This window comes from Haliotis cracherodii, unplaced genomic scaffold (genome assembly GCF_022045235.1).
Source record: "Haliotis cracherodii isolate W230 unplaced genomic scaffold, xgHalCrac1.p SCAF_1, whole genome shotgun sequence".
Lineage (NCBI taxonomy): Eukaryota > Metazoa > Mollusca > Gastropoda > Lepetellida > Haliotidae > Haliotis > Haliotis cracherodii.
In genome coordinates this window covers 84,840,143-84,901,090 of record NW_027266264.1, presented here as the reverse complement: position 1 = coordinate 84,901,090, position 60,948 = coordinate 84,840,143, and the positions used below count along the sequence as shown (strand labels likewise).

Here is a 60,948-nt window from a genome sequence, read left to right as displayed (position 1 = left end):
TTAAATGTCTTTAGGTCAAGTCTTTCTTCGTGATTCTCAGAACTTATCAATCAACTCTCGTATTATAATTTATAAACATTTTAAACAATGTTTCAGTTTGTTTGTTTGTCCAATGTTATTTGAGACGGCATACGTGTTATTATAAGATGGAGACTGGTCCATTCTCAACACGTCGAGGGTGAGTCACGTTCCAGCTGATCACTCGAGGACTGTGTTTTAACCAATGGCCTTCCGTTCTAGACCGTGGCACGCCTCCTGAGCTGCACCAGTAGTCTATGAATTCTTCTATTGGCATTTAGAAGTTGGAAGTACATGAAGTTTATTGTTTATAGCGACGTCTCGAGGCTATACTTATTGCACCTTTGTCAGTAAGGGTATTGAGTTAATATTTCTTTGGATTTCAAATATTTTGTTTAAGTTTCCTCTTTTTCCAGTGACTGGTGTTGGTATGGAGAAATCTGGTTTGTTACCAGGGAATATCGTGGTCAGGATTGTAGATGAAGATTTCATTTCCTTCCTTGTAGCCACCATGAAAAAAAGAAGTCAAGATCTCTGTTGCCAAATCCGACATGACCTTTGCCCTTTTGGAGCACCTCATCAACAATCCTGAACCCGTGATGATCCGGGTTAGAGTTGATCTTTACCAACACTGCTACACGGGATCAGGTGGTCAGGCCCGCTGACTAGCTGATGCAAGTCATCGATGCTCATGGTGACCATCACTGGATTTTCTGGTCCAGATTCGATTATTTACAGACCGCCGTCATATTGATGGAACATTAATGATTGCGAAACAGAATTCCCATGGAAACAAGCCATTCTTCAACAGAGACACAAGGGGCATCTACCTTCAAGGCGTGTACTCTAGTGTTCAATATTATAACCAACCATTACCCGTACACTAGACTAACACCTCGTCTCTGATTTGAACATATTTTGCAGAGAAAAACAGTTGTTAAATTATAGTTATGAAATAAAACAAAAAGGAGCCCAGAGACTCTCTTCATTTGTAGATTTGTGCAGACCCTGATATTGCAGTAATCTAGACTTGCCAATTATTACAGACTTGAATGGGCTGTATTGGCTGACTTCGTTTCAGGCGTTTCATTGTGGGGATAGTTTAACAGATTTCATTGATTGTCCTTTGGGCCTTAGACAAGGCTGTATTTTGAGTCCGATCTTATTTTCATTTTTCATAAATGAATTATATTACGAAATAGCTGCCAGTGGTAAACATGGTATCCAAATGTTCACAGATTGGATAGAAATATTAATGCTACTTTTCGCAGATGATGTCATTCTAGTGTCAGATACTGTTGTTGGTCTTCAAAGGCAATTAAATATTATAAGTACATACACAAAAGAATGGAAATTATTAGTAAATTTGGAAAAAACTTAAATTGTGATCTTCAGAAAAGGTGGTCCAAAAGCGTCGAAAGAGAGAGGGTCATTCGATGGTCAGTTAGTCAATATAGTAGATCACTACTCATATTTAGGAATCTGGTTCTCACACACAATGAATTGGAAAAAAATGTGCCCTTGACTTGTCCTTGCGTGCAAAGAAAGCTTTAATAAGTGTAATGTCTATTTCTCATAAAGTGGGATCGATGTCACCTAATATCTTCTTTAAGCTTTTTGATACCCGGATACAACCAATTTTATTGTATGGTTCTGAAGTATGGGGATTTCAACGTTATGACTGTTTAGAGAAGGTTCACTTATAAGCATGTAAAATGTTTCTTTGTGTCGGATCTTCTACACCAAATTGCATGGTTTATGGTGAATGTGGTAGATACCCATTATATATTAACTCTCAGATCAGATGTTTAAAATACTGGTTTAAAATTCTTCATATGCATGAACAACGTCTCCCCAAATTAGCTTATAACATGCTTCTACATTTAGATAACATGGGAAAGAATACTTGGACATCGCATATAAGAAATCTTTTATTTTCGCATTGTTTGGGTTTTATATGGCTATGTCAGTCAGTTGGAAATGTAAATACGTTTCTTAATGAATTTCGGAATCGGTCTATAAATATGTTCTACCAAGAATGGCACTCAACTTTAGAGGATAGTTCACAGTTATGAATATTACAAAACTATCAAGACTTTACTTCAACCAGAAATATATTTATCAGTACTCACTACGTAAAACTTAAGAAAACATTTAATTAAATATCGACTTGGTTTGCTAGACCTATTTGTAAATGAAGGAAGAAAACTGTCCATTGAAAAAATGAAAAGAATTTGTCCTTGTGTAATCTAGAGATAGAAAATGAAATTCATTTTGTGTTTGTCTGTCCATTTTACTATGATCTCCTAAAGAAATATATAAAAGATGATTTAATAGCAATGTCACCGATAAACGCCTTTGTAGTTATGCTGACGACAAAGAACGAATCAAATATATCAAATCTTTCTCTTTATATCAAGCATGCTTTAGCCAAAAGAAAGGAATTAATCAAACAACGTGTATATCCCAATGTGTAACATATATGATTGTATCTACATGCGTAACTCTTTCTTGTATATGGGCCGGTGGCCTTTTGTACAATACACTTCTCTGACTTTGACTTTGGCATCTTGATTGTCCTATTGTTGTCGTGGTCAGCTCCTTGTTATCACACCCACATGGTCCCACCAGTCTGCTTTCTGCGGCATCTTGATTGTCCTGTGTGTGTGTGTGTGTGTGTGTGTGTGTGTGTGTGTGTGTGTGTGTGTGTGTGTGTGTGTGTGTGTGTGTGTGTGTGTGTGTGTGTGTATGTATGTATGTATGTATGGATGGATGGATGGATGTGTTTGTGTGTGTATGTATGGATGTGTGTGTGGATGTATGTATGTATGTATGTATGTATGTATGTATGTATGTATGTATGTATGTATGTATGTATGTATGTATGTATGTATGGATGTAAGTATGTATGTATGTATGTATGTGTGTGTGTGTGTGTGTGTGTGTGTGTGTGTGTGTGTGTGTGTGTGTGTGTGTGTGTGTGTGCATGTATGTATGTATGTATGTATGTATGTATGTATGTATGTATGTATAACTCAAGTTAATGCCCCTTCATCAGGTGAATACACTATTGGGTTAAACATATCAGCATACATATATATCCGCATATGTTTACACAAGGTAAGATTAATGTACAAGGATATACTAGTATATATTAACCTATATATATTAACCCAATACGTTTACTGAGTGTATTCACCTGATGAAGGGGCATTGGAAAGGTCATCCTGAAACACCGTCATAAACTACACGGAAGTTGATATCCGGGAAAGTTTCTGCGGAGATTTACCGCTCACGGAGCGTGCCAACAAAAATATGCGATTAATATTCTGGAGGGAAAATCTAAGGAAATATGGTGCGGTCATTGCTTAATTTATGATCAACATGAAGTATCGACCTTCAATATAAGAATAGAATGTATATTACCCTGATCAGTAACATGTCTTAAAGTACAGAATACTATAAGATAGTGTAAAATACTCAAAGACATTTGTGGTCTACTAAATAGAAAAATGCATTTGATCAACTGAAAAATACTTACGTTGTAGCTTTGTTTGATTATAGAATACATTAAAACAGATCTCAAACAAATGTTAAGTGTGGTTGGTCGAAGCTACACGGAGTAAATCCAACTTTAGCACCAAATGTGCAACATATGCTCTCAATAAGGCTTTTCACATACACAAACTTAAAGTCGACAAGAGTAGTGTCCCTTGTATCTGAAACTACACGCGAGCAGCTGCGTATAGTTCAGTGTTCAGTACACTACAAACAAATGAACGAAGGTAGTCCCGTAAGCCCGCCCGTAATGTTCTCTATTGAATTGTAGTATTCACGCAGCATCGTATGCACATGAAGACAAAGCTGTAGTCAATTTACAGGGTATTACATCTCGTCTGCCCATGAACACAAGGCTGTAGTCAATTTAATTACAGGGTATTACATCTCGTCTGCCCATGAACACAAGGCTGTAGTCAATTTAATTACAGGGTATTACATCTCGTCTGCCCATGAAGACAAAGCTGTAGTCAATTTACAGGGTATTACATCTCGTCTGCCCATGAACACAAGGCTGTAGTCAATTTACAGGGTATTACATCTCGTCTGCCCATGAACACAAGGCTGTAGTCAATTTACAGGGCATTACATCTCGTCTGCCCATGAACACAAGGCTGTAGTCAATTTACAGGGTATTACATCTCGTCTGCCCATGAAGACAAAGCTGTAGTCAATTTACAGGGTATTACATCTCGTCTGCCCATGAAGACAAGGCTGTAGTCAATTTACAGGGTATTACATCTCGTCTGCCCATGAAGACAAGGCTGTAGTCAATTTACAGGGTATTACATCTCGTCTGCCCATGAAGACAAAGCTGTAGTCAATTTACAGGGCATTACATCTCGTCTGCCCATGAAGACAAGGCTGTAGTCAATTTACAGGGTATTACATCTCGTCTGCCCATGAAGACAAAGCTGTAGTCAATTTACAAGGTATTACATCTCGTCTGCCCATGAACACAAGGCTGTAGTCAATTTACAGGGTATTACATCTCGTCTGCCCATGAAGATCTAAACATGCAATAGACTATTTTCCAATCCAATCAGTTTGTCACAAATGTTTAATCCTTTAATCCTTTTAATCATTATCCTTACTGTACATCCTGGCGTCATTACCCGTGAGCTTTTTGTGAAGCTTACTGTACATTTGACTTCATCCAGTTACCTGTTTGCTGCTTGTTATCTCTTACTGTTACTAGCTACTTGCTGATGTTAATCTACTGCTTTCAACAACATGCCATGCATTTCTACCTCTCATGACTTGGATGTTGTCACTCCAGCTTGATGACGGTACAAGAATCTACACCGAAACGTCGCTGTACGCTATAAACTAGAAGGTGTTATCCATGAAGCTGTACATTCTTCTTAGTTACATTACAGACAGTTTGGTTGAAGTGAGTCACGTGATGCTGATAAATCTAGAAATATATAATTTCATAACTATATTAGTATGTAGAAACAGTCCAATTTGTCAATCACGGCGGACACATTAAACTCACACATGTCATGTTTGAGCGGTGCAATAACCTTAGATCTTGAATAATGGGCGTCGATGGAAGACGAGCGAAGGAACAGAATATATAGATAGGCGTTATTTGGTTTTGTTCTCAAGTTTAACTCATCGAGTGGTTGTTTTCATGATGAAAATGTCAACATGTTCAGACCATGCCATTGAAAAGGCCGTAACTAAAAAAAACCCCATAACAACAGCTACATCCGCGAGTATCAATGATGAATGAAATTCAGATGTCAGTGTTCTGGAGAAAGTTTGACAGAGACGGAAACTCGACGGAAACTGTCTGACGAAGGCAGTACAGTCTGACATACGGGAATGCTAATAGGTGTTATCTTTAACATACCCTCTGATATAACATGAGAGGAGTTATGTATTAGTAATGAAACTGCAGCGTCAAGTAGATAAAAAGTGAGTGAGTTGGCATGTTGTAACGCCGCTTTTGGCAATATTCCAACAATATCACGGCGGGGGTTACCAGAATGGGCTTTACTCATTGTACCCATGTGGGGACTCGAACCCGGGTGTGTGACGAGCATCCGCGCTTTAACCTCTAGGCTACCCGACCGTCCCTCAAGCAGATAAAAAGAAGAAGAAAATGTAGTCCTCATTTGGAGTGAGTGAGAGTGAATATCATGACGGGGGACAACATGATTGGACATCACACATTGCACCAATTGGAGGGAGTCAAACCCGGAGGGTCTTCGGGTAGACGAGCGAAATCTTTCACAAGGCCACATTTTGCACAGATTATGCGTATGTATTACGACCTTACCTATAGCAGATTCCTAAGCTTTGACGTCACACAATATTGGAAGTGACATCATTGCCCCAAACATTTTATAGACACTTATTTACATGTATCACCTATTTCCTAGACCAAAGATAAACAATAATTTCAAAAGAGCAGTCATCACTACATTCGAATCACGTTTGATTGAAATACGTCACGTGTAATTTGTCAGGAATGGACTGTTTGTGTTCATATAGTTTTCATGTTTTTGTGCGATCGTTTTTCGAAATACACCAGAAAAAAACTCTTTCGAGTTTTAATAATATTTTAGAATATCCAGTCTAATTGTAAAGCCTTAATGAAAACAAAACATTGAAATACACCTTTCTTTTCTGTTTATGTTCTGTTTGGCATATATTGCAGTGAGATGATATATTTACATGAAAGATAATTTGTTTAGTTAAAGGAGTTTCAAAACGATCATATCTAATTCTCTCTATTTTAATTTAACATTGCTAGTCCTCATTCTGCAGCAAATCGAAGTTTTGCAATCTGAAGTGATTGAAGGGTTTAGAAATGACCTCGTACACGAGATTATCCGAACGAATGTTGACGGAAACTGTCGATTCTCGCAACAATTGAAAACGAGGCTACATTCTGGAAACCGAGAAGAAGCCATGGCTGATTTCGACAACGAAGGATATTCTGAGAGAGATCAGGATGTTAAAACTGATCGCCAAAGGTAACATTAAGATTGAACATTACTCTAGATCTATTTGCCCCGACTTTGCTTTGCATAATTCATGTATCTGTACGTAAACAAATTAGATTTGCGTGCACGAAAATTGGGGCACTGGGTCCCCTCGTAAACCGAAAATGGCGACACTGGTTCAACAAAGAATATATCATTTCCTTGTGGCCATGGGTGTAGATAGTTGAAAATAGTATTATTAGCTTGTTTATACATGTTATACATTTATACAAATAGTGTAAAGAAAAATAAACTTCAGCCATCATCATGCTCATCGTTTATATGGACACCACTAAATTCTATGTTAGATTAGGCACCCCAAAGCACGTGTAGACCCACATTTCGGCGTATGTCGATAACACTTAGAGGAGGCAAGTTTGTTTTCCCCATAATATACCCTCGGTGTCACCCAATCAAGCCTTGTTTGTCATAACAGGTGATCAAATTAATCGGCTGGGAAGATTCTGTGACTTAGTTGATAGCCTGTTATTGTCCCCAGTGTGTGGCTTCAGTTGCTATTCTGAAGACCAGGTTAGTAAATTCTGTTCACTCTAGTAAGCACAACTGGTGAGTCCATAGAATAACCCTAAACTTTACTGAAGTGATGCTTAGAGTCATATTGGGGCTAGAAGACTTAAAAGTCTTTGGCACAGGCTGATGTCCTGACGGGGTGGATCATTGTTCCCAATAGTAATTATTAGATTGTCTGGCCAACTTGATTGTTTACAAGCTGCCATCATGTAGGTGGATTATTCCCGAGTGGTTTGTTACACAGTCATGTTGTTGAACTGTACTCATCTGGTATTGCAAACATTTAGAGGGCAGGAATTTTGAAACTTCTGGGTTGTGTTGCGATATAGCCATACTTCTTTAATATACAGTCCTCATATATAGCATACATTCATAGGACTACATCTGAGGGCACATGAATCTGTAGTTTATAGGCAGGGTACACAGCAGTACTGCCAGTAGTACTGATGCATTTCAACTCACTCTGAAAATGTCTAAATTCATCATGTGCCCTATCATAAACCTACATAAAAAGTAACCTCCAGGCTAGCAAAGTGATACCAGGAGCAAAAATAGTAAAGAAAGGTCTAACTAAATGGGTAGCATCATAAATGCAATTGTCATGGATGAAACAATTATTTCAGTTAATGTGCATTTTCCCAGATCTGTCAAAATTTTATTCCATCATACAAGGAAAATATGTGTTGGAAGGAATTACACACAGTGTTCATATTTTATGTGTTCTTTGGGAAATTATACATTTGTAGTTTTTGTAGTTTGTGTCCTAGTTGTCAAAGGTAATCTTTGGTAATAAGCACTTTACCATGTGTTTAATCATAAAACATTATGTTTTAATTATGTTATATAATTATGGTATACATGGTATAAGTAATGATTAATTACTATTAACATCTGCAAGTCTTATGTTCTAAAAAATGTTACTTTTGTTTCCGAATTGGTAACTCATTACAATATTGCTTTCTTTCCAACTCCAGTCTGCGGCGGTCTAGGTCAAGGTCACCAGTCAGACGGTCCCGGTCCCGTTCACCGAGACGTGACCGTGATAGGGACCGTGAAAGGCGTCGTCCTGTTAACCTGATCTCAAAGAGAGTGATCATTAGTAATATCCCATATGAGATGAAATGGCAGGATATCAAGGACTTGTTCAGAAAGGAAGGTCAGTCTCAGGAATTAATTATTCAAATTTTTGACAATAACATTTATATTAACTGATTAAGCAATAAATGTTATCGTTTTGAGAGAGACGAGGTCGTTAATTTAGTTTTTCAATTAATGTTTTATCTTGAAGCTGAGCTTGCTCAGCTAATAATCAAGACAGTGAGCATCTTTTACAAAAATCTACTAGACTTAAATATTTTAGAAGTTAAAACTGAAACGGGTTAAAAGGCAAAATGGTTTTTGAATTATTGTGATCTCTCTGTAACATTTGAATAATTTCATTTCAGTTGGAGAGGTTGCATATGTTGAACTTTTTGAGTTACCGGATGGGAAACCTAAAGGAGTAGGGTAAGTGCTTATGTTACGATCATGCAGTGACGATATCAATATTTATCAGATGTCTATTGGCCTTCCTGAAGAAGCAAGTCACTCTGCTTGATTTGTTGTATTTTGAGACAGCAACATTTATGGCCAATTTATGAACTATTTGAACTTAATGATATATGTGTAACAGCATGTGAAATGAAAATGAAAACCGTGGGGTCCATGTAATATTAAAAGGGGGGTCAAATAATCTGTATTTTATACACAACAATCTAAAATGGAGGTAAATGATAATTCAGTGTGAATGCTATGAGTCCAATTAGATGTAAAAGGATGACCGTGTGAGTCGTTACACAAATTCAGTTGTAGCATGCATATAAATTTCAACTGACATTGGCAACATCCGTTTTTCCAGTGTGGTGGAATTCAAAGACAAGGAAATGGCTAGGAAAGCCATAGAAAGCATGCACAGATATCAGCTGAAGGACAGATTCATGGTTGTCCGTGAGGTTTGTATGCCTTTTCACTATTTTCTTCTTGAATAATCCATACACAACATTGATTTTTTGTTGTAAATTGGATCAGTGTGTATTTCCAGTAATGGCTGACTGTTCATGATTGATACCACCTTGTTTGTAGCTACCTGCTTGAACAAGACAAAACTATCTGCTATGTTTACCTTTTCTGTGTTTCATTATGTTCCAACTTGTAGCCAAATTGAAGCATCGGGAATTGATTCAGAATTATTGGTCTCAACTGTGTTAGAAATTGTTACTTGTCCTATAGTTCTTGCCAAACTGTCCAATTTTAAAGATATCCTAAGGACAAGTAGAAATATACCCTTTTTAAGGTTTTTTTGCTATATGTTATCATAATAAGAGCTAGTGGATAAAAACTGTTAGTTTCTATCGCTGCTTCAAATGCTTCTAGTTAATGAGGACTGCCATGAGATTTTTATTTGCCCACAGCATAATTTTATTTAGTAGTATGGGGGCTAGCGTACTTGTGATAATTTGGAAGAATGTTGATATATAAATGTTTGCTGGACATTGTGATTTTTTGCACCATTGGTTGATTTGAAAGATGTCTTCCATAACTATTTTATTTTCCAGGAACGTGAAAATGACATGCGGATGCAAGGAGGCATGGGCGGGGGTGGAGGCATGGGCGGGGGAGGAGGTATGGGTGGCGGTGGAGGTATGGGAGGAGGCATGGGCGGGGGCATGGGAGGAGGAATGGGTATGGGTGGTGGAGGCGGAGGAGGAGGTATGGGGGGTGGCATGGGTATGGGAGGAGGTATGGGTGGGGGAATGATGGGAAACATGGGGGGTGGAAGTATGATGCCCCATGGACTAGACAACCAGACTCTTCAGCAATTAGGAATCGAGGGACCAGTCACCAACACTGTGTTTGTTGCTAATGTAAGTAGACAAGTGTCAGAAAAATGTAAAAACATATCATCATTGGACAACAAAAACGTATAAATGGCTAAACTAAATAAAGCATTAACTAAAACATCTTAACTTTGGGACATTATGGTACCTTTGTATCAGTTTATTGTAAATTTTATGATATGTTTCATATATTTCTTTTGAAATAGTCCACTAATGGTACATATGGAGTTAAATACCAAACAAGGTGGTTATTTCTGTATTTCTTCCTCAGCTTGACTACAAGGTGACATGGAGGAAGTTAAAGGATGTGTTCAAACTTGCTGGTAATGTGCTGAAGGCTGAAATCAAGACAGACAAAGAAGGCAAGAGCCGTGGCATGGGAACGGTGGAGTTTGAGATGCCTCTCGAAGCTGTACAGGCAATTTGTATCCTTCACATTGGAAATGTTTTTGTCAATATCAAAGGTGACGGTCACTGTTCAGGTTGCTATAAAACATGCTTGTATCGATGTCTGTATCAATGGCAATCAAGGTAACTTGAATTTTTCCATACCCTGACACATGCTGATTTGCTTCTCTCTTCTTATTCCCGAAAGGTAGTGGAAACTTCTTGTGCTGTAAGAGAACAGAAAAACATCTCACCCGAATGCACCCCTCTCTCGTGCAGGCACACTGGAACCACGTGACCCCCCTGTCTGGCTCACACACACCTATTTTCACTCTAGCGAGCTGCTTTGAAATTCTTTTCTGTGCTCATAATCCAAACCATCCAACCAGACAAAGTTATCATCCATAAACTGTCCTCCTCTTGGAAAAAAGACACCTGTGCACAACAGTAAACCTGAACGAAGCATCAGAAGTTATACTTTGATGTCCGACTCAAAAAGTAGTTACTTCTTTGGCCTCTCCATGTCATGCTCCATTATTGAAGCCATGCTGACTGCCTAGAAGAATCCTCAGAATGACTGAGCTGATTGCCTGTAAAAGAATAAAAAAATTGTTTCCGATCACGTCAGTTCAGTTTCAGCTGGACTTCTTCATTCCCAGGGCTTGATGGCCAACTCCCATTGGTCAGTGGAGGTGCTACCCCACTACAGACATCGAAGAACAAACAACAGAGCCTAGAAAATGTCTGACCACATTCACATGGGGTTCCTACAGAACAGACCATGTCAGAACCACACATCAAGGTGTGAGTTTCAAGCTAATTAGTATAAGTCAGGATAAGTGAAATATGAATTTTTAAATCAATGTCATATATGCTAACTCATACGCTGAAGCACCTGTCCAGCCGTCCCAGCTCTCCCTGATGTGATTTAAACTTAAGAATGATGGGAGAAAGATGAGTCGGACAGGTTGGTCACATGGTTCCTGTGCGTCTGCGTGTGAGAGGGGTGCATTTGGGTGAGATGTTTTTCTGTTCTCTGATAACACAGCACAGGGCATTTCCACTACCTTTTGGGATAAGAAGAGGTAAGCAAATGAGAAGTTGTCAGGATAAGTATAAATGACATTTATAATAAATAACTGTAAGATACATGTACTTGTACATCCCTGAGATCTTGTAGCATGTTATACAATTTTATTGAGTCATGTTCACATCCATCTGCTGTCTTTTAAATAGAATGATGGTCTGTGTGAAGCTCCTAGAATACTTTTCTGGAGATGTTTTGAAGTCATTTACATGTACCTGGTCATGGTTATATGATCTTTGGTGATTTTTTTAATTGTCATTTTGTCATGCAGTATATTGAACCCAGAATGGGTACATGATGATGTGTTAAGAGAAAACAAATAACTCCTTGTTAAATGTATTAGACATGACTGATTTTAGAATTATTTGAATGATTTTATGATGATTTTATGATGATTTTTTCCCTTAACTATGTCAGCTATGTTTAATGGTCAAACGTTGTATGAACGCAACATGGTGGTCAGAATGGACAAAGCAAAAGAAGACCAGCCTCCACCCATGCCTAAACTTCCACGTAAGTACATGGTATTAATATTGATCATGAATGTGATTTATTTATTGCATGATGTAAGTATAAATAGCCTTAGGACATTTTGAAGAGGACTTTCATTTTTCACTACAAAAAACATTTAAACTTTTGAGGACAATTAGATATGTATCCCAGTGGTCTAAAATATGGCTTGATCTGGAATGATGACATGAATTAAATGATAGTAAATGGAACAATTTGTTCATTGAGAAACTATTTATGTTGCAGCTGGTTTGAAGTCAATTGGTATGGGTCTTGGTGCCGGTGGAATGCCTTTGCATAATAACCCACAGATGTCCAGTAAGTCTCAGTGATTCTTGAATTTTTTAACATTTCAAATTTTGGTGACTTATGTTCACACAAAATAATGTCTTTGTACCTTTAACTATCTGTGGCTTGCTTTGTCTGGCCCAGCTCACATTCTAGGCAGACTTTTATAAAATCACTCCTTTATTTATATATAAGGGTACAGCATTACATCTGGAACTACTAATCCTGCTGTTGCTACTGTTTTACAGTACTATTTCTTTCTTTAGTGTGGTGGATAGTTTTTTGAGTGCTTCCAACAAAGCTCATTTCACGTTTAAGTGTGATCACTCCCATCTGTTAAATCTTCTATGGTTGTAATGACATCAGCATTGTTGTTTCATCGTCATGCTTGTTGTGTTGCAGACATGGGAGGGATGGGCAACATGGGAGGTGGCATGGGGATGGGAGGTGGTATGGGGATGGGAGGTGGCATGGGAATGGGCAGTGGTATGGGTGGTGGGATGGGTAGTGGTATGACAGGAGGAATGGGTGGTGGGATGGGCACAGGTATGGGGGCTCAGTCTCTGGGGGGTGGCAACATGGGAGGCGGTATGGGTGGAGGAGGAATGGGCAACATGGGGACAAGCATGGGTGGTCTTGGTAACATGGGTTCCATGGGGGGGCTTGACATGAACAGTGGGATGGGAGGTATGAACAGCATGGGGGGCAATATGGGGACAATGTCAGGAGTCGGAGGCAGCATGGGGATGGGAACAGGTATGGGGGGGAACACCATGGGAACAGGATCTATGGGAATGGGGACTGGCATGGGCAACTTTGGCATGGGATCAGGCATGTCGGATAACTTCAGTGGTATGGGCAACAACAAGATGGGATCAGCCAGCGGAATGGGCGACTCGTTCGGCAGCTCAATGGGTATGACTGGATCCATGTCCAACATGAGTGCAATGTCGGGCACCAACATGATGGGCCAGAGCAGCATGGGTGGCAACTGGGGCTCCAACTCAAACTCCAATATGGGAGGCGGCAGTATGGGATCTGGATACAGTGACCGAGGGGACAAGTCCCGCTCAACTAGACCAGATGCCTGCACAATCATTGTTAAGAATGTGAGTATCTGAAAACTGTCTTGACTGTACAGCAGTAGAAACTACCAATTTTGGTCCCCTAGTCCTTATAACTAATGATAACATATAGCAAGACCCTTAAAAATGGCAAATGTTTACTAGTCTTTATGATACCGTAACTTTTGTGCAGTTTGGCAAGGACTACAGGACTAGTGCCAATTTCTGACGCTGCTGTTTCCTTACGTGAAATGGAATTTATATTTCAAAACTATATTCAGGTACTATATGTTTTAAAGATGGGCGAGCCCTGTTTTTCCACACAAGGAACACTATATTGCTGTAGTTTCTTACAAGCCAAGTAAATCGATTACAGTCCCTGTGTTAGACTAAATTGGTAACCTTACTTCTACTCTCTTTTTCAGCTACCATACTCATTTTCATGGCAGGCACTGAGACAAAAGTTCAAGGGTATTGGTAAGATATATTCTGTTGTAATTGTTATAAGCTTGATAGTGATACTAATTGAAATGCTCTTGTTTGTAAGCACTAAAGCTCCTCTGTTGTTGACATTTCTGAAAGACCAAGTTGTTTTATTTGTAGGTGATGTGAAGTATGCCGAGATTGAGAAGGAGAATGGCCGATCCACGGGCGTGGGGCTGGTTCGGTTTGGCAATGCCGATGATGCACAGAGAGCAATCTGTATCCTTTGTAAAGTGTGTGTCTGATCATGCTTATGCTATATTTGGATAATTCACCTTCCATTTAGACCTTAAGTCCTTTCATATTGTGCTACGTTAAGCAGTTTTTTAACATGTAGTTCATCAGGAGACCTCACGATGAGGATGATATGGTTAAAATGTGTGACCTGGGTGCTGTTGTACAAAGCGATCTTAGCCCTTAGGTGACGGTAAACTCATGTCCTCAACATAGATTTATAACAGTCATAGTGTAAGTTTGTTTTGTACAACGGCACCCTTGCTGATTATATGCCATAGAGTCCCCAAGGTGTGGCTAGTTTCTATGGAATTGCCTGTCCCAGACGTAATTGTTACCAATGTGTAAAACAATATTCAAGATTTTGCATACATTGGTGTTGTATCTTGTTTAGTACCGGTAATATGAAACCCTGTATACAGGCATGTGCCCTGGTTATAAGTTGTTTTCAGTTTACCTCTTGTTCATTAGTTTTCCAACCCGTAACTTGTCGTAAGAGGCGACTACGGGATTGGGTGGTCAGGCTTGCTGACTTTGTTGATGCATGTCATCATATCCCCAGTTGCATAGATCAATGCTCATGATTTCAGCCTCATGTCTGGTCCAGCCTCAATTATTTACAGACCGCTGTCATATAGCTTGAATATTGCTGAGTGCGGCATTGAACAATAAACTAACAAACAAATCCAACCCAGAAAGTGTTTTTTGAAAGTAACTGTTGTTAATCCTTGACCCAGTTCTCAGCAAGCATGAACCGTGCTGACTGTGATGGCCGGGAAATCTGTGTGCGTCTCTACCAAGGTTGAATATGTGCACCAGAATCACATGTACGTACCCCCTGGGTCATGTGACATCAACATTGATATAGCAGTTCATCGGCATATCGTGGCAGAATCTTTCTTTTGGGCTCGATTTACCTGTGCAAAGTTGTGTTTCACAAACGTTCTTGAGAGACAATCGTACACTGTTTTTGAAACAACAGATTGCTATCAATTTCTGAGGAGAAATTACGACCTCACTGTATTCATATTGTACTTTCTTTACTCATTCAGTCAATAGTTCTTCAGTCTCATGTCTTGTCTCATTGTTAAAGTTATGTGCTGTGAATGTGATGATCAGGATCAAGGTTTGATACTAATTTCAGTCACTGAATATTTTCATACTTCTAAGATTTTTTATTATGTCATCAGTAGTTTTATCAGTCGTTTTTATGAAACAATGTATTGTCATACGGTATTAATAAATAATTTGAAAGGATGTAAGTTGAATTCAGATTTTATTGTGGAAGTCGCTTCCATTGCATGGCAAGCCATTGGCATGGGGTTTAATCAATATGAATTCATGGTCAGCAGTGTATTGATATTATGAACAGGAAGGGGCTTGGTTGACGAAGAACAATTTTCTTGCAATATAACTATCATTGTTGGTCTCTTATAACTAAATTGATATGAGTCTTGAAAGAGTGTTGTGAGTTTTCTTTATGTAATGCAGGAAGATGGATTTGAAGTTTGTACATTTCCCTGACTTGCTTAGCAATCAAGACACTTTTCGACTCGGAATTTCAAAAGTAATGTCGGTGGTTTGATCAAACATTTGTGTTGACAAATTTATAATCTTGTTACATGCTGTTTGGGTGACAGAACATTGGCTGCTTCTGTTTGGGACTCTCCTGGAGACTCTGGAAGTACTTATTAGTGGAATGTTTCGTCGAGTATGCCATGAATGGTCAGCAAAACATCTAGTCCACACTTTGCCATTACCAAGTCCTGAGAATGTCATCACTGCTGAGAAAGTTGTTCAAACCATGGGGAAGGGATGATTTCATGGTTCAAGTGAACTGTTTTGTACTTTGTTTCAGAGAAATGCTGTTTTTAATGTTACACTGATGTGTTTTGAGTATTGAAGAAGCAGCATTACAGTTAATTCCATGTTGACTCTGTATGGCAGATAAGACAATTGAACTTGTATTAACAGTTTGGATGATAGATTGTATTGTGCAAGTAGATGTACCAATAATGGACACTCAGTAGCTTTATGCTTAGTAGAAAGACTTTCTTCTTTTTTGTGATGTGTGAAGACTTTGTGGAGATAGTGACATAGTGGAGGTCAGTTTTCTTCAAATTCAGAGTTTTCAAGATCAATATTCTTTAATCCGAAAGATTAGAGACTGCTTTAAATTAGGTTGCTTTTTGCCCGATTGTGTTACTCAATGAGAAATGATTAGTGGTACATAGGGTAGTTTTTTTTCAATTTTTAATACTGCCAAGTCACTGTTTCACAGTTGACAAAACAGTCCGAGAATGGTATCAACTGGAGATTATTTTGTCCAGAATAATGTGTCTATATTACTTTCTTTTCATATGACAAGTTACTATGTTGATGTTGAATAAAGCACCAGTCTACAGACGATTAGTTTCCATCTTGGTGGAATTTTCATCTCTCTGAACAATAACCAATTGTGATGCTTTTGGGATAAATGATACCATTTGGATGTTGAAAGTGTTCACCGTGTGTGGATAGTCATATTCCTTGAGGAACAACACTGGGAAGAGGGTTTGGCAAATGTCAATGGTTGATCATTTGCTGCCAGTTAATGTGGATTTGGTCATATGCTGTCAGACAGTTTACATGCTTTTCAACGTAGAGTTGATTGTACAACGTTGGCGGTTGGATGTTACTGTCTTCCTCTGGTGGTGGAGTAAGTATGTCTTGGTGAGGAAACTTGTTCCTTGCTGTGTGTCATGTTTTTTGTCATGTGTGTTATCAGCTTAAACTTAATAGATGCTCTATTGTCTTTCAAATGTTTGACAACGGGCAATATGTTCATGTTACTCGTTTAAAGTTCTAATACACTTGCTTTGATACCATTTCCTTTTCCTCCCAGTTGCAAGGTTTTCAGCAATTTACTGCTATTTTGTCCTCCATGCTAATTTCACTGCTAAATGAGGTAAATGAAATGCTCATGTCGTATAACAATTATGCTGTTTATCATTGTCTGGGACTTTGACATGTGAGAGTAGCAGTATATTAACACCATTATCAGATGTTGTATAGTAACATCTAGAATCTCTTGGCTTGGCCTCCTGCAGTAGATGTTGTGTGTGTCTTTGACTTATTAAAATAGAGGCTGGGTAGACACCTGAGTCAAGGGAGATTACTTGGTAGACAGCTCATTCAAGGGAGATTACTTGGTAGACCGCTCATTCAAGGGAAGGTTTCCCTTGCACCATGTGATTGTGGAATCTTGAGGCCGACATCAACATCGGAGGAGTTGTTTTCCAAGTTACAGGCAAATGTGTTGATTTCATTTCTTCATTGCTTTGTTCATAAATATTTTGGTCACTGCATCAGTTGATATAATGCTTGCACATTTGTAACCTCACCTCTGTTGCATCTGTATTGGAGGTATTCATTGGGTTGTTTTCCACAATTGTTCGCCTTTCCATCTGAAGGACATGATTTCTTGTGCAAGCCAGCTCACAATGCCAAATATTTCTAACTTTGATAATGATAATAAAAAGTTGTCATTTCATCCAGTGCAAATGTAATTTCAAATTAATTAAAAATATGATGATGCTCTTTGTAAAGTAGTTCAGTGTAATCGATTGTGTGATATGTCCTTTTCTGAAAGTTCATATGTAAAGCATGTTTTTCACACTTGCAGGTTTATCAAGAAAGGTGTTCATCCTGGTCATGAGGAGTTCAGCTGAGAATGCAGATACTGTCCAGGTGAGATAAACACTCTTGAAGGTGTTTAACAGCCAAGACACTGCTTGGTCATAGGAAATGAGGATTACAAGCCTATTTCAAATTATCATGGACAGGTCATTGTTCTGCCTTTGCAGTTTATATGAAACTTAATTCAAGCTTGTCACATCTGAAACTGTTTCCTTGGTAACTCTGGTCTCACATTCTTGAGCCACCTGTTTAGTTGGATCAGCTGCATTAGCTCATTTTTGTTACTGAAAAATTATGTTGTTGCATCATTTCTTGATGCACTTTGTGTAGGCAGTAATCACAAAACCATTCCAACAGAATGAACATCTGATCATTGGTAGCTATACATATTTTTGTCACAAGATTTCTTTTAACCTTTAGCCTGCTGAATTGTTTTCAGACTTCTTGGCCCTGCCTGCTGGATTAATTTTAGCATAAGGCGATGTAAAGAGGGTGGGTGATTTCAAACAGCTGGTGCTTCATTATACAAGGGCCAATTGAAGAAATATATTGCACATTTATTCCTGACAGAAAAATACACATTACTATGTAAAAAAATCCTGATGTTTTCAATCATACCAAGGTTAAGACCAAAACGAACACAAAATTTGTAAATTTTCGTAATCTTGCCTGAATTACGATATTGAAGGTGGTTTACGTTTCATGTTAGGAACCTTTCTAAATCGTTAAATTTGTGCTAATTGATTTCAATAATCAGATCACCGATATCTTAATTTTAACTGAGTATAAATTCGATGTTTTTTATTGGTAAGTAACAGCGCGGTGGTAAATTATGAACCATTTCTGTAAATTTATTATCAAAACGTTAAACAGAAAAAAACTAAATTTTCGAGGTCACCATGTCAGTTGCAGAAATACGAACATTCGAGTTAATCTAACATGTCACGTTATCAAATTTGCAGGAAACAATAAATGACTCATGAATATTCACCAATCCTTATTTCAAGTGTTTTGGTTGAATATTTACGATATACGAAAACACAAATACCATGTCATGATGCTAGCAGACGTTCGAACATCAAACATGGCGCGCTTCGCCCGACCTCGTCGTAACTTATTGCTATTTTAATATCAACAAAGTTTACACTGTCTTCATGTTTATAACTTGGCGAAAGTTGACTATCTTCTTAATCGAAGATTGTTTCATTTGTCATTTTCCGTTTAATATGACGAGAGAAAAATGAAAATAAAGATCGTAAATTCTGACAGCAATATTTCAGTTTGCGCAAAGGTCACCGGATGTGATGTCACAGACAGGGGTAGTCTGCTGATAATCTTTCGAAACAAAACAATTACAGTCAATTTTGAAATATTTCGCCTGTATTATAAAGAATAAACACAAATCACTACATACTATCAGTAATCGCCACTAACATGAAATTACAAAGTGATTTTCACGATATAATTGACGTACTTTTTAATCCGTTGGACCTTGCATGCTCCCGTGACCCGGAAACACGCCACATGCAAGTTTCTCGGTATCTTTTATTTGAACTTTTGTTGATACATAAGGCTCACCATTCCATGTTACGTTGAATATAAAGTGATATGATTCATGTATCTGCGATGTACATGTTGATGACTTTGTTTTCACTATAATAATTATGTGTTTGAAGCAATAAGTCCATAGAAATCGTCGATCGGCAACGATCACACCCCACAACAGGTGCGCGATAATAGGCGTGACAAAACGTGTTTCAAAATAGCATTCATGCGATGCCGAATATGGTAGGATATACGCAGGTGGGTGATGTAAATATATATATTAAAAAATACGATATACATATTTTCAGTGTTAGTTTCTAATTAAATGTGGGATATTTAAATATTTTTTCCTTTTATAATTTAATACATTTATCGATTCTAGATCTAGCATGATTTTACAACAATTCATGGATCATCTTAAAATTTATTCCATCAATATAGAGACCGCCATGATTGCGTATTGATGATAGATTTGTTAATGTTTAATTATATACATCTGTTCACAGCTTCTAAAATATTAAGATATATTTAGTATCTATTTTTTCCACAATGATTATGTGTATGGATACTAAATATTGGTCAACAGGTCAATGCATCAGCACAGTGTAACTGATCAGACTTTAATTATTATCTTTAGTTTAAACATATTTTATTCAACAATTGTCATCTTTCACCTGAACATAAATTATGTGAATAAGTAACCATTTGATGTCATTATTTAAGTTTAATATTTCATAAAATAATATAGAAATAGATAAGATCCTTATATGAACCTATACATACACAACTCATGTGTATGAAGTTGTTTGTTTCCAAAAAACTAATTCTTAAATATAATTGTAATATGAATACGATACATTAATTTCTTGTAACAGAACATGATATTTTTGTTTGTTTAATCACAAGAACCAGGGTGGCACTTAGCTGGTGAGTTAGCCATATATTTATAAGAGAATGTTATCTTTTGAAAAAGGAATAGGGCACATATACATACATTGACAATTCTTGCAGTTCTGTTCGGTTGGAGAAATGTACATTGAAATATCCTACCTTATGTATTTTTTCAGGGTTCTCACCAATGAAATAATGTGTAATTAATGTGGCAGGACTTTCCAGGTTTGTTGCAGTATGCTCTCGTGTGCTTGACAGTGACACTCATGCATGTCCCCTGAAGGAACATGAACCATTGTGAAATGTGATCAACAGGTTTTCGTCTTCAGTCAATATAATGTACAAAAATTCTAAATAAATGCAGATCATCACCAGCTTTGGATCTGACATCCTTAATCATTTTGATGGGTTTCTGAATATACAGTCAGTATAGGTCTTTATGTTCTTTGTGTCTCTCAGCCTTCTGGGTGGAATGAAAAGAAATGTCCCTGTATACATGATTACCTTTGTCAGATGTATTTTGTCCTGTCAGCCACACCCCCTGACTTTATTTCACCTTATGTGGTTAATTTTCGCATACATGTACTGCTGCAAACCTGTTTTTCACTTGTATATGCAATCACAGTATCAAACTTAATCAGCTGGTGTGTCACAGGTTCCTCAGTTGGTGTGTATAAAAGTGCCCTTGCCATCATGAAACAAGAAATGCCGAAAACAAAAGCATTTGCAATAACAAAAAACCCACATTTGTCCTTTCTTGAATAATCTTAGGATTAGTGCTTCAAATTTTTTGTGTCATAAATTAATTATTAAATTTCCTAAGGATTTTTCTTTGATGGACCAATATCAAACCATCTGACAAGTTAGACTGAATTATTACTTTAAAAGCCCTCATTTCTGAGGTGTCCATATTTTTTTTCTACTTTTAGGACAAAACATGAGCCGTCTACCTGAGCTTGGTTACGTAAACAAATACTTGTTTAAATGTGATTAGATATGTTTTTTTTATCTCATTGTTCTATGAAATCCATTTGAAATGTGCTTTTTTGTACGTAAAATGTCTTGAGAGCTTGTACCCAAACAGGTATGTGCTTTTGTGCCCAAAATATTTTTGTATTACAGTTTTGTTGTTTCAAACTTACACATTGCTTTTTATATGAAAAAAGTTAATTTATTATCACTTTTCTGTCAAAACGCTAGATCTACAATTACCTTACGGTTTACCAATTTACTGGCCTCTTCTCTAGTGACAAGAATTTATTACTTTCCTATCACAATCAGTCAATTTGAGTTGTGCCAATGTGGACTGACTACACTCAAGGACCACGTACATTTAGGTTAGTCATATTATTGATGAAATGTTTTACCATAATGTTCAGCTCATTGTTTGCAATAAACATGAAAAAATAAATATGATCAAAAGGATTTAGTTTAGTGGGTACAAAATCATCAAGTGCTTTGGGTACAATTTTGTTTTGGGTACAAAATCACATAGGCCCTACATTTATCCAGTCGACGTGAGTACCTACTTCCATCCGTTCTGAAGATTGGGGAGGGGGAGTAAACGTTCTAAAAACAATCCTTTTATTCTAAATTGTCCTTCTTGCAATGACAGACCAATAACAATCTTCTGTTGTTATTATTATGGCATATTAATATGTTAAATCGCTCTCCGCTGTCGTCGTTTTCAGAAAATAATTTTAAAATCATCGAGCGCGGAATCCTTTACGGTTTCGGATTTAGACTTACAAATTTGATGTTACGCATCGGCGGCAATCACGTATAAATATGAAACAAATAGGAGTGAAGACTGCTATCCAGATCAATAAATAGTAAACAAATGTCGAAAAAAGTAAACTATGTATTTTCTTTTGAATTTGAATCTATTTCGGAATTTGTTTTATGATCGCTTACCAACTTTTGCATATTTTGCTTCGATGTGTCATGCGGTACGTGCTTCCGGTTTCAGAAATGATAGGAAAAATTGCAAGTATTTCGATTATTTTCCGTAAACTGCATTATATTGCTATTGCATGATTTACCTAGAATGTATAACAGTTCAGATTTTGCGTATCATCCAATATTTGTCATTATTTGCAGTGTTTGTTGACTTTATTCAACTACACAAATCGCGAGTTAGGCCACGCCCAAACGTATCACCGACGTTTGTCGGCTTGTTGATGTGTCCGAAAGTTTATCAAACGAAATCATTTGAAAACTCTATAAAAATGATATTTTTTTACACAGATTTATACATTCGTGTCAATAATTCTAGAAAATGAAGTTAGATGTAACAAAATTATTATAATAGTCTTACGGGATCATTATGCATGTGGAGTTGTTTGTTTACCGCCGTTGCCATGATCGCACAAGTTTCATCCAATCGATGATGTTACGATTCAGATTGTTTTTGTTTATAATTAATTACTTCGAAAATTGCTAATTTTTAGAAATTAAGGAACTTGAGTGTGTTCCTTTCGTCGGCAAACAATAAATTATGATCGATTGTGAAAAATCATAACATTATAAAGAAAATATCGGACTGCATGCCGATCAGCGTGAAGTGCCAAAAGTCAACAATGGCCGTTTGTGGTAGTTGTGTGCCGCGAAGTTTGGCTGAAACTTTCTAAACTCGCGATATTTTCTTTTTGAGGTAAATACACTACTGAAAGTTTTGATATTGAGCAAGCTGAGCATTTATGCATGCCATACGTAATTTAAATGTAACGCAAAGCCTTCTTGGTAAATAGATATGGCGAGTTTTTTTTGTGGGTGTCCTTATGCTATTCGCCTGTCGAACTGGTTCGACAGTAGCAACACTGGTAGTGACAAACTCTGTCGAACTGGTTCGACAGTAGCATTGAGAGCTTTAAGGGCTTGCTGTATTGTAGTACAATATTTTTTTTGTATTTCCTTTTTAGGGTTGATCCTGACAGAGGTTGAGAAGTGCCTTGGATTAACAGCCAAATCCTGTTGAGGTCCATCAAACAAAGCTGTGATCATTCCTGTTATGTTGATAGTGAGTATTCTGAATTACTGTAGGACTTGGGATATCACCAGCAACTCGTCACACCACCAGGGTGAACACTGGCCTCCTGTCACTGAGGATAAGTGATTTCCTTATAACACCACCTTCATTTTCGACTTTCCTCCCATTGTCTTGTAGAGCTGGAGTACTGACTTTAAAAGGGTCATCCATCTGCCTCACTGACTACTCTCGTTTGGATATTTGCAAGACCGACGAACGCTAAGTAGGCTGACATCTTGTGAATTTAAAGACCTTCTTGATAGCTGCAGTAATGATGAGAGTTGTAGAAAAATGCAGTCCACAATGTCACATTATGGGGTACGATTTTTCACATGAAAATGTTTTTTTCACAAGGATGAAACATTTGTCTCTGTTGCAGAACTACTATCACTTGCCTTGGGAGCAGAAGGCTGCGGGTCCAAGGAAGTGGAGTGTGCTGAACATCAACAGAAAATGGAGGATGGAAATCAGATGTTGATAATTGTAGCATCATCTGTCTCCATTAAACATTGTAAACATCAATCTTGTCTGTGTTGCTTCAGCTGGGATTCAGATCAGTTGTCTCCTCTCCACTGTTTCTATAACTGAATCAATCTGTAATGGGTTTTTTGGGCTACTATTGACTTCTTTTTGATACAGAAATGTTTCCTTAATGTCTGGGTTAGAATGAGTAAAGGGGAGACCCATGGATCAGGCTGTCAAGACTGTTACTAGGTTGTGAAAGTGTTGCTCTCAATATTGATCACTGTGCGTGCGTGCGTGCACGCGTGTGCAGTGTCACACAAAGAAACAAATACTATGTCAGCGGTAAAGCGTTCTTGTCTCATACTGTATTGTAACCTACCTTACTAAGATTCTGGTCCTAGCCAGCAGGGATGTGTGTCAAGATCAGAAACACAAGTGCAGCAACAGTGACAGTCAAATACTTGTCTTGCGCTCTAACTGATGCTTGGGTTTATGTGTATGCTGGTTTGGGCACTATTTGGGACATAAGCTGACAGGGACACCTTTCTGGGATGAATTTTATCCAATCCAGATGGGGATTCAAACCCTTGTCTACGACATTTCATACCAGACTCGAATGTTTACAGACTGCCGGCATATAGCTGGAATATTGCTGAGTGCGGCGTTAAACAACAAACAATCATCAAGCCAACACTTCAACACCAGGCTATCTGCTGCCCCAAACTTGAAACAAACAGATGTCTTCAAAGGCTTAGCAGCAGCGTCATGGAAAATGGCTTAGGTTAACCCCTTCGACTGACAGATCAGTAATCTCTGTTCAGCTTGTTCCCCCACACACTGTCTAATGGCTCACAGTATTGGGTCGGAAAGAATCTAAAAAATTTGATAACTGAACACACCTTGCAACTCAATTCTTTCTAAATAAGCACTATGGAATAATCCATACAGGTATCAATGTGCATGAAGTTCATGAGAGAAGAACAGTTTGGGTTTGTAAGTGACAATGGGACATAACATTATTTGTACTGACTATTTGGTATGCCACGTTATCCCCCACCCAACAAAGTTGGCAGGGGATATAGAAACAAGCGTTTCGATCCGGAGCATAACTCAGAAACCGTTCAATATTTTTTCATGAAACTTTGCAGGTCTGTCAAGTACATGCTGAACTGGGGTCTTTTTCTATTTAGAAATTTTAGAAATTTTTATTTTTTACTATTCCATGGCAATAAGATGGACTTAGGTTCTGTGAGGGTAGGGTTCGTTTCTGGAGCATAACTCATAAACCATTCAATATTGTTTTATGAAACTTTGCAGGTCTGTCAGGTACATGCTGAACTGGTGCCTTTTGCTATTTAGAAATTTAAGAAATTTTTAACGTTTCCATGGCAACAAGATGGACTATGACAAGTTCCACCTCGGTTAAAAAAGGTTAGGGTTTGTTTAGATTTGATAATGTCATGAATTCTGCAACAGGGGCGGGGGATATAGCCACGTTAGTGGCAAACTCTTGTTTTGTCATTATTAATCATTCACACATTCATCAAACTTTTTTCTTGAAAATAGAAGCCCAGAATGAGACCAGCAATCAATGCTATAAGGGAGTGGCGTTCCTTGAGTTGACGGCTAATTCATACACACACATACATTTATACAAAAAACACCTGCCTGATAAGAAAAACTGATAACAGCCAACCCCTCTGTAGCTTGCATCAGGTGACCTTTCACACTTCACTCAACGAGGAAGAATGAAAAGAAGAGCTGATTTGAATGGGAACTGTTTGAAGTTTCTTGATGTGGGTACTTGCCTGGAATTATACTCCAGTGATCACTAAACTGCCTCACAGTGTCATCTTATAGCATGAAAACATATACGCAGCAGAGAGATGACAAAAACACTAACATACACCATATACGAAACCTGATGAATTATTTATTCAAGAATAAATACATTAATACATTATATGGTATATTGTGTGTTGATCAGCGGAGATGTTTTAGCAGTTTATGCTATAGTGTTCTGGCCAGTTGAACCATCGGGTGGTCTTCATTAGTCGGGGCTTATTAAATGTGTACAGTAGTCCAAACTCTCTGCTTAGATAATTCTACAGTGAAGTGATCATAAAGAACTTGCGGAACTCAGTCTGCCTTGCAGTCCCTGAACCACATTACTTACCCTTTGTCCAAGTCTTTTCTGTAATGCAGAAGCTCTAAGTGAAGCAAGCCACTTACACTTCAGTGTAGAAACTAACAAGGTGTTTACTTTTCATTTAATGGGGATGATGGGGTAGCTCGGTGGTTAAAGCATCCACTTTCATGCCGAAGACCCAGTTTCTATTCCCTACATGGGTACAATGTCTGACGCCCATTTTGGCGTCCCCGCCATGATAGGTGCTAAAAGAGGCATAAAACAATACTCATTTTTTATGGTCTATGGATCCACCGACCAACATTTCATAACTGGGGACACAGTCCAGCCCTACAGAACAATATATATTCTTTTACCGCAATCTGGTGACAAATTTCAGCAACTGAACACAGATGAGGGAGGGATACGTTTCTCTCAGAAATGCTCATACTCATCTTCCATCCTACATACCATGCTTCAACAGAACAATATGGCTAGGGCATATACATATTCTGAAAATCAAGTGACATGAAAGGCTTAAAGAACATTGGAAACTACTCTCAGAACAAAACCATAATAAATAGGCAACATTACATCATATCTAACAATAACTGACTAGTACATGTACCTAAAACCTGCATTATATGGATATATATAAATTACTATCACAATTAAAGTAAACAAGACAACACAAAACAATAACATTTGTGACACAATGATTCCTGTCTATGTTGAAATAATTATTTCTCATTTTGGTGATGTGACAATGAAATACCTGTCTTAAAATCAAATATCATTCATAAAAAAACAATTGGCAGTTAGTCGTCAAAGCTGTTGTCATCGCTGTCGTCTCTCTCCGGGGAACTGCCGTGGGTCATCTGGTTGATCTTGGTCAGTCTGTTCTTCAGCATCTGCAGATGGTCTTCACTGGGGAGTCGGCTGACCAGAGACGGCATGTCCTCCCCCTCCCCAAGCCGCACCGGCCGAAGCTTAATGCCCTTCTTGATCATGCCAAATATGTCTCCCAGTGGATCTGTCAAGGAGATGATGGCTGTGAGTGAATGATGCTATTGACTAGTACAGAGGACATTGTCACTAATCAACACATCTTCCTGAGGCAAGGGAGTTAACTGACTATGAAAGTCCAGTTTCCATCCTTGAATGATGGAGTAATATTTTGGCTGCCCTAACGAGTCAACATTCAAAGTGATCACCTGATTTGATGCACTTCCCAAAGTAAGAACCATTTTATCACAATATAAATTTTGACTGGGTGCCGCCATTTTGTTGGAAGAAAATGGAAGTGATCTGTGAGGTGCAATATGATTGCCAGAAATAAAGTTATGTTATTTTAAAATATATGTTTACGAAATAAAAAATATATAACAAATGGAGCCAAAAGCAATGCTTTATTTCCAACAGCTAAGGCTATTAAGACTTTCTAAATCATTCCAGACTTGAGTTGGATTTATCCTTAAATTTTTATGTCTTGGTTTGAGGATGGTGATGATATGAAAGAGATTTTGTGCATCTGATCCTGTTGAACTGTTACTGACCTGACCGTGGTGTCTCTGGTCTCTCCACCAAAGGCTTTAGCTTATTCTTGCCAGCCAAAAGGGACTGCACTGAGGGGGGTCCCCCGGATGACTGGTCAGACGTATTCTCCTCCGTGGCAGACGACTTCTTCAGTCTGTTCCGTGCTTCCTCCAGGTTACCAAAGGGAGACGACCCCTGCAAACCAGCACCAGCGAGTGGGGGAGGGGCACCTGTCGGGAGCGGGGGTGGAGGTGGGGGTGGGGGTGGGGGCGGAGGGTGGCCACCAGGTGGTGGGGGTGGGGGACCACTTGGAGGTGGCACCGACATGGTTGTATCTTCTGCTTCCAACATGGATCCTGTTAGAGTCTGGCCATTAACGAAGATTGTGACACCTGAGTCAGTGGTGTCCTTGGCAACCGCGGGCCTCACAAACTTCTTCCTCTCACGGGGTGTTGGTCGGGGAGAACCTTTATAACTGGCGAGGGAGTTGCCTCCCCTTGACCTTACTTGGAGGGAGGGCATATCGTTACCGCATAACGATCCTTTCCTCTGACTTGGTGGTTGGTATCGTGGTGGCTTTATCGTTGCAGGTGTCGGGTATTTCTGGAAGCAAGTCACAGGTTTGATATTATGGCACTAGAGGAAATAGCACTTATACACATTAGGAACACAGGCAAATACTTTCGTCCAGTGGGTGGTCACTATTTTGGTCAGGTGGAGTACATATACGCTGTTAAAGTAGAGGCAAGTATACAGCTTCCAGGCTGGAAACTCTCGTGCTTCGTGAAACGTCAACATTTCAGCATGCCCTAAACAACAAACTCCTGACTGCATGAACCATACAATCTGTATGAAAATTGTGCAATCTGCTTTGTGCAATCTGCTTCAGATGTTAATGGTGGAGTTGGTGGATCTGCATTGTATAGTTCCTGGGACTCAAGCATTTGCTGTGCTCTAAGACAGATAGAGAACATGTGCCAGTACTTCATAGTTAATACTCCGATAAAGTACTGGCCTCGTCCTCTATCTATTATGTATATTTAATTGGTATTTATCTGGAAGTATGTCACATGTATTTGATACCTTGGTTACAGTTTTAATTAGAACATATGGACCGTCTTAATACGAACAGAAATTCTACAAAAATAAAATATTAGTATTTCCTGTGAATCATGTTAATGGAATTAAAAAGTGCTTTTGCTGTACTTTTACACCAAGTTGATAAAACAAATTAACTGGTCTGAGCATCATTAGATAATTATTAATTGCTCTGAGCATCATTAGATAACTAATAATGGACAATGAGAATCATGTTCAGAGTATTCCATAAATATGTATTCATGAAAAGTATTTTGACTCACGACTTTGTAGGATTTGAGTCTATCAATTGTTTTCTTCCTTTCTTCTTGAATAAAATCTGTCTTTCTGTCTTCTTCATCTTTCCTCAGGTCTCGTTTCTGAAATATTTCCCCACACATTTGAATACAAATACTGACAATAGTCCTCAGTCTAGGAATATTTGCTTTCTTTCTTAATTCAATCATTTCGTGTGAGTTGGCTTTAACACAGTTGTGGACAGTATTCCAGCTAAAACACAATGTGGCAGTTTTAGGATGGAGCAACCAATGTAATGCAGTTACCAAATGAAACCCAGGAGAATGTTTCACAGGCATGAGGCACATAAGACTCAGTGAGCCAGAAGGTTCAGTCTGCCAGAAGAGACACGTCAGTCCACCAAAAGACTCACAGTGTACAAGAAGACTAACAACCTCACACAAGACTAACCGCATGCCAAAAGACTCACGGTCTGCCGGGACACTGAGTGAGTCTTTTGGTGGACAGGCCCCTACAGGACGGACAGGCCCCTACAGGATAGACAGGTGACTCACTATCTACAGGACAGGCAGGTGACTCACTATCTACAGGACGGACAAGTGACTCACTATCTACAGGATGGACAGGTGACTCACTATCTACAGGACGGACAGGTGACTCACTATCTACAGGACGGACAGATGACGCACTATCTACAGGACGGACAGGTTACTAACTATCTACAGGACGGACAGGTGACTCACTATCTACAGGACGGACAGGTGACTCACTATCTACAGGACGGACAGGTGACTAACTATCTACAGGACCCTACAGGATGGACAGGCCCCTACAGCACGGACAGGTTACTCCCTATCTACAAGATGGACAGGTTACTCCCTATCTACAAGATGGACAGGTTACTCACTATCTACAAGATGGACAGGTTACTAACTATCTACAGGATGGACAGGCCCCTACAGGACGGACGGGCTCCTACAGGACGGACAGGTTACTCCCTATCTACAAGATGGACAGGTTACTCCCTATCTACAAGATGGTGAGGTTGCTCCCTATCTACAGGATGGACAGGCCCCTACAGGACGGACAGGCTCCTACAGGACGGACAGGTTACTCCCTATCTACAAGATGGACAGGTTACTCCCTATCTACAAGATGGACAGGTTACTCCCTATCTACAAGATGGACAGGTTACTCCCTATCTACAAGATGGACAGGTTACTCCCTATCTACAAGATGGACAGGTTACTCCCTATCTACAAGATGGACAGGCCCCTACAGGATGGATAGGCTCCTACAGGACAGACAGGGGACTCACTATCTACAGGATGGACAGGCCCCTACAGGACGGACAGGGGACTCACTATTTACAGGATGGACAGGTGACTCACTATCTACAGGATGGACAGGCCCCTACAGGACGGACAGGCCCCTGCAGGATGGACAGGGGACTCACTATCTACAGGACGGACAGGTGACTTAATATCTTCAGGACGGACAGGCCCCTACAGGAGGGACAGGTGACTTACTATCTACAGGACGGACAGGTGACTCACTTTCTCCAGGACGGACAGGTGACTCACTATCTACAGGACGGACAGGTGACTCACTGTCTACAGGGTCGACAGGTGACTCACTATCTACAGGATGGACAGGGGACTCACTATTTACAGGACGGACAGGTGACTCACTATCTACAGGACGGACAGGTGACTCACTATCTACAGGATGGACAGGGGACTCACTATTTACAGGATGGACAGGGGACTCACTATCTACAGGACGGACAGGTGACTTAATATCTTCAGGACAGACAGGCTCCTACAGGACGGACAGGTGACTTACTATCTACAGGACGGACAGGTGACTCACTATCTCCAGGGTCGACTGGGGACTCACTATCTACAGGATGGACAGGGGACTCACTATCTACAGGGTCGACAGGGGACTCACTATCTACAGGATGGACAGGGGACTCACTATCTACAGGGTCGACAGGGGACTCACCATCTGTGGTCCATGGTGGTGCTTGACTTTGTCCACTGTCTCCTTCTGATGATTCAACTTCTTGTTCCTCTGGGCCTCCACTGCTGCCTGCAACACCAGTTCAGGTCAGTGTTAGAAATAACATGTGCCTCTATGCCTTTGAAGAACTATTTGTTCTGATGGACTAGCAACCTCAGTAGCTGGTCAAGGATGTTTCTAGATAGTAGTTAGTTGCTTTGCAGAAGGATGTCAGACATCATCATCATCATCGTCGTCGCCCTCTGGGACTAGACTAACACATGAAAGCTTTTATTACAAAATACATTTCTCTCTTCTAAAATGAAAACAAATAATTTTCCTGATGCTGACTAAAATACCAGTCACTATTTCAACCGCTCCTCTCCCCAAGATGACATAACTGTGGAACAGAGCCGGCTAGAGCTGGCAAGATTTGCTTTTTACATAAATCTAATTTTGTTTTCATAAAATACATCTATTCAACAGTCAAGGTGCAGGACTACCTCGGGGACTGAACTAGCACACCTAATTTACAACCAAAAGGTCTCTCCAAACCTCACAGTCCAAGCCCTACCCTAGTGTGATATGAAAAATGTTTCTTCCACCTACAGCAAATGCTCCTAGAAATATCATGGAAACAAACAAAAAAGATTTCTGAGGATAAATAATGAATATTAGATCTGTTGTATTATATACTCTTCAAAAAAGGAAACTTGACATAGATGTAAAACCACTTTTTGCCAAATATCTAAAATAATTACATTAAATGAGAACCAAAAAAGTCAAACAGAAAGATGATGTGTCTATAATTCGCGAAAACACATGCAAAGCACATAAACGTAGCGTTTGGGGATCAATTTTACAGCTTCATCCAAACGCAATCGCCTGTAAAAAACGTGCAGCACAGGATCCTGCATTTAGGCATGCAGACCCCCCTGCTGAATGGGTATAAAAATCCACATCAATGGCTGTTCAAACAGTCCTTATAACGGCAGTAGAGGCGGTGACAGAATGCCAAGACTGAATGCAGCTGAACGGAACAACGCCATTCATGAGCAAATCAGCAAGAAGTGGCCAGATACTTTGGCGTATCCAGACAGACAATCTCCGCACTGTGGACCCGATACAACAACACCAACAGAGTTGACGACAGACCAAGGTCAGGAAGACCAAGGGTGACAACCCAAGCACAAGATCGATACATCCGTCTGCGACACCTCCGTGACCACACTCGTGTACATGTGTCTGTCTAGGTGACATGATTAATGTTTTGAACATTGTGAACATTGATCTTCAAACAGTGTTTCAATTATGGTTTCTGTGTCCTATTTTGAAACAATCACATTATATTACATTTTGAAAGTCAGTGTCAAGTTTCTTTTTTTTGAAGAGTATATTTAGAAGGAAATTGCAAGAACTACTGTGTTGATGAACCCAATATTGCCAGGGTGACAATGACATTGCCAGGATCACATTGCCAGGGTGACATTGCCAGGATGTACTCAGTGTCACAAGCAACATGCAACACATGAGTGCAGTAACAATGCTTCACCTTCCGTCTACGTAGATTTGTCCTGCGTTTCTGTATGTCCGCCCGTTTTGCCTTCAGTTGCAGTATGGAGGGATCAATCTTTCCGTGGACTGTCTCTTCCATGTCGTCCTCGGGGCTGTACAGGGAGGGGTCGATGAGGCTCGCGTCCTCCACCGCGTCGTAAAACACCTGCTCCTGCTCAGCAGCTGAGGCACAGAGATGATGTAACAAGTAGAACATTAGGAGAACTATTGTATTTATCAAATGTGCAAGAGATGAAAACCTACTTTAGGATCAAAATTATCCTGCATTATTATGTTATTGCTCTTAGTACTGGTCCTTTTACCTGTAATCTGACGAGTCCTGGCAGTCACCAGTGACTCACCTGTAATCTGACGAGGCCTTGCAGTCACCTTTGACTCACCTGTAATCTGACGAGTCCTTGCAGTCACCTTTGACTCACCTGTAATCTGACGAGTCCTTGCAGTCACCTGTAATCTGACGAGTCCTTGCAGCCATCTGTGACTCACCTGTAATCTGACGAGTCCTTGCAGCCATCTGTGTCATAATGAGAGCCTCCTCCTCCTCCAGGACCTGCATCTGGATGCTGAACACCTTCTCCTGCCACTCCATCACCTGCCGCTCCAGCCGTTCCACCTGCTGCAGCGCCCGCGACGACTCCTCCACACTCGCAATCTGACAACACAGACTCTCAATCTGACAATACAGACAGGCAAGTATGACAATACAGACAGGCAAGCTGACAATACAGACAGGCAATCTAACAATACAGACAGGCAATCTAACAATACAGACAGGCAAGCTGACAATACAGACTCGCAATCTGACAATACAGATTCGCAATCTGACAATACAGACAGGCAAGCTGACAATACAGACAGGCAATCTGACAATACAGACAGGCAATCTAACAATACATACAGGCAAGCTGACAATACAGACAGGCAGGCTGACAATACAGACTCGCAATCTGACAATACAGACTCGCAATCTGACAATACAGACAGGCAATCTGACAATACAGACTCGCAATCTGACAATACAAACTCGCAATCTGAAAAAACAGACTCGCAATCTGACAATACAGACAGGCAATCTAACAATACATACAAGCAATCTGACAATACAGACTCGCAATCTGACAATACAGACTCACAATCTGACAATACAGACAATTAAGCTGACAAAACAGACAGGCAATCTGACAATACAGACTCACAATCTGACAATACAGACTCGCAATCTGACAATACAGATTCGCAATCTGACAATACAGAGATGCAAGCTGACAATACAGACAGGCGATCTGACAATACAGACAGGCAAGCTGACAATACCGACAGGCAAGCTGACAATACAGACAGGCAATCTGACAATACAGACTTGCAATCTGACAATACAGACAGGGGATCTGAAAATACAGACTCACAATCTGACAATACAGACTCGCAATCTGACAATACAGACAGGCAAGCTGACAATACAGACTCTCAATCTGACAATACAGACAGGCAAGCTGACAATACAGACTCGCAATCTGACAATACAGACAGGCAAGCTGGCAATACAGACAGGCAAGCTGACAATAGAGACAGGCAATCTGACAATACAGACTCACAATCTGAAAATACAGACAGTCAATCTGACAATACAGACTCGCAATCTGACAATACAGACAGGCGATCTGACAATACAGACAGGCAAGCTGACAATACAGACTCACAATCTGAAAATACAGACAGGCAATCTGACAATACAGACTCACAATCTGACAATACAGACAGGCGATCTGACAATACAGACAGGCAAGCTGACAATACATACAGGCAAGCTTACAATACAGACAGGCGATCTGACAATACAGACTCACAATCTGACAATACAGACAGGCACTCTGACAATACAGACTCGCAATCTGACAATACAGACAGGCGATCTGACAATACAGACAGGCAAGCTGACAATACAGACTCACAATCTGACAATAGAGACAGGAAATTTGACAATACATACAGGCAATCTGACAATACAGATAGGCGATCTGACAATACATACAAGCAATCTGACAATACAGACTCGCAATCTGACAATACAGACTCACAATCTGACAATACAGACAATTAAGCTGACAAAACAGACAGGCAATCTGACAATACAGACTCACAATCTGACAATACAGACTCGCAATCTGACAATACAGATTCGCAATCTGACAATACAGAGATGCAAGCTGACAATACAGACAGGCGATCTGACAATACAGACAGGCAAGCTGACAATACCGACAGGCAAGCTGACAATACAGACAGGCAATCTGACAATACAGACTTGCAATCTGACAATACAGACAGGGGATCTGAAAATACAGACTCACAATCTGACAATACAGACTCGCAATCTGACAATACAGACAGGCAAGCTGACAATACAGACTCTCAATCTGACAATACAGACAGGCAAGCTGACAATACAGACTCGCAATCTGACAATACAGACAGGCAAGCTGGCAATACAGACAGGCAAGCTGACAATAGAGACAGGCAATCTGACAATACAGACTCACAATCTGAAAATACAGAAGTCAATCTGACAATACAGACTCGCAATCTGACAATACAGACAGGCGATCTGACAATACAGACAGGCAAGCTGACAATACAGACTCACAATCTGAAAATACAGACAGGCAATCTGACAATACAGACTCGCAATCTGACAATACAGACAGGCGATCTGACAATACAGACAGGCAAGCTGACAATACATACAGGCAAGCTTACAATACAGACAGGCGATCTGACAATACAGACTCACAATCTGACAATACAGACAGGCACTCTGACAATACAGACTCGCAATCTGACAATACAGACAGGCGATCTGACAATACAGACAGGCAAGCTGACAATACAGACTCACAATCTGACAATAGAGACAGGAAATTTGACAATACATACAGGCAATCTGACAATACAGATAGGCGATCTGACAATACAGACAGGCGATCTGACAACACAGACAATAAGTACTAACACAGAGGGCTGTAGAACCAATTCGGAGTTTGCTTTCTATCTCAGGTTACAATGCTACTGATACTATTATTGCCAGTTTTATCCATGTGGTGACAACAGATGTTGCTGTGAGTGAATGTCATGATGACCCACTATCAGCCACAGAGCCTGACCACAACACGTATGTCACTAATCGACTCTCACGACAAGCTAAGTTACTGTGGACCATGGAGTTGCCCCAGGGGATGTTGAGGATGAGGCAGCAGCGAGGACTCACCTGTTCCTTCACCTGGTCTCGCTCCTGCACCATCTGCTTCCTCCTGTTCTGCAACAGCTGCAGCTTCTCCAGCGAGAAATCCTCCTGAACCCTGCGCAACACAGACGACACATCAAGCCACACAGGCTACTATTTCTCTGATACTACTCACCAGACAGCTATTTGTTGAACCTTCAAATCTCAACACAATTTCTACAATGATACAACTATTTGCTAAACCTTCAAATCTCAACACAATTTCTACAATGATACAACTATTTGTTGAACCTTCAAATCTCAACACAATTTCTACAATGATACAACTATTTGTTCAACCTTCAAATCTCAACACAATTTCTACAATGATACAACTATTTGTTAAACCTTCAAATCTCAACACAATTTCTACAATGATACAACTATTTGTTGATACTTCAAAACTCAACACAATTTCTACAATGTTACAACTATTTGTTGAACCTTCAAAACTCAACACAATTTCTACAATGATACAACTATTTGTTGATACTTCAAAACTCAACACAATTTCTACAATGTTATGACTATTTGTTGATACTTCAAAACTCAACACAATTTCTACAATGTTATGACTATTTGTTGATACTTCAAAACTCAACACAATTTCTACAATGTTATGACTATTTGTTGAACCTTCAAACTCAACACAATTTCTACAATAATACAACTATTTGTTGATACTTCAAAACTCAACACAACTTCTTCAATGTTATGACTATTTGTTGATATGTTTACGAAGTTCAGTTTTCATCTGCTGGACAATCAAACAGAACTAAGCTTACCAGTTTCACCTGATTCAGAACTGTCCATTTATGTAATTGTAGTCCTGACTTACCTAAGAAGTCTTTCAGCTCCAATCAAATCAAAGGAACTTTTTCCAAACTGCTTTTTATCACTGTTCATTGATGATACCACATCTAAAACAAAAGAACACACAAAACTAATGCATATGTGCCAGGGCGTAGAGTCATCCCACAGATGTCAGCTTGCTGACAGGGTTAACCTCTTTGGTCATGTGGACAAGGCGTCCGACTTCTGATCAGAAGGTCCGTGGATCGAATCCCATCAAGGGACTCGGAAATTTTATGGCCGCTACACAAACAATTTTGAAACACCAATGCATTTAATATCTTAAAAAAATCAAATCATATTATGTACAAGAACCTGTCATGCTAATCTTACTCGGTCCTGCCTGTTTTTTATTGTTAACCGTCGAAGCATTGTACTGATGAACTGTTACACAAAACTGTTACAACACCAACCTGCATATATTTTGCTTGTTCTCTCATAATATTTGATATAGATTTCCTGAATTGTGCTCAGTGCTTGTTCATAATGTCCTTGCCATTCACTGAACATGTGAGCGTACTCTCTCTTGACCCGATCACCGATGTTGACATTCTGCAGCTGCATCCGAGCCTCCTTGACCTTGGTGAGTGCAGCTTCTCGAAGGTCAAGGAATGGCTGCAGTTGATAGTTGTACAGCTCAGCCAGATGGATGTTAAGTTTGAATATCGCTTCATCTTCAAGTTCGTAAACCATCTTCATCTCTATCATTGTCACACATTGTTGACGCTCAAACTGTAAATTCATCAGCTCTTCTTCAGCATTTCGCACAAGCTCCTCGTAACCTTGACGACGGAACTCACTAATGTTTTCGAAATAATCGTCCGCTTTCTGCTCTTCAAATAATGTTGACATCAGAAGCTTTTCTTTACAAGTTTCCAAGGCGACAGCGAGATACTCTTCTAGCTGGACACAGAGCTTGTCAATGTTTTCAGGGGTTTCCTGATAATACACGTAGGCCCATAACCCTTGAGGAATTTCAGGTAGTTCCGGAAGAAAGGAACATAATGAAGGATGGACTAAACAGAAAAGTTCATGGATTCCTTTCAGTTCCTGGAAAGTAAACAATCCAGACCGACTCTTACAGTCTTCCGTATCCCTAGCAACACGGCTCCGAAGTCGACAGGATATAGCCACCTTTTTCTCTACATCATTCCATGCCACAAGGAATGTCATACGAGGGGGGAGCAGGTGGTCTGCGAATGGACTCTCCTTGATAGCCACCCACCCCTCCAGCGAGTCCAGCTGGTCACATTCCATCCTCCCCTGCTGTGGCCTACGCTCTACCCAGCAGACCCTGCAAACAGAACAGTGGGAGTGAGTGAGTGAGTGAGTGAGTGAGTGGGTGGGGGGATGGGATTTAGTTGGTTGGTTGGTTGGTGTGGTTAGGTGATTGGTTGTTGTTTAATGCTGCACTCAGCAATATTCCAGCTACATGACTGGGCTTTGTAAAAAATCAAGACCAGACAAACCAGTGATTTACATCATGAGCATCGATCTACACAATTGGGATATGATGACATGCATGAACCAAGTCAGCGAGTCTTATCATCCGATCCTGTTAGTTGCCTCTCACGACAAGCAGAGGGAGAGAGAGAGAGAGAGAGAGAGAGAGAGAGGAGAGAGAGAGAGAGAGAGGAGAGAGAGAGAGAGAGAGAGAGAGGAGAGAGTGAGGAGAGAGAGAGAGATATGTCTGTCACATATTTTAATGGTCACAGCCACATTCTACAACTGCAGAGTGTGTTCAATTTAATGCTAAGCAAATCCATCTTCACACCATCATTCACGACACGCTGGAGATCAAAGCACCAAATATTTGCCGTGGGGCCAGAAACATGCACGTCTTCGATCCACTGGACACAGAGACGTTTATACATATGTAGGTAATTGTTTCTTGATGTGTGACTTATTATATATACCATACCTATCGGGCTAATGCCAACAAAACATGTACATATAAATATATATGTAAATACCTCGAATGTTCTGCTTCCTCCATTCCTTAAACTTAATAAACCTGTCAGCTGTTTTCGCTTCGGGATACCACCTAAACAGTATCACACGTCTGAACTGACTGACATGTGCCAAACATGCAAAATATCAGCATCTACGGGGTCAGAAGTCGCCTCGTGAACGTGAATATGACTCATATACAAACACAAAAGATCAATGCCGTGTGGGATTTCCATTTGTCAAATTTAACTCCGTGGATCTTCTGGGCTATTACCTCATTATAGTCACGGGACACTGATAACAGCTGACATAAAAAGAATATTTCACCATAAAATCAATAAATCAGTGTGTCTCACAAATTCATATACCATTTGCATTATATCATAATCGTGCCAGTGTATTAATAACGAATATATACCTTGAGCGAACACATGAAAACAAAGACAGTTGATTTCCTCTACTTAACTCCGCGCATCGTTTACTTTCTTGCTGAATGTTTCCTGTCTGCAATGCGCTGCAAGGAGCTGATCTAATAATAGTTATTACGTCTTGTCGAAAAACCAAACAATAATAGTTTTAAAACTATGCGTTCTTCAAAGGTGTGTTTTTTACCTATGCTTAAAAGAATCCTTTGGGAGTTTTAATCGCTACCTTTCGATCAGTGTGAAATAATTGCATCGAAGCTAAAACCCCCACGACATTGATGTAAACATCACATGACAAATGTATGGATACCTGCTTTGCTAAAATTAATTAATGTGCGGATCACCGCTAAGCTTCACACTTTAGTCACTGGAAACGCACACACACACACACACAGTCTTGTCCAGACTCGATTATTTACAGACCACCGTCATATAGCTGGAGTATTGCTGAGCGCGTCGTTAAACAACAAACCAACCATTAAGCAAAATCAGCGTCACCAGTGACACCCTCAACCTCTCCTGGAGTGAGTGAGTGAGTATTTTTTGCTTAACGCCGCATCAGCAATCTTGCAGCTATTCGCGGCGAGAAAATGTCTAATCTGACCAAATGGAATCAAACATAATAAAAGTGATGCTGAAATTCACTAAAACCTCAGTCAATATCACAGTCAAGAGTAAAAACTGATTGTTCAGATAAGAAGCTATATTTTATCATACAGATTGATTTCTTTTAAATATGCTAAAATCAAGTGATTAGAAACTGAGTTAAAAAGTTCAGATAGGGTATGAACATTAACATAAAAGTGTTGTCTGATGAGTGCAAAATCTACACAATCAAGCAAAATGTGCTTGATAGTATTTGGACATTGCAGGGGATACAAAAAGGTGGATCTTCACCCTTCAATAAAAACGAATGTGTACAATAACTATGGCCAATGCGGCACCGCTGAAAAAAACATCATCATAACGATGTAAACCAGAACATGCGTGACCTCCATTCAGTGGTTTGATAGCATGAAGTTTGTTCAGAGTCTTGGTATTCCAAGTTTTTAGCCAGTGATCATTCATATATTGTCTGATGGAAGGTTTCAGATCAGAATATGAGTTTTGTGTTTGACGGTGGTTTATTAAGAGCGGTTTTTGCCAAAGAATCTGCTTTACAGTTGCCACTGATGCCAACATGACTGGGCAGCCAACAAAAAATTATATCTTTTCCAGCTACTGATAAATTGAAATGACACCTTAAAATTTCAGCTAAAAATGGATGATCCACTTTTCGGTTTTTGATTGCCTGTAAACAGGACAGACTATCAGAAAATATGATAAAACTGGTTCCAGGAGACTCAACCTCTCCTGGAGATGAATTTACTTTTTGGATTACATTAATTAACGTGATTGACTTGCTAGGGGTGGGGTGGGGTGTGTTGCGGTGGGGTAACGCGTTCGCTCACCCATGTTCGATTGCCAACATGGGTACAATGTGTGAAGCCCATTTCTAGTGTCGCCCGCCGTGATACTGATGGATTATTGTTAAAAGCCGCGTAAAACCATACTCGCTCACTCACTCACTAAGCTCAGTGGTGTGATCTGACAGATACTGGACCCGGAGTCGGTGTCAGTAGGTACGAAGTCAAGGTTAGAGATGCTGAAATGGGCCGTATATTTACGTCTGATGACAGAATAAAGATACATAGAGCATGTGAGAAGTCTGGGCAAATGAAGCTGATCGAACCAATTCCGCTTCTTGAACAATGCAAGTAATTTGAAAACTTAATTGATGAGTACGTATCAGCTCTGTCAATTAAATGTTTGATAGGCATTACTTAGAAGTTGATGGATGACAAAGTAGACACAATGTATGGATAACAACTTCTTTAATACAGTAAAAAGCTACGTTTCGGTATAGATCCTTATACCGTTGTCAAGCAACATGCTGATATGTCAGCCAGCATTAGAGGAATCCTTCTCCTTCTTCTCTAACAGAGGTAATCTTATGAAGTATTACCCTCCAGCATCAGAGTCACAATGACAGGCAACCACACGCTATGTTTACAATAAAAAAATGGGCACCTTTTTGCACCATGAATCAGATGAGCTCTATTTGGAGGATGGTAAGACATTTTGTACGCCAGTGTTTGGGTTTTGTTCGCACACACAGAAACGCGCGCACACACGCACGCACACGCGTGACACGCGCGCACTAAGACATACACCCGCTCGCACGCACACACATACCCAAAAGCCCACATACAAGCACGCACGCACACATTCACACATACGCACGCGCGCGCAACCTAATCTCTGATCCTATTTATGTCGAATGAAAAATATACAACCCGTTTGTTGTATTGGGGACATGCCTTTACGTCGAGACGTCAGTATGCAATACCCATGTACACTGTGACAGGGGGTGGGTTGTGGCCGTCTACACTTACATAGACATGTAATATGTCAGAAACAAACTAGGACCCGTTTCCTGTCTTACGGATTTGTGTTCCATTGATATCAGCCTCTCGATTACCGTTCATGACAACTACATTCTTGAACTACAGTTATACACAGTCGGTTATAACGAACACGCTTATAACGAACTGACGGATACAACGAACTTACTTTTTGGTCCCGACTACTTTCTGTAGTCATGCTGTTTATGTACTTATAACGTGAGTGAGTGAGTATGGTTTTACGCCGCTTTTAGCAATATTCCAGCAATATCACGGCGGGGGGCACCTACTTATAACTAACTACGGTTTTATCGAACTAAAATTAGTTCGTTATAACCGTAGTTTACTGTACAGCTGTTTCTGTTTCCAGGTTGTTTTTCCTCTGACCCAGATGGTAAGATATGCATATTCACTGAAACTGTACGTAATTTGTTTGCAGAGAATCGATCCTATTTACATTACAATTAAGCTCATAACTTTGCCGGAATGTATCATACTAATGCTGAGTGAAGGGAGAGCAAGCTGTCGGCAGTGTCAAACCCCTGACTGGCGAAAAAGCCACCGAACTGACGAAAACAGAACCAGTAACTTACGAAAACGTCAGAAAGAAATATAATGGAAACAAGACCGTCCTATTCAAGGCGTAATTGTATCACACAAAATATGTTTTATGTAAGCACTCATAATCAACATAATCAAATGATTATTAAGTGACCTAACATCCATACACTCAAACACGAACCAATACCGACCATTCACATACATTACAACATTCACATAGAGCTGGACATTTGCTTTCTCATATATAAACTAAGTATTATAAACCCCTCTGTACAGTAATGGAAAGTAAATGTATATCTGTATGCTTGATGTATGTTGGTAAGTGCAGGTGTACGAGTGTTGTATGTCTGATATGAGTGGCTGTTGTACTATATATTTTTATACTCTATTTTACCATAGGATATCACTTGTATACCGTATTCTGCACTTGTATTTCTTTATTATGCAGATTTCCCAGTGGCAACGTTCACCGTACAATCATTGTTACGGTATTACCAGTTCAGGTTTCACCTATCTGGTATGTAATGTTCATCATCACTTTATTATCATATTTATATATTTTGTATTTGTGTATTGATGTATTGTGTAATGCAAAGTAAGTGTTATTCATTTAATGGAAGTGATATGTATATTTTAGAAATTTAAAGAGTAACTATAACGGATTGTATATATTTATTTCTATGTTACATTTGCTTATGTTGTACTTTCATTGTTTCAGGCTGAATTAAGTACGTACATTCGTACCTAACAATAAAATAACGTCATCAGCCCCACCCCCACAGCTGTTTGTGATTATTTGGCCAGTAGATCACCTACTCCACTATCGGCCAACACAACCACGGTTACATTAACATTATCAGCTTCATTCATGCATTTACATCTTAGCGATGACTGAAGGAAGGACGGCCACCTTGCTTGTCTGACATAATGATACATATGAATCTAGCAGTAAACGGTTACCTTACCTGCAGATAGACAAAGTTACTTTATCTGTAGACAGAATTACTTTACCTGCAGATAGAAAAAGTTACCGTACCTGTAGATAGACAGAGTTACCCTAACTGTAGTCAGATAGATATTTTACCTGTCGATAGACAAAGTTACACTTTCACCCATTGCACTAATTAAACTCCTGGGCCTAGAACGGAAATATGCACCAACAAGTCAAACCATATTGAATGAAAACTGTATCATACATAATCGATATGTATTTTCAGCACATGAACGGCTTTCAACAACTGTATACATTCAATCCTACACACATAAATAGACACATAGTTTTTACTGAACCACATAGTACGTGTCTTCATTAATGTTCAAATGAAAATAAAATAAAAACGAATATAGGCGTTGAAAATCTCATCTACATATCTAATCTTCAAGAAAAATAAGTGACTTGAGATTATGCATTTTTATTCATCGTATAAAATCTTTATTGATATAAATCGCAGAGAATGTTGAGGTATTTGGCGCTACTTTCGCCAGCTCATGCTTCCCTTTGAGCTAATTTGGTGAAAATTATACGTATGGTCGATTGTCTTAGGTTACCTAAAGGTGGACTTTGAACAACGATCTCGTGTCCATATACAGCCTTGTTAAAGTGAGGTGAGGTGAGGTGAGGTGAGGTGAGGTGAGGTGAAATTGGGTTTGTCGTCGCGTTCAACATAATTGCACATATATGTGCACGTGTGTGTGTGCGTGTGTGCGTGTGTGCGTGCGTGCGTGTGTTTGCTTGACTAATGCCAGTTTCATAGTGCTCGCCCACCACGATACCATGCCACGGACACAGCATACTGTGACGACTCCCTTAATGCCGAGCGCCAGGCAGCGTAACAACAAGTACCATCCTTTAACGACATTTGGTATCACGCGGCCGGGGATCGAACATCCGAACTTCCGCTCTCCGGGCGGACGCTCTGCGACTAGACCATTGATCTTGTTACAGTGAGTGAGTATGATTTGAAGTCGCCTATTTTAATAAGCCAGTAATATAACGACGGGGGACAGCAGAAATGGGCTTCACTTAATGTATCCATATGGGGAATCGAACACGTGCCTTAAAACTTCGGCGCGAAGAGCGAACGCTTCAACCACTAAGCTACCCCACCTCTCCTCTTGTTTTGCTTGTTTGTTGTTTCACACCGCATTCAGCAATATTCTAGCTACACGACGGCGGTTTGTAAATAATCGAGTCTGGACCGGAAATTCCAGTGATTGACATCATGAGCATCAATCTACGCAATCGGGATACGATGAAATGCATCAACCAAGTCAACGAGCCTAACCATCCGATCCCGTTAGTCGCCTCTTACGACAAGAATATTCGCCTCTTACGGCAAGCATGGGTTGCTGAAGACTTGTTCTCTACGCGAATCTTCATGAGTTCACCGCTCCTCTAGTTACACACGCTGCAGTGTATTAAACTAATGACTGGTGTTGAACTGACACATTGTCTCTTTTTGTTGATTGACTTCTTGCTTGATTCCTTTACGCAGTGTTTGGCATCAACGTGTTTCCATAGTTTTCTGCTTTCCAGGGGCAGATAACTCTGATGGCGTGAAAATGGCTGCCAAAGAAATGGAGGAGTCAACAGAATCAGGTGCTGAGGTCTTCGCTGACGCCTTGGTCGGGCAAGTGAGGAGAGACGATGTAGCGTCAATGGTTCAACATCAAAGAGAAATGTAAATGAAATGTTTCTACACGTTTCACTGTGATTGCTCCACGTTTAGAATGTGTCTCTGCTGTTGCGCGATTATTGATACCATTGACATTTAGCCTATATGGTGATTATGCAGAGCGCTGTCAGTGTGTTGGAAGGGTTGGTGCTAGAACGGGTGCCACATAGGATTGTAACGGGAGAGTGTACGCGGTATACAGGCGGGTGTGGAGACACACACATTTCGAGGGAACGGTACATGACCGATGGATCAAACCCATGGCTTATCCAGAAAGATCTCGGGGGGAAAAAAAACATATTTTTGATCCTGATAAGAAACATTGAAGATCTAGTCCAAATCTAGTGGTAATTTCGAAAATAATCGAGATCTTACTTACAATCTTACTTTGCTGTGTATGTTTTGCTATAAATGGGCACTGTACTCAATGGAAATGTGTGTGCCTTGCCTGGTGAAACATGTAAATTGGCAAGAAAATACGAATAATGTCTATGGTGATGAAGTCTGCCACAAGCTTCCTGAACTTAGTATTATACAAACACGATTGTAGACATTTTAGTATCCAATCTTCAGGATTGTTCTTAGAGAAGAAGCATAGCACTAGTTGAGAAGCTAAAGGTGTCAAAATGACCTGAGTTCACTAAATAGGCCAGTAGAAATGGTCGGAGACCCGGACATTTTACAGAACAACCAAATTTTATGTTTTTCTGTTTCCTTAAGGTATAGTTATGGTACACACAAAACCCAGACAAATTCAGACTTGAGGAAAATTGTCTACACCCATTTGAAAATAGGCCTATCATACCTATACTTGTGCATGTATTCGGCCAAATTAGAACAAATGTGTATTCATATCACTATGTTACACAAATCTTAATGCACTCATTAAGGCTCACAAAGTTCAACAATGTAATAATTTATATTTACATGTCTTTATGAATAGTTTTTATTATAATTTTAATAATTATGTCTGTAAATCTTAAAAATATATCAATAACTTTCGTATCCTCTGAATTCTTTCACTCTCTTCAAGAACTGTGGATAAAATTATGGTTAAAAAAAAATATTATTTTTATTATCTAATAATTTACATATCATTTTAGTTATAAAAAAATGATAACAGCATCATATTTTTTTGCAGTTTTCAACTTTATGAAACGCACATAAAAAGACAAACTTCATTGCTGTCCATATACAATGTTTGAGTGTGCTATATGAACTGGAACTATGAATATTATGGACATTATTTGAAGTATATTTACAAAGAACACATGCCAGTTTCACCTATGAGAGCACAATTAACATTATATGAAGTCTATTAATAGTTTTCATATTCTGCATTTAAGTCCTGTCTATTCTCACAGTTACTTTCACATTTGCAGTGGATGCTGCATTGAATCCCCCTTTTGACACAACTACAGGATGTGCAGAGTCTGTTAGATGATTTACAAGAACACTTTATTTCCTTCAAGAGTTCTGGAGGGGCTGGAGGCATGTCTGTTATAATTGGGACTATACTCCCTTCAACTGATTTGAAGCCATGTGTTTCTTTGTCCAAAACAGTTTTAAGAGATTTCCATGTTGACACTTGCAGATGAACCCTTAGACAATGAAAATAACATGCCCGGCTTGTTGGAGGCATGCGCTCTACACTTGTGAACTTGGTTGATTTTACATTTTTGAATCTCAACTCATCCAGTTTCTCGTTTTGTTTCCCACCATAGAGTCCACAGACATACTGTTCTCCCACTTCTTTGATAACTTGGAGAGGAACAGATGATTCTCCAAAAACTGTGACTTTCTCATGTAATTGCTCTGCGGAAGTGAAATAAGCCAGATGTTTAGATTTTCCAAAGCCGAAGAAGGAAGATGTTGTATCACAACCTGATACTGCATGAAGGAAAGGAAGATTGTGACACAATTGTTCTCCTAGGCAATGTTTTGCTTCTTTTATTGACATAGTTCTTGATCTTGTCTTCATGTAAACATTGCTCTGGGAATCCACGTGATGTATCAGAAGGACAAAAATGTCAGTATCATCAGAAATGACATGGACGGTTTCATGTTTCTCTGCCAACTCCACAGCTCTTTGAACAATAACAACATCAGCGTCCCCTTCATCCCCTGCATGGCTTACTAACACACGTGAGTTCTCTTGTATGTATGATGAAAGGAGATTAATTGTTTGTTGTTTGTTTTTCTTGTTGGCAAGAAAACTTGCTGCATCGCTTGGAACTGGAGTATTTGACTTCAGCATAACATCAGCCATTGCAGTTCTTGAGAGCTTTCTGCGCTTCTGTTCTTGATCTTTTGTTGTTGTTACATCATAACTGTCGAACACAACAGTTACCTCATCATTCAAGGATGACCTGTGATGAATCGTAGAGAGGAATATTTCACAGACGTCCAACATTGTCCCAACCTTTGGCCATTTCAACTGTTGAAGTAACGCACATCCATCAAAGACTGTTGATACTGATGGAACATCAGTTTCAACATTTGAAGTCATCTTCATTATGCATTTGGCGAGTTGTGATTTCGTTGATTTTCTCATGCTACCATCATCATGGAACAAGGCAGGTGCCACAGACGAAAGTTCATGGCAGAACACAGATGGAGATGGTGGTCCTATCGTGTAGGCAATAGCGAGAAGTCGTTGATACAACTCAAGTGATGACATGCGAAGTCTTTCTCCACTTGTTAGTGTTACTGCACGTTTCATGATGTCAAATGTCACCACTTGTTGACTTTTCTTCATTGAAACATCTCCAAAACAATGGTTTGTAATTAGAGACTGTATTGAACTTCCTATACTGACTGTTCTGTCAGCATTAACCCTGTCATCAGCAATAACACAAGTAGCTATGTTGCGAAGTTCAGACTGGACTCCAGTAAATGGATTGTGACTTCGTAGGAAATCTAAGAATTTGTTCATATCAATGTAATCTTGATTCATTCTTCCTGGATTTAGTTCTCGATGATGATCACTCCATGAATTTGATGATGTATTTGTCAACATTCTCAACTCCTCTGTGTACTGTGCAACAATGTGTGCTGATAGAAGCCATCTTGTCCTTGCACTGTCTTTGTGAGTTATGTTTATGAGACCGCCTGATGTCTTCCCTGACCTCATGAGAGATTGTTCTATCACCATATCAGACCAAGTGCCACTCCAGAATAACTTTTGACTCCGATGAATCGTAAAGAGGCCATCCTCTAGTGGTTTGTGAAGACAGGGGCATGGATTTACAAAATCTTGAATATATAGACGACAATACTTGGCATAATTGTTATGTCCTGTCGCAGCAAACCAGGGAAGCATGTCTTGTGAAGCTTTCAAATGCAGGAGCCAATCACCTGTTCTTTCAGCTCTAATGAACATACACATTGTTGAGACAAAATCCATGAATTGAAGCCATAATTTTGATGTCCTTGACTGTAGGTGTTTTGCCTTTTCTTTGTCAACTTTGCCCAGAATGTTATCCACTGTCTCTTCAAAGTCATCAAATTGAATTTCTCGACTTGAAATATCTTGAGCAATCTGTTCAATATCTGACAAAGAACCACTACCTACAGAATCATTTTCGTGTTCACGACTGTCACCATCTTCATCCATGGTGTCTTCATGAGGCTGTTCAAAGAGAAGAATATGTAGTGCTGCGCAAGTCAAAAGACATGCCCTTACAGTTTTGTGGTAAGATTTTCCTTCAAACATTTTTGGAATTGAGTTCTTTGCATACACACATGACCATACTTCTTCTAATCCAGTATATTGCATTGACTTACATCCAGATCCAAGAAAGGACATCAGCTGATGAAATCCTCCAAGGCGAAGCTGTATATGTTCGAAATCCAGAGGATTTTCTGTTTTGATTTTGTAAGCTTTGGCGTAGAGTGGTTGATCAAACGTGAGGAGTGCACTACACTGTCCAATCTTCTGACGTTGCTTGTCTACAAACATCATTGTTGAATAGACTGCTTCATTTGTCTGCGGATTGAGTGGTATCATTGGATGATAAAGTACTTTCGACTGCATATACTCCCCATGTGTCACATCAGACATGAACCCTTGCCATCCTGGGGTGATTTGTGATCTGAAATTGGAGAGCATCCACACTGTGTCTTGGAAGAAGAATTGCTTCAGTTTTGGAACTATAACTTCGACCACCGGATTAAATTTTACCTTTGCCATGGCGTTTGTATGATGATTTCTGTAGGGGTGTATATTGCTGAAATCACCAGCAGCAAGAATGTCTGTAGCATAGTTTTTTTGTCTTCTCACTGACAGTTTCTGTGTTGATGCAGGTGTCTGACATGCGATAATTCCCATGACATGTGTGCTATTGTGGCCACTTATTGTGTCCTCATTGTAATCAAAATTATCAGCTATCCACTGACAAAATCCTTCTGTGCCATCTTCATTGACACCAATGCCTGGGTGAAGGTCATCAATGTTTCTACTTGTAACAGCAGATCTTTCAAAATCCAAAATAGTGTCATATGACACTGTCATTCCTAAGGATGAAAGGAGATTGAGTACAAGTTTTGACCTTGTAGTCTGATGGATGAATAAACCAGTAGAGAACAGCAATGGAGACTGGTATGGATTTGGGGCAACAGCATTCATCAAGATATGACATAGAGATATCATTTGCAGTGTATTTCTATCTGAAGATGTTGAAGATAATCCTAAAAGACTCTTCATGAAAACTAGTAGAGCTTCAGGAACTTGACTCTCTAAAGCGTTGATGTTTAATTCATCTGGCGAGGGAAAGTGTTCAGAGTCAAATTTGATGTCAGATAAAAGATTCCTGAGCTTTTTTCCCAATTGGCGTGACTTGGCAATCAATTCATCACCATCCTCCTGGTCATCAGTAAGAAAAGCTTGGTGTAAAATCTCTGAAGCTGTATTTCTAAATTGGAATACATTTTTCTTTCCTCCTAGTTCAGTTATACTCAGTTTATTGCCAAAATGATCTTGCAATTTGCGTTTCAAATGTTTAACACTGTAAGGTTCAACATCCTCTGGAAGAAATGAAGACAGTTTTATCTGTAGATCTGATATAGTAAACTGACTCCCAGTTTGTGATGACAACCAGGTGCACAAATTACTGAAACCTTCAGAATTTGTCGAATTTAGATTTCTTTCATTCGTATCACAGTCTTGTTTACAGCGTAAAAAAGTTTGCAAACATTGGCGATGGTAGATTGCCTCTGCTGCTCTTATGTCTCCAGCACATATGATTCTTGACTTGACATCCAGAGCCTGCTTATCTGAACGCTTGGAGCATAGTTCCAATAATGTATTCTGCAAAGTGCTACATTTATCCAATTTGTCAACAATTTCAACTGAACCTATGCTTTGTCTTTTTGGATTCTTTTCAACATTAGGAAAGTTAATACATTCTGCACAAATAAGACAGTGAGTCTTGAAATCAAAATTGATTTGTAATGTGCGAAGATTTCTTGGCGGTAAAGTATCAAGTTCATAATTTCTTTTCTTCAAGAAATAATGTATGTTTTTTGATGAAGTATATGACTTCCTGCATTGTTCATGCACAACAAATGCTTGTTTATTAGATATAAGAGGCAGCAGTTGTTCATGTTTTCCATCTTGTCTTTTCTTAGACGAAGAAATAATTGATAGGAAGCCCTTTGTTGATAAGTTAGCATCCCATCCTGCTTGATCACAAATGATGCAGTGACCATCATTCTCACCTGAAAATAGTAAGACTTCAAATCAAACATATATTTCAATATATTTTAGTTTTAGTATGATTTATAAGAAATTAACATTATTGAATAATTGAATTCATTGTCTCAAAAAGTAACTTTATTTCTTGAGTTATTATGCTTTGGACAATTAATTGACTCCCATGAATAAAGGTAAACAAATATATGTCTCTTTCTATTTTGTTCTAATCATCTAATTTCTTCAAAACATTTTAAGTAAAAGAACAATAAGTTTCTTTTTGATATAGGTTGTGGCTATTTGTGGCATAATCATATTAGATGAACAATGAAATTAGTGATCTAATAAGAATCTCACTCTGTATCCTTTAGAATGAACAGAAAAATAACTTATTAATTACACTTATGTTTTCTTTGTTAAAATGAGTAATTGATTCAAACATATTCTTGAAAATTCAACAGATCCATGTAAAGATTATATTCAGGTTATTTGATGCATATCTTTTCTCATACACATTACATTACAAAAAAAAAATCAGGTTTGGTAAGATGTTCTCAGAGAAATGAAGTCTGATGGAAAATAGTATTACTTCAACTAACAGCTAATTTGCAAGGTATGGAATTGAAGATTACATTCAGGGGGTTTCATGTAGATTTTCTACAGTAAATAGTTAAAAACAAATAATTAAAAATTGTGTTCAGTTGACGTTCCAAGATTGAAAATTAGTATGTTGGAAAATAGTATCACTGCAACCAACACCTGATATATAGGGTATAAATTTAACCTTGATTAAGGACTGAGTTGTCTATGAAACGCATATATTTCATTATTCCTAAACAATGTTTGTTTACATAGAAATCAATGGGAACATGATACTAATATTTGATGAAATATCTAGCATACATCAAATATAAAAGTTGCCTAATTGACCATTGACTAGCCTAACATTAGAGTGCATTTTAATCATAAATAGTAAAATGATCAACATAGTAATTCATTTGTAACAAATGTTGTACACAGAGTGTAACTTTTACTCACCATTTAGATGATTTTCACTCTCAGTCATGACAGCAACAAAGTAGAAAATGAATATTATTCCACTTTAAAGCAGACGACATGGAGGCTGACATCTTGTTTATGGTAGCAACAGGTAGTACTTTCCTTACAACTATAAACACTGGGAAACTGAATGGGGAGTGATTTGGAGCAAACTTTGACATGGCATTGTAGATTTTCCTCAAGTCTGATTTTGTCTGGGTTTTTTATATAACATCTCCTATACCTAATTTATGATTTGTGATAGAAATTTGGTTGTTCCTTAAAATGTCCGGGTTGAATTAATTTTAGGGATTTTTCTACTGGCCTAAAATATAAAGACAACAATACTGTTGTGCATCTGAAATCATTATTATGCATGTATGCTTTGTATGTATTTTAATTAATTGCTAAATTTGAACCCGATGAATTAGGGCTGGGACGGGTAACTCGGGTATTTGGGTCTTGTGGGTCTTGAATAGGACCTGGGTACACAAGACTACCCTGACACGTAGTTAGTAACGTGAGGTATTGTTTATTGACAATAACTATAAAACTTCATGTTAGTGTCAGATGTGGAGTGAGATGGTCACATTTTTGTCTGACTATGCACGCCTTCCTTCTGTCTATTTTAAGCTAAGATTACTAGACGGAAACAGAATTTACAAGACTCATGATAGTGAGTAGAGGCCAAGGCCGAAGAGTTACTGACTCGCATACCCATGAGATAATGATGCTATATTTTTGTTCCAGGTTGTCTCGGTTTGAGAAAACTAACGAGATGCTGATAAACTTTAACATGCTGTCTTCCAGTCGGTTTGAAACAACAAGTCAGGAGTTCAAGAGACACACCATGTTGTTGTATGACATGAAGAAGGACTTGGACGTTGTCTTCCGGAGGATAAGGTCTGAACTAAATCATGTTATTGCGATTACCGGTATTGTTATTTTGAAAACATGTTGCACTAAAAAATAATATTGTTAGTGTTTCATTAATGTTTAGTTATTCTCCAAGGTCACAAACTGGCCATTTCAGGATTGCTTCTGATTATACTTTGTGACAGTTTGAATTGCTATCAGCACCTTCAAACACTGTTAGCATGAGGGAAGGAACATATATGGGAAATACCTAGTCTGAAATTTTACAGGGTGCCTTTATTGAAAACATCTGAAGTCTTTGAATTTACATTTTCATACTATTGATATGTTGTTTTGCTTAGAGTTTTTCTTTTTTTAAATAAAAATGAGTTTATTTAACATTTTCATGCCGTTTTGATAGGATGTGATCACGGTCAGTATTTCATGCACACTTGTTTTGAACATTGAGTATTTACTTGTACACAAACAACATGCTATGATGCTGTGTTGTAGGAAGCTGAAGCAGAGGTTGTCAAAGATGCATCCAGAAGCCTTTTCAGGTTAGTTGTAAGTTACACTTCAATTGTTCTTACTTTTGTAACATGAGGCCATGATGAGTTCATTGTGAGATTTTCATCCACTACCAATTTTTTTGAGACTAGATTTAACCAAACATAGTCCCAAGTTTGCCACTTACCTATAAGATGGTTTGACCATAATGGCAATTACTTTCAAGAGTATCAGACTATATGAAGCAGAATGTTCGTTCGAGTTATGTGAATTGAAAATTGAAAATTTACTTATTATGGCCTTATATTTAGACCGTAAGTTAGTGTAACTTTGCATCAACAGCAGATGATGTAGATAGTGCAACAACAGCAGATGACATCAAGAACCACATGTTGCTATCCTAAATGCAGTGTCGTACCACAGTGACCTAAGTCTTTATCCTGGCGCTGAGCGGTTGCACCAATGTAATTTTAGAGGGAATAAATGTATTTGAACAGTGAGTTCTTTCATTGCCACAGATAGCAAATATTCAAGATTATGAGAGTTTGAATTTATGTAATGTTGAAATAGATAAGCCTGTTCTTCCATTCTCATGATTACTGTAGTGAGAGTTGGTTATTTCCTTTGATGGGAATATGTACATGATGTTTGTTTGTTTTCAGCATGTAGCAACGTGTACAACTTCATAGAGGCTGAAGATGATGATGAAGATGATGATGAAGATGAGGATTCTGGCGAGATCAAGGTCACAGCTGCTGTTGAAGTGAAGGTCAAAGTTTCCAAACCATGACACTTGTTACTGTAACAAAGGTCATGGTCACCTTGGACTTGTTCTTGTTACTTTCTTGTAACAAATGTGATTGAATGAAAATGTGCGCCTTGGTGATGATCTCAAGAGGAGATGAATAAGCTTGAAAAGCTTCTAAAGCACTCATTTTATTCCCCATCTGTCCAGTGGCTATTGATGTATATGCTGTCTTTCAATAAAGACAAATGCCTCTCAGTGAAGGTCCCTGAGAGGATTGTCAACATCCCAACTAGCCCACATCTGTGATATTACTGTCTGGTGTGATAGCCATTGGTTGGAAAAGTCCACAATGTCTTGTCCAGATACAGTCTCACCTTGTCTGTTGCCATCATAAGGTTGAGATAATGATGACCTTGTTCATGCACTCGCTCAAGCTCACATCTGGAACCATCAGCAGATCTGAGTTATGTCTAAGGATGCTGAGGTTACTATTCCCACATTACCCAAACAGTGTTATATGTAACAGTGTAATATGTAATGTTAGAGAAGAGAATTATATGTTTGTTCAACAACACTAAGTTATTGAAAACTCGAAAATTCCATCATTATTCCTGTTGTACTATCACATGACATCAGATTCAGATATCATGCAGAACAAAGGCCATGTTCTTTAGACATTACTTTGATTTGAGAAGAATCTTTTCAAGTGGTTTTCTATGAGTTTGCATTCTGTTTAGGTGATTTGACCCCTGTGTATGTAACCTGAGGAATAGATCAGCATACAATAACAGGCCCATTGCTTTTGTTAGGTTACACTTGTTAGTTTATGTTATGTATCATTTCGATTAACAAATAAATATGTGAATCTGAATAATTAATATGTTATCAGATTATTTTATATTTGGATTTGGATAACCATGTGTTGGTGGGTCTGTTTGGCAGGGGAAAATAAGTGCTAAATCTGCGTAAAGTGCAAGATGTTTAGATTAACAAATATTCACTTCATTAGTCTCTTGTTGCAGTAGCCAAAGACAATACTCTTCATTAGATCTGGTATATTAACAAGACAGTTAAATTTGGTAGTTTTCTTTTTTGATTTATTTTTATCCATACGAAAAAAATGTATCAGAGGGGATAATAATTAATCTTATTCAGTTTTATTTTATCATTTGTTGATAGCCTGTAAATTAAGAATTTAAGTGTTGCCTAGCAACATGGAAAGTTGTGAGAGGGCTTTGTGCAATAAACACATAGTCTAACAACTGTCATGGCCTGGTAGTCGAGGCCTGGTAGTCAAGGCCTGGTTGTCAAGGCCTGTTGCATCCATACTGGTACAACACATGCTGCTCAGTGTTCGAAATAGCTCAGCCGTTTCAATATTGTGAGGGACCATTGGCCCTGAAATAATGTCATGCCACATGATCATTGGTTCAAGTCAAATGTTTTTGTTTCTTCATCACCAAACCTGTTCCTATGTGCTTGTAGGTTTTACCGAAGTGGTAAGTGGTCTAAGACTTGCATCACTTGGGTCTTTCCTCTAAGCAGACATGTCGTGATACAACTGAAATACTGTTGAAAGCAATTTTAAACCAAACTCACTGGCTAGCCTGCAACTGAGGGTATACCCAGAGCATGGTCAGTGGAGACATGTTTGGATTGCTGGTGTGTACAACATGGGACTCCTGATTACACTACTGATGCTGTGTTAGATGTTTTCTAGAATTCCAACACTGATGATAAATCATTGTAAACAGTTGTATTCTGAATTTGAAGTTATATATGTGGTCAATGCTGAGTAAGAAATTAAAAAAAAATTTCTAGTTTGGATGGAAAGGGTGATAGCTTATGATAATCGTGGCATTGGAAGGAAGCTATTTCTAACACTGAACACAGAGCTTATTGGTAGTTATGACTGCAACCTTGCTAAAAGCAGGGCTAAGCCTTCAGTTCACTCACTCACTCTCCACAGTTGTATATAATGCATGGCATCATCCAGAGGAGAGTGACGGTATCATCAAGATCATGCTTCATCATGTAGTTTCATCAGCTACTTCTCCACGCTATGGAAGAGAAGATACAGTTGACGCTGTTACAATACATGTGGACCATGAAGACCGACACAGTGTGATAATAAAAGAGTCACTGTATCCTGTACATGTCGAGTCTTTTGTTTTGTGGCTTGCCAAACTTTCTCTTGTCCTCTTAAACTCAGCTGCCCACCCCTTTTGGCAAAGGAAAGAGCAAAATCTGACACAATGTCCGCATGGATGGCTGTTGCAATGGAGTTAACCATTTCAGTTGGAGATACTTGATGACCATGCGATAGCCGATATTGTCCATTTTCATCAAAGAATACTTAGTTACTTTAATGCCTGCAGATAAATGCTTTCTTGTGTATTTATTTCAATTGCAGCCTATTGTATTTAATAGGCTTCTCAAAGTCTGCAAAGTTTCAAGTTTTGACATGCATCAACCAAGTCATCCAGCCTGACCACCCGATCCCGTTAGTCGCCACTTGCGACAAGAATAGTCGTCATAGTCGTCTTTTACGGCAGGAATGGGTTGCTGAATACCTATTCTTCACGGGTCCGCAGTTAATGTGGTTGGTCCTAACCATACACACCTGTCCTTGTGAAAACGGGGTATTCATGTACCCTTCAATAGTAACCAGTTTATTTTATAACCTGAACTATTCTGAACTATGGGCCTGTAAGTGTGAGCGAGGGAGTTTGGTTTTACGCCGCTTTTAGCAATATTCCAGCAATATCACGGCGGGGGACACAAGAAATGGGCTTCACACATTGTACCCATGACAGGAATCGAACCCGGGTCTTCGGCGTGACGAGCGAACGGCCTGTAATCTCTCGAATAAACATATCTACTTCTTTGCACACAGATACGCACCCCAAAACGCGCGCGCGCACGTACGCACGCACGCACACACACCCACACATGTATAAAAAATGAGAAAAGAATGTGTAGTTTAATATATCTGATGGAAAAGTAAACTACGTTTAACCACTGACTGGAGAGTGGGTACAAGTTGTGAAAATAGGTGATCATCATCTGTAGTAGATTTTGTAGGAAACTATGAGAACACAGCCATTTACCTGCCATTGATAAGATCTTGAAGAGGAATGAATGGTGCTGATAGAGGGAATAATGGCAGGAAAATACCCTTATCGGTTAAATAAATAATACAACAGAAGGAAAACCACCGCGTGGGGAGTTATGCTGTGTATGTACACTGCAAACGTGAATGGGAATGAAGATAATGATAGATGGAAAATCATGAAAATACACTGCTTTAATGTGAACAAATAACAGAAGGAAAATAATTTAGTAGGCTTCTAAATCCTGTTTGCTATAGATCCTGTTTGGAATTAACTGATCTTACTGTTTAAAAGGGTGATTAAGAAAACAAGTATTTAATACGCTGTTGTGTATATGAAGAGAGAAAATGGACCATATGAGAAATTAACATATTATACTTTTCAATTTTTGTTTTCATTTTGTGTTTGGAAACCATGTCGAATATGAATGTCTATATATGGAAGTACTTGATGCAAGCTAAACAGGATTGGCTGAAACAGCGCTAAAGTCAGTGCTTTAAAGATCCAGACACTTGTGTTGGAGATGCTAAGTCTTCATTCACACACTCCGCAGGCAGTAAAAGGATTATTGTGAAAAAACATTCCCATTATTGTTGATGAAATCGATGTTGTAACCCGAAATAACAAAATTGAGAATCTGTTAACTGTGTGTTATGCTGTGCAGCTGACTGAACAAGTAAAGCAAGTAAACCAACTAACTGCTGTACTATGTCTAGGGTGTTATGATAGCATGGACACACCTCACACATGTAACACTTTAACAACAGAAGAACTGACGCCAAGATACATTGATAAGTGCTGATGAAGATCAGGGGATCTCTCAGAGGCGAGAACTTGTCATGGTAGATCCGTGCATGAGATACACAAGTAACGTTGTGTTTTGTCAATACCAGTGTGCGGACTTCCTGCATGCACAGCTCAAGACAGAGCAATGTGAAAATAATGTAAAGAATCTAGTTGCACTTGCAAACTCGAGGGGGCACGGGTGGCCCAGTTGTCTAAGGCGCCGCGATTCGCTGTGCAGAGTTGCGTCCCTTGGGCACGCCAGAAACCTATGATTTTGGGTTCGAATCCCGGTTCGCCCCGATTATGTTTCTAGGATTGTCAGCACCATACCCGTGCTCGTGGGTTTCACCGAAGTGGTAAACGTCTGAGACCTGCATCACTTCGGGCTTTCCTCCCACATTAAGCTGGCACGCCACGATATAACTGGAATACTGTTAAAAGCGGCGTTAAACCCAACTCACTCACTCACTGCAAACTCGATTTGAATAAATCAACATAATTAACACAACTGTAGTTCGTTTACCATACAATATAAAGCATTCTTTATTGTCTTTATCATTTGCAATCATGTCTGTGACAGTAAACTGCTAGAAGATTAGTATTTCGATCCTAAAAAGAGTGGAACATATTATGGACAGCATACGTTTCGACCAAATTTACAGAAACGGGGTATACATAATGATTTGGAAAGTGAAGGGATTTCTTGAAGGAAATGGTGCTTAAACTCTACATAAACCAGTTTTCCCCGCTACGTGTACGAGTGAATGAGTGAGACGAAATGTGGGACATTGACCTAGCTGATGTCACTCACTATTAGGTACCTTATCTATTGATAGTGACAGACATACTGTTTCTATATTTGTTTGTAGACCCCCTTAAGCCAAAAAACCTGAAACAGCGGAAGATGAGATGAAAACCTGAGGGAAGGACGAGTACCAAAACAGATTCGTGTCGACAAAGGTAAAGAATTTGGGGAAGTTTTTAAAAGTTTTATTGAAAAGAGAGGTATTAAATAAATCATAAGTTAAAACCTTTATAGTCAATTAACCCCCTTGCCTCGGGAAGATGCCTCTTTATGATAATATCAGCAAAACTATACCTTATGTGACATTTGTGAAAGCCATTCCTTCCAACCTACAGGATGAACATTTTTTCAATGCCCTGAACAACCACATGCTTGTCTTAGATGACCTGATGTCCAGAACAAAAGCATCTTCCCGAGGCAAGGGAGTTAACTGACTATAAAAGTCCAGTTTCCACCCTTGCCGAACTAGGCTTGAATTATGGAGTTAAATTTTTGCTGGACTAACGAGAGCATAGTCCAATCAAAATCGCGTAACGAAATCGACACCCGGTCCGTAAACCGCCGTAAATCAGTCGATTGGAGGATTTGTAAAGCATGTGTACCGCCAACTCCGCGTCAACAGATAGTTCCCAAATCTTTTCTTGTTTTTAACCAAGGTGCTCACGTGATTTGATGCACTTCGCGAAGAAAGGAATCCTCTACACTGGTAGAACAGACTTAGTGCAAGTTCTGGGGAATTTACGGCACAACGTTACACGTCCTTCCCATTATGCATCAAGCGAAAGACATTTTCCAACAGGACAAAAGCCTGTTTCAGGAATCACAACATCCAGGTCCTGCCATGGCCCCCCAGGCCTCCAGATTTAAACCCAATCAAACCTTTATGGGATGCACTGGATCAACGACTGCGAGCACGTCAGCAAAAACCTCCGACAGTTGGCACAAGCACTGCAGGCAGAGTGGGTGAGCATTCCCCAGGCCATAATTCGGGATCTGATTGGTTTCATGGGACGATGATGCCAGTCAGTTTTGGACTTTAATGGTGGCCATACCTTGACAATCTACCGTTCCATGTGTGCCACATGGTAAATGGGTCAATGACAATGATGTGTTACAATCTTTGAACAATCGATTACCATCAGTTGATTATTTATAGTATATATAAATATCTAAAATCTCCAATGCGTTTATTTTGCAGAGTATTTATTCTAAAAAACTCAACTAAGTAGAAGTAAATCAAACATGATAAAAACAACTGGTATAGTTTCTCTTCCCAATGAGTGTGATAAGCGATGAAGCCGATGGGCACGTATATAGTTTCTTTGTATTTGTTGTTTATTCGGAATAGTGCCGCTTTATAATTGTCCAAGGTTGGGGTAATTAGCTCTTCTACTTCACGATGTTTCACCAAGTGGCTGTACTCCCTCAACTTGATACATTGTAACTTGCTAATCCACACTCCAGGTCGATATTGAATATTGAATAGATGTTATCGTTTGTATCTCATCATAGGTCATAATGTTTTAATTGTTTTTCTGAATTCAGTATTCCATTTTCTCCCATGGATTATCGACATTCTATCTCTTAGTGCTCCTAGGGCATACCCGATGAATCGTTTCATCTCCATACAAACCAACGAATGATACTAATTATATCACTTTCTGTGTTGTCTAGAACACGCTTTCAGGGAAGAACCTCACCCCTTTATCATTGTGAAGGAACGGAAAACAAACCATCTCCTACACGTCAGTTATACACCAGAACATATGCTGAGATCAAAAGATATCGAAACAATGTTACGGCCACGTGTGATGACACTGGCGTCAGAGCGAATTGTTCGGTTGTCCTATGTGGAAACCTAAACACTGAATACTTTACACTTCAGTTCAAGAGTACGATGCCATTTAACGCTGATCTATTACGTTATGTTAGATGGACTACATGTACGTTCTACAATACTCGCCTCAAGACACTGAACATTGAAAGAGCGGCAACGTTGGATGTTTACCAGCCTTTTACAGAGCCCACTGTTGTTGCATATTTGAATAACCAATTCCGATACTGAATTCATCTGAGTTTGTTATTTAATTTACATCTGTGCTACAGTTACAGAAGCAAATTTAATTATTTTTTTTATATACATATATATGAAATATATAAATATTCAGCGAAAATATAATCATATTAAATATTACCATATATAAAATATGGATAATGTACGTGAATGAGAAATTCATTAGACTGACATCTTCCCGAGGCAAGGGCGCCAACTCACTATAAAAGTAAAAGTACACTCCCACCCTTGCCTAACTGGGCTTGAATTATTGAGTCCGGTTCGTAAACTGCCGTGCAGATTTCGGGATTTGCAAAGCATGTGTACCGGTGTCAGCTGATTTTTTCCAAATATTGTCATGTTGCTTTTTTTTATCAAGGTGCTCACATGATTTGATGCACTTCGCGAAGTAAGACCCGTTTCATCACAAGACAGATTTTGATTATCGTTCAGGTCGTTCCACTTGGCTCCGCCATTGTGTTTGAAGCGAAGGCATGATACGAGAGGTGGAACCTGATTGGTCAGTAGGGGAGGGGATATAGAAGGCATATAACTCGTAATAGCCACTGGTGACGATCAAGCCCAGCAATTCCAGCATAGATCATTCAGCAAGGGTGGAAACTGGACTTTTACCGTCAGTTAACTCCCTTGGCTTGGGAAGATGTGGTAAATGGACGTTTATAGTCAGTTCAGTCCCTTGCCTCGGGAAGAAGTGGAAACAAGACTGTTGAAGCCAGCTAACTCCCTTGCCTTGGGAAGATGTGGAAACTGGACTTTTATAGCCAGTTCAGTCCCTTGCCTCGGGAAGAAGTGGAAACAAGACTGTTGAAGCCAGCTAACTCCCTTGCCTTGGGAAGATGTGGAAACTGGACTTTTATAGCCAGATCACTCTCTTGCCTCGGGTAGATGTGAAAACTGGACTTTTAATGTCAGTTAACTCTCTT

General features: G+C 39.3%; 4 protein-coding genes across 6 annotated transcripts; 3 read left to right on the top strand and 1 right to left on the bottom strand.

The window, feature by feature from the left end:
• Positions 1-6,457: 6,457 nt before the first annotated feature.
• On the top strand, positions 6,458-23,685 carry LOC139451060 (myelin expression factor 2-like). Of its 2 annotated transcripts, XM_071232940.1 has the most exons (15): positions 6,458-6,563; positions 8,078-8,259; positions 8,549-8,609; positions 9,001-9,094; positions 9,698-10,006; positions 10,251-10,404; positions 11,871-11,966; positions 12,210-12,281; positions 12,654-13,360; positions 13,741-13,792; positions 13,919-14,017; positions 14,777-14,859; positions 17,697-17,761; positions 23,068-23,165; positions 23,554-23,677. In XM_071232940.1, the coding sequence occupies exons 1-12, from the start codon at positions 6,499-6,501 to the stop codon at positions 14,836-14,838; spliced, it is 1,953 nt and encodes a 650-aa protein (XP_071089041.1). In that variant the 5' UTR covers positions 6,458-6,498; the 3' UTR covers positions 14,839-14,859; positions 17,697-17,761; positions 23,068-23,165; positions 23,554-23,677. The 2 variants fall into 2 exon arrangements, with proteins under 2 accessions (XP_071089041.1, XP_071088996.1); XM_071232895.1 differs by having other exon boundaries at positions 14,777-17,761; positions 23,554-23,685.
• A 1,882-nt stretch (positions 23,686-25,567) lies between these two features.
• Positions 25,568-38,820, bottom strand: LOC139450561 (junction-mediating and -regulatory protein-like). Of its 2 annotated transcripts, none has more exons than XM_071232435.1 (10): positions 38,718-38,820; positions 36,763-37,643; positions 36,336-36,417; positions 35,483-35,573; positions 32,704-32,869; positions 32,195-32,379; positions 30,646-30,732; positions 28,665-28,760; positions 27,324-27,906; positions 25,568-26,800 (listed from the first exon to the last, which is right to left on the bottom strand). In XM_071232435.1, exons 2-10 carry the CDS (start codon positions 37,604-37,606, stop codon positions 26,586-26,588), a joined length of 2,349 nt encoding a protein of 782 aa, XP_071088536.1. In that variant the 5' UTR covers positions 37,607-37,643; positions 38,718-38,820; the 3' UTR covers positions 25,568-26,585. The 2 variants fall into 2 exon arrangements, with proteins under 2 accessions (XP_071088536.1, XP_071088454.1); XM_071232353.1 differs by lacking the exon at positions 38,718-38,820 and adding an exon at positions 38,323-38,672.
• LOC139474444 (Kruppel-like factor 18) lies at positions 32,913-35,287 on the top strand. The gene is made up of 5 exons (XM_071257474.1): positions 32,913-33,054; positions 33,282-33,361; positions 33,450-33,999; positions 34,227-34,307; positions 34,605-35,287. The coding sequence occupies exons 1-5, from the start codon at positions 32,913-32,915 to the stop codon at positions 35,285-35,287; spliced, it is 1,536 nt and encodes a 511-aa protein (XP_071113575.1).
• A 5,470-nt stretch (positions 38,821-44,290) lies between the features above and the next one.
• On the top strand, positions 44,291-55,401 carry LOC139470073 (kxDL motif-containing protein 1-like). Its single transcript, XM_071252365.1, has 4 exons — positions 44,291-44,410; positions 51,885-52,037; positions 52,503-52,549; positions 53,162-55,401. Exons 1-4 carry the CDS (start codon positions 44,292-44,294, stop codon positions 53,287-53,289), a joined length of 447 nt encoding a protein of 148 aa, XP_071108466.1. The 5' UTR covers position 44,291; the 3' UTR covers positions 53,290-55,401.
• The last annotated feature ends 5,547 nt before the right edge of the window (positions 55,402-60,948 follow it).

What these genes read in the sequence shown, in the direction of transcription:
- LOC139451060 (XM_071232895.1), top strand. Translation starts at nt 6,499, where the DNA reads ATGGCTGATTTCGACAACGAAGGATATTCTGAGAGAGATCAGGATGTT. An exon ending in ACACTGTGTTTGTTGCTAAT is followed by an intron (nt 10,007 to 10,250) that starts GTAAGTAGACAA and finishes TTTCTTCCTCAG; the next exon opens with CTTGACTACAAGGTGACATG. An exon ending in GCACAATCATTGTTAAGAAT is followed by an intron (nt 13,361 to 13,740) that starts GTGAGTATCTGA and finishes TCTCTTTTTCAG; the next exon opens with CTACCATACTCATTTTCATG.
- LOC139474444 (XM_071257474.1), top strand. Translation starts at nt 32,913, where the DNA reads ATGACAATACAGACAGGCAAGCTGACAATACAGACAGGCAATCTAACA. An exon ending in CAATCTGACAATACAGACAG is followed by an intron (nt 33,055 to 33,281) that starts GCAAGCTGACAA and finishes CTGACAATACAG; the next exon opens with ACAGGCAATCTAACAATACA. An exon ending in CAGACTCACAATCTGACAAT is followed by an intron (nt 33,362 to 33,449) that starts ACAGACAATTAA and finishes CTGACAATACAG; the next exon opens with ATTCGCAATCTGACAATACA.
- LOC139450561 (XM_071232353.1), bottom strand. Translation starts at nt 38,345, where the DNA reads ATGGAGGAAGCAGAACATTCGAG. An exon ending in GAGACCAGGTGAAGGAACAG is followed by an intron (nt 32,870 to 35,482) that starts GTGAGTCCTCGC and finishes CTGTGTTGTCAG; the next exon opens with ATTGCGAGTGTGGAGGAGTC. An exon ending in AAGGACTCGTCAGATTACAG is followed by an intron (nt 32,380 to 32,703) that starts GTGAGTCACAGA and finishes TCTGTGCCTCAG; the next exon opens with CTGCTGAGCAGGAGCAGGTG.
- LOC139470073 (XM_071252365.1), top strand. Translation starts at nt 44,292, where the DNA reads ATGGCTGCCAAAGAAATGGAGGAGTCAACAGAATCAGGTGCTGAGGTC. An exon ending in GTTCAACATCAAAGAGAAAT is followed by an intron (nt 44,411 to 51,884) that starts GTAAATGAAATG and finishes TTTTTGTTCCAG; the next exon opens with GTTGTCTCGGTTTGAGAAAA. An exon ending in GCATCCAGAAGCCTTTTCAG is followed by an intron (nt 52,550 to 53,161) that starts GTTAGTTGTAAG and finishes GTTTGTTTTCAG; the next exon opens with CATGTAGCAACGTGTACAAC.